The 70,919-nt window shown below is 42.7% G+C and overlaps 3 protein-coding genes across 4 annotated transcripts; 1 reads left to right on the top strand and 2 right to left on the bottom strand.

The window, feature by feature from the left end:
- Positions 1 to 3,051: 3,051 nt before the first annotated feature.
- On the top strand, positions 3,052 to 24,022 carry PCYOX1 (prenylcysteine oxidase 1). Its single transcript, XM_044261326.1, has 6 exons — positions 3,052 to 3,241; positions 4,288 to 4,494; positions 5,721 to 5,895; positions 19,538 to 19,749; positions 20,074 to 20,226; positions 20,642 to 24,022. The coding sequence occupies exons 1-6, from the start codon at positions 3,130 to 3,132 to the stop codon at positions 21,298 to 21,300; spliced, it is 1,518 nt and encodes a 505-aa protein (XP_044117261.1). The 5' UTR covers positions 3,052 to 3,129; the 3' UTR covers positions 21,301 to 24,022.
- A 319-nt stretch (positions 24,023 to 24,341) lies between these two features.
- SNRPG (small nuclear ribonucleoprotein polypeptide G) lies at positions 24,342 to 34,782 on the bottom strand. 2 transcript variants are annotated; one of them, XM_044261328.1, is made up of 4 exons: positions 34,639 to 34,782; positions 30,478 to 30,500; positions 29,475 to 29,599; positions 24,342 to 24,534 (listed from the first exon to the last, which is right to left on the bottom strand). In XM_044261328.1, exons 1-4 carry the CDS (start codon positions 34,668 to 34,670, stop codon positions 24,484 to 24,486), a joined length of 231 nt encoding a protein of 76 aa, XP_044117263.1. In that variant the 5' UTR covers positions 34,671 to 34,782; the 3' UTR covers positions 24,342 to 24,483. The 2 variants fall into 2 exon arrangements, with proteins under 2 accessions (XP_044117263.1, XP_044117264.1); XM_044261329.1 differs by lacking the exon at positions 30,478 to 30,500 and having other exon boundaries at positions 34,639 to 34,756.
- Positions 34,783 to 35,903: 1,121 nt separating this feature from the next.
- On the bottom strand, positions 35,904 to 40,837 carry FAM136A (family with sequence similarity 136 member A). Its single transcript, XM_044261327.1, has 3 exons — positions 40,662 to 40,837; positions 39,614 to 39,754; positions 35,904 to 37,407 (listed from the first exon to the last, which is right to left on the bottom strand). Exons 1-3 carry the CDS (start codon positions 40,746 to 40,748, stop codon positions 37,219 to 37,221), a joined length of 417 nt encoding a protein of 138 aa, XP_044117262.1. The 5' UTR covers positions 40,749 to 40,837; the 3' UTR covers positions 35,904 to 37,218.
- Between the last annotated feature and the right edge of the window lie 30,082 nt (positions 40,838 to 70,919).

The raw sequence follows: 70,919 nt of genomic DNA on the forward strand, positions 1-70,919 counted from the left end.
CTCACAAAACAAACTGAGGGTTGCTGGGGGAAGGGGGGACGGGAGAGGGGGGTGGGGTTATGGGCATTGGGGAGGGTATGTGCTATGGTGAGTGCTGTGAAGTGTGTAAACCTGGCAATTCACAGACCTGTACCCCTGGGGATAAAAAATACATTATATGTTTATTAAAAAAATAATAATAAATTAAAAAAAAAAAAGAATCTGCCTTCTGCTTAGGTCATGATCCCAGAGTCCTGGGATTGGGGCCTGCTCAGCATGTTGTTGAAGTGTGGAGTTGTTACTCTGCTTGGACTATGACAGTCAACAACATGTACTTAAAAGTTGCACTATTGCAAAATGTGTATATTATCCAGGTACGCATACACTATTTTTTTGTACTGATGGTCCTGTACCAGAAACATTTTCTTTTATTGTTACTTACCTTTTAAACTTTGTTTAGCCACTTAAAGAATATCTGCTCATGGGGCTCCTGGGTGGCTCAGTGGGTTGGGCCTCTGCCTCCGGCTTAGGTCATGATCCTGGGGTCCTGGGATTGAGCCCCTTATTGGGCTCTCTGCTCCGCGGGGAGCCTGCTTCCCTTCCTCTCTCTCTGCCTGCCTCTCTGCCTACTTGTGATCTCTTTCTGTCAAATAAATAAATAAAAATCTATTAAAAAAAAAAAGTATCTGCTCATGGCGCAATTTGTCTCATCAGGCTCCCTGTTCACCAGAGTCTGCTTCTCTCTCTGCCCCTCTCCTCAGCTCATGCTCTCTCTCTCTCCCTCTCACTCTATCTTCTTTCTTTGTCTCTCTCAAATAAATAAAATGTTAAAAAAAAAAAAAAAAAAAAGATAGGCCCAGCCTAAGGCACGTCTAGTGGAGAAGATTGCTCAGAGGAGCCTGGCTGGAATTTGGTCAAGGAGAGAACCTTAGTAAGTGTTTGGTCTCCTAGGGAGGGGAGTCTGCTTTTTTGAACAGCATTCCTTTGCATGAATGTTTGTTATATTATCTTATTATTACTTCTCATATATATGGTAGCAATTTCTATGACCTTTTTAAAAACCTTTTGAGTTTTCAGTGGCAGTGTTATTTTAAAAGGGCAGGAGTGCAGAATGAGAAAGCCTCTGACCCACCTTCCACTTTGCAAGTCCTTTACATTTTGTCTTCACTGAGTGTTCTTTCAGTAAACTCCTTCCCAAGGTTTCAGCAGCAGCAGTGAAAGCTTCAAAAGATGACACATGGGTCAAAGTCACTAATATGGTCCATTCTAATCAACCAACAAACATTTATTGAGTGCCTAGTAGGCTTAATGCACTGATAATTGTGTTGTGGGGATAATGTAGTTTGGAAAAAGGAAAATAAAACACACAGAGAATTTAGTTCTTTGTAATTTCTAGATATAGTGAAAATGGAGCTTACTCTTCACCTTTTTATGTTAACTAGGAGTGTTTATTTCCTGTATGATTTCATCTTATTTCATTAATACCACCTTCACTCCCCCTTTCTTTCTCTGCTTAACTGGCCTCCTTGCTGTTCCTCAAACATGCCAGGTATTTTACTTACCTAGACAGCTCTTTCCCCAGATATTTGCTTGACTCACTCTCTCACTTCCTGCAAACTTTTGCTTGGATTCTATCCTGTTCAATGAGGCCTAGACCAACTACCCTATTTAAAACTGCAACCCCATCCTCATTCCTCTCACCCCACTCTTATAATATATAATTTACTTGTTATAATTACCATATCTCTTTCCACTGGAATATCATCTTCATTAAAATAAATATTTTATTTTATTTTTTTCTGTCAGACACAGATCACTAGTAGGCAGAGAGGCAGGAGGTGGGGGGCGGGGAGCAGGCTTCCCGCTGAGCAGAGAGCCTGATGCGGGGGCTTGACCCCAGGACCCTGAGATCATGACCTGAGCCAAAAGCAGAGGCTTTAACCCACTGAGCCATCCAGGTGCCCCAAAATAAATATTTTAAAAAATGTTTTGTTCACAGATTTTTCTAAAGGACCTAGAACATTGCTTGCCACTTACAAGGAACTCAATAAATATTGGCCCAATGAATGAATGCTTTTTGCACTGGGGTTTATACTCCCTTTTTCTAAGTTCCATCTTTGTTTGTATCCAACTTCTTTTCCTTCCGTCCATACTATTCTTCATGTTCACATGATGGTTTTTTTGTTTTGTTTTATTTGGGGGGGAAGAGTGGAGGTGGTGTATTTATTTTACTTACAAAATGGGATCTTATAACACTCATCAGTCAGTCACTGTTTTTCTCACCTACCGATACCAGGAAAAATCCTACAATTTTTAAAAAAAGATTTTATTTATTTATTTGACACAGAGAGAGACAGTGAGAGAGGGAACACAAGCAGTGGAAGTGGGAGAGGGAGAAGCAGGCTTCCTTCTGAGCAGGGAGCCCCATGCGGGGCTCGATGCGAGGACGCTGGGATCGTGACCTGAGCGGAAGGCAGCCGCTTAACTACTGAGCCACCCAGGTGCCCCAATCTTTCTGATGCTTGCATAATGTTCTACTGTGTGATACGAGTGCATTACTTTTATTCATATCAGCCATTACTTTCCATCTTGGACCACCTCATCTCTGGTCTCCCTTTTCCCCTTTCACCCTCATGGTTTACCCATTCATCTTATGCCCAACAGTCCCCGGAACATAATGGTCACTCAGTAAGCATTTTTTGCTCCGCGCGTCTGGCAGCAGTTTGCTGTGTGCATTCTTTGACAGGGAGAGACTGAAGGGACAGAAGAGGGCACTAGTGAAGAAGTGATGCTTCACCTGAATAGATGGGGAGTAAGTAAGGGGGCGAGCTGAGGTGAGCCTCCGCTTCTCGTGCCTCTCGTGTGTCCTTGAAGTAGGGTGCGTCTCAAAGGGGGCTGGGACGGGCTTGGGGACCGAGAGAACCATGTTTGGAAGCTCCTGGAGGGACGCACCCAATAGGGGTGCGGTGGCCCCCGCTTGCTCCCGGCGGGCTTGGGTGGAGCAAGGAGGGGCGAGGCCCGCTCAGGGCGGGCCTGGGCGGAGCTCAGAGGGGCGAGGCCGGTCGGGGGCGGGACGTGCGGAGCGCGCAGACTCGTAGCAGCCGGCGGACTTGTCGGGTGTTCCTGGTGGTCTGCTACGCTCCGGGAGCCATGGGGCTCATGGCTCGGGAGCTAGTCTCCTCGCTTCTGGGGCTGTGGCTGCTGCTGTGCAGCTTGGGGTGCCCCGGGAGCGCCGAGTTGCGGGCCCCGCCGGATAAGATCGGTAGGTGACGCGGGGGCGGCGCGGAAGGGGTGCGGGAGCGCGCAGTGCAGCAGGCCTCGCGGCCGCGACGTCCACCAGGCCGCGCACACCGAGTCCTCCGCGCAGGTCGCGCTCTTCTCAGTTCATGACTCAGGGTCGCTGTCGGTGCCCCAGGGACCGTGTCTTCCCGGGCTTGTCGATGTGCCCACTAGGGGAATGGGCGGTGGAGGGGGTATTGAGGCAGGCGGCCGGCCGCCAAGCGTCTCTCATGCCCCTGTCTCGGAGGCCTGGGGGTCTGGGGAGGCCGAGGACCCTCTCCCCTCCTTCCCTTGCTGCACCTTCGGGAGGCCAGTCTTCTGGTTTGTTCTGGGGCGACCGGCCGCCTCACTCTGCGGATGACAGGTGCACGCGGTCACAGCACACGGAGCAGTGCAAACAAGCTGACCCTGTCTGCTTCCCTTGACAGGCTGGACTGGAACCCCATTCCCCCTTCCACTTTGCTGAGGTCGGTCTGCTCCCAGAGGCCTGAGCTTGCACAATTTCTCTACCTAGAACTACTACACAGCGGAAATAATCCACTCTCAAATTTCAGTCTTGGATTTTGCTGTGTTTGGTATTCTTTTTTATTCCCCTTCAAGCTTTGTTTGGTGGGGACATTAACCCATCTATATTAATGAGACAGAACAATTCTTGGCAAAAATGGCGGCCACCTGCTTTAAAATGCGTGCTGGAAAGGCCCACCTCCTGGTTCCCTTGTGTTCGGCATGAAGAAGGTGTGCAGAACCAGTGGTGCCTGGACAAAGAGCTCTGAGAACCTTTGGGGATCTGCCCCCACCCCAGATTCAATGTCAATTTGTACATTAATGTACTACCACTTTTTTCGAGGGCAGTGTCTGTCCAGATTCAGAGTTCTATCTTCAGCAAGTGTCACTTGCCTCCAGGTCCCCAACTTCCCTAAATTGGTGATTATAGCCTTGACTAACATCTGTTACTCAAAAACAAAACCCACATAGTTGGGTAAGAAGGAAAGAAACTATTCCCTTTTTTTTTTTTGTTCCCACTCATAGCAATTATTGGAGCTGGAATTGGTGGCACCTCAGCAGCCTATTATTTGCGGCAGAAATTTGGGAAAGATGTGAAGATTGACCTGTTTGAAAGAGGAGAGGTGGGAGGCCGTCTGGCCACAATGACTGTCCGGGGGCAAGAATATGAGGCAGGAGGTTCTGTCATCCATCCTTTAAATCTGCACATGAAGCGTTTTGTCAAGGACCTGGGTATGTAATTTGGTCTTAGAGCTAATCAGATTTCTGTGTGACCATCCATGGATATGTTTATCAGATAGGGGAACTGAAACTTTTCCGCCTTGTTGTCTTTTACAGAGAAGTTGGTAAAATGGTTTTCTTCACTTTGCTGCTACTTTGCAGTTAGTACAAGCTTAGTTAGGAGCCACTTTCCTGTAATGGGACGCTAGTTATCTGTATCTTCAGTTATCTGGAATTACAGCCATGGGGTGGGGGTGGGGATGGTTGCTGTTCTTAGTTCTTAAACCTCTGGGTTGGTGTTGAAGAATCAAAGAATGGTTTGTGTTAGCAGGAACCTTGTGTACTCATTTCACAGCTGGGAAAAGCCCAGAGGCTTTAAGTCACTTAAAGTCACTCAGACAGGTATGGATGCAGACCTATGCCTAGAACCTGGGACATTTGACTGCTTCCCTGCCGGCAGAGGAGCTGGACAGGTTGGGGGAGGTCTGGCAGGTCTCTGCAGGTCCTTTGCTCAGGGAGTATTGGGTAATTTTTGCTTCCTTCCAGTTATCTGAAATATCCAATTATGCAAAGTAGGATCTGCACAGGAATGGGGATGCCTCCTTTCTCTTTGCTGCCTTCCAAATCCCCTGTGGATGCTTCTTGGGCCTCTCCTCCATGAGGGCAAATGTATGCCAGGAGCAGTTAATGCTGCAAATATTCATGTCTGATGTTTGTGTTTTTGTTTTTTTTTAATTTTAAAAATATTTTATGTATTTATTTGAGAGAGAGAGAGAGCGTGAGCAGGAGGAAGGGCAGAGGGAACAAGTAGATACCCCACTGAGCGGGGAGCCCGATACGGGGCTTGATTCCAGGACTCCAAGATCATGACCTGAGCTGAAGGTAGATATTTAACCAACTGAGCGATCCAGGCGCCCAACATTTGTCTTTAAATTGAACTCAGTTTGTATTCTGACATTTTCCTTTGACTTTTTAGTTTTTTTCCAACTAAAAATGGCCAGTCTGATTTTGATATATCTGTATGACCACCTGACCCATCTTTTAGAGATCTGCTTTAGGACAGTGTAATGAACGAACAGTGTATTACACACTGTTCTGAAGATAGAGCTCCTTTAATTCCTGAGAACTGGGGAATCCTCGAATTCACTCACTTCAGAGTGTCCCCTAGCTTCAGATGACCTTTCATTTGATCAACATAGAAACCCTGAGTTTAGCTAACCTTTTCTCTGTTTTTGCAGGTCTCTCTACTATTCAGAGCTCTGGTGGCCTAATGGGGGTGTATAATGGAGAGACTCTGGTGTTTGAGGAGAGCAGCTGGTTTATAATTAACATGATTAAACTAATTTGGCACTATGGATTTCAGTCCCTCCGAATGCACATGTGGGTAGAGGATATATTGGACAAGTTTATGAGGTAATTTTTTCCCCTTCTGTTTACCCTAAGACCTTTTTGTTAGATGATCTATAGGAATTTTATTTCTTGAAACAGTTCTCTTACCTAACTGTAAGACCTGTTGGTCAGACTGTTAGGTAAGTGGTTTGTATAAAATATGCAGACTGTTTATCCACTTGAATACTGAAAGAGTAGTTAATTTTTGCTTTTGAAAACATACTTTACAGATGCTTATTTAGTTTTGCCATACACACTTAAATGCTCTACAAATGTTAACTCCTTGAATTCTTATGACAGCTCTCTCAGGTACTATTACTAGCTTCGTACAGATGTGGAAGGTGGAGGCACAGAGGTTTCAAGTGCGCAAGAACACCCCACCCAGTAAGTGGTGGAGTTCCCACCCAGGCATTCTGGCTCCAGAATTCTCGCGCTCTCTCTCTTTTAAAATATTTTAATTTATGGAGATAGCGAGAGAAAGAGCATGAGCAGAAGGAGAGGGAAAAGCAGATCCCCTGCTGAGCAGGGAGCCTGACGAGGGGCTTAAACCCAGGACCCTGGGATCATGACCTGAGCCGAAGGCAAATGCTTAGCCTTTGGAGCCACGAAGGTGCACCCCCCCAAATTTAAATTGAGATACCGAATTCCAGCACTGTTCCAGTGTAGTGAGAATAAAGGTGCCACTTTTTCTTTATGTTTTTCTGTATTTTTCAGATATTTCTAGGTATATTGCTTTGGTAATTAGGAAGGATGATATAAAATAATCAGTCTAACTTTAAAAGATACAGCCCCCCCCCACTTTTTTTTTTTTAAGGCTGTTGGCATGTGCTAATTTTTATGCTGGTTTACAATTTTAGATGCTGGAGAAATTTAACTTATAAGTGCTAATGATATTTCATTACTATGCATTTCAGTGTAGTAAAATAATTGTTAAAAAGGTAAAATTACATATCTTATGTGACCCAGCTATTGACAAGGACAGATACAAGGATTGAGTAGGATAAATATACTATAGTTTTTGTAACTTATGGTAGTTTGGGATATCTTTCTCTCTCTTTTTAAAAATATTTTATTTATTTATTTGACAGAGAGCACAAAAGAGCGAGCACAAGCAGGGGGAGCAGCAGAGGGAGAGGGAGAAACAGGCTCTCTGCTGTGCAAGAGTCCTGATGTAGGGCTCCATCCCAGGAACCTGGGATCATGACCCAAGCCCCAGGCAGACACTTAACCAACCGAACCATCCAGGCGCCCCTGGGATTTCCTTTTTATTTATTAATTTATTTTTAAATTATTTATTTATTTGATAGACAGAAATCTACAGTAGGCAGAGAGGCAGGCAGAGAGGGAGGAGGAAGCAGGCTCCCCGCTGAGCAGAGATCCCGATTGGGGGGCTCGATCCCAGGACCCGGGGATCATGACCTGAGCAAAGGCAGAGGCTTTAACCCACTGAGCCACCCAGGCGCCCCTTTCTTTTTAAACATTGTTGTTAGGTCAATTCCTCAAACACTTTTCCAGTGGGTACGTTAAGGTCAGCTACAGTGCAGATTGTTTTGTTTTGTTTTCAGATTTTATTTATTTTTTTTGACAGAAACAGAAAGAGATCACAAGTAGGCAGAGAGGCAGGCAGAGAGAGAGGGGGGAAGCAGTCTCTCTGCTGAGCAGAGAGAGCCTGATGCAGGGCTCTGATCACAAGACCTTGAGATCATGACCTGAGCCACCCAGGCACCCCAGTGCAGGTTATTTTAAAGTAGTCATTTATTCATTTACCAAATACTGATAGCTTATTATGTGCCAGGCACTATTCTGGAGGATATAGAATCTAGAACATGTCCCTGTCCTCAAAGAATAGAGAAACTCCTTGTTTCTCTAGTAGAGAAACAAGGAGTAAACCAGTAATTAAGAAAACATATAGAATTTGTGTAGAGAGAGTCAGTCACTTTGTAAGGAAGGAAGGTGGCATGTTGCTGCATGCTCAGCAGGAAAGTCAAGTTCAGATGGTACCAGATACAGCCCTGCCTGCAAGTTTTCTTACCAGTGGTTTGCTTGGCATGTAGAGAACTGCCCTGTGAGAAATTAAGAAATCACTTTTAAAGTGAATTCTGGATATATTACAGAACTGTGAAAAAGACACAGTGATGGGATACATAGATTATACCTTTTGTTGTTGTTGTTTAAGTAAACTCTGTGCCCAATGTGGGGCTCGAACTCTGTGCCCAATGTGGGGCTTGAACTCATGACCCCAGGGATAAGAGTCTCATGCTCTATGGATTGAGCCAGTCAGGTGCCCCAGGATTATACTATTTTTGATTTTTAGAAAGATTTTATTTATTTGAGAGGGAAAGAAGAAAGAGAAAGCATGAGAGGGGAGAGATCAGAGGGAGAAGCAGACTCCCTGTCGAGGAGGGAGCCCAATGTGGGACTCAATCCTGGGACTCCAGGATCATGACCTGAGCCAAAGGCAGTCAGTTGCTTAACCAACTGAGCCACCCAGATGCCCACTATTTTTGATTTTAAAGTGTATTTTTTTTAGTAATCTCTGGACCCAGTGTGGGGCTTGAACGCACAATCCCGAGATCATGAGTCAAATGCTTTTCTTTCTTTTTTCTTTCTTTTTTTTAAAAAGATTTTATTTATTTATTTGACAGAGACAGACACACAGTGAGAGAGGGAGCAGGGGGAGTGGGAGAGGGAGAAGCAGGCTTCCCACCTAGCAGGGAGCCCTATGCAGGGCTCAATCCCAGGACCCTGAGATTTGACCTGAGCCAAAGGCAGATGCTTAACAACTGAGCCACCCAGGTGCCCCAGTTGAATACTTTTCTGACTGAGTCAGCCAGGCACCCCTATTTTGATTTTAGAAAACATTTCCCCTACTTTATGGAATTACTGCCTCCCTCTGGTCTGTCTTTGATATTTGATTATACAGCACTGATCCTTACGGTGTTCAAAGGGCCATGCACGCTACATTTCTGTTTCTTTCAATAAGTCAGGAACATTAAAAAAATTTTTTTTTTAAAGATTTTATTTATTTATTTGACAGAGATCACAAGTAGGCAGAGAGGCAGGCAGAGAGAGAGGAGGAAGCAGGCTCCCCGCCGAGCAGAGAGCCCGATGCGGGGCTCGATCCCAGGACTCTGGGATCATGATCTGAGCTGAAGGCAGAGGCTTTAAACCACTGAGCCACCCAGGCACCCCAGGAACATAAAAATTTTATTTTGAGGGGCGCCTGGGTGGCTCAGTGGGTTAAGCCGCTGCCTTCGGCTCAGGTCATGATCTCAGGGTCCTGGGATCAAGTCCCGCATCGGGCTCTCTGCTCAGCAGGGAGCCTGCTTCCCTCTCTCTCTCTCTCTCTCTGCCTGCCTCTCCATCTACTTGTGATTTCTCTCTGTCAAATAAATAAATAAAATCTTTAAAAAAAATTTTTTTTATTTTGATAATTTTATCATATCCCTTGAGAAAGTTGGAGAGAAGGCTGGTATTGAGCCAGCATGTGCCAATTGTTAAAGTAGTTAAATACTGCTGGACTAGTAGTGACATAGCTGTTGTCCTGTGTATTCCCACTCCTCCCTTTCTGCCTCCTCTCCAAACCCCTTACACCCACCACCAGCAGGGAATCTTGACTCAGTTCTAGTGCAGTCATCAGTGTACTTTCTGTTCAGTGCTATACCAGTTATTAAATAAATAAATGACTCTTGAATAATATGCGGGGGTGTTGGGGTGTCAATAGTTGAAAATCTGTGTATAACTTTGACTTCCCCCAAACCTAACTGCTAATAGCCTGCTGTTGATAGGAAGGCTAAGAACATAAACAGTTAATACATATTTTGTATATTATGTCTAATTCTTATAATAAAGTAAGCTGGAGAATATGTATATATGGAAAAATTGTAAGGAAGAGAAAATATAGTTGTGGTACTCCACTGTATGTATCTGAAAAAAACCAGAAAAACAAAACCCAAGGATAAATTTACCTGCACAGTTTGAACCCGTGTTATTCAAGGGTCAACTGTATTTGTAATATCACCCCTTATTGGAGATAGTCTGGATTATTGCAAAAATCAGAATCGAGAACTATAGAGGTTGCTAAAGAGTAATCTGGAACAACAGATGCCCTGCATTTCAGTGAAGCAGTAGTTTTCAACCCTGGCTGCACATTGGAATCATGTGGGGATTTTTTTTTTTTTTTTAAGATTTTATTTATTTGTGAGAGAGAGAGAGAGGGAGAGGGAAAGGGAGAGAGACAAAGGGAGAATGTGCGCACACGCGTGAGCACAAGCAGGGGGAGTGGTAGAGGGAGAAGCAGGGCCCCCCATGCTGAGCAGGACCCTGGGATCATGACCTGAGGGCTGAAGGCAGACGCTTAACTTACTGAGGTACCCATGGGCCTTGGTATTTTTAAAAGTACCTCAAGTGAATCTTACCTACAAAGTTGCAAATATTAGGTTAAAATGTGCAGTTGGATAATATTCTTGAGTTTTTTCTTTCTCTAAATAGTATAGAAACCTAAAGCCCTTGCTCAGTTTTTTCTCCCTGTTTTCAATGTATATGACAAATCCAGTTGGGTCCCCTTCTGGAAAAACTTTTGGGGGATTTGCTGGCCAGCTTTGGAGAAGTACATTGTCATTTTTGTGCTTCCATTTCAGGGGGCACAGTGTGAGTGAAGGCCCATGTGACACCTGAAAGAGGGTGATAGGCAACACCCCACACCCATGCGAGTATGCATTCATTTTTCTTGTTGGTGGAGCTGTGGAAATCCTGTAGCCCATGCTGTCCATACTTTCCAGTATGGACATACTTTCCAGGTTAATTTCCAGTTCTGAGCATTTATTATACAGTTCTTCTGGTTGGATACTATTCCTTACTTCAGAGTCTGATCTCTTCTCAGCCTTTTCCAGAAAAACCTTCCCTTAATCTCTAGTTGCCATTCATTTCTCTTTTCAGACATCCCATGAGTGTTATATAGAGCACACCACCCACACACTCGTGTGTTCTGTCGTGTATACAGTGATTAGAATCCAGTAGATATTCACTCAGATATCTGTTGAATTGAATCATCTGGTTCAGTGATGGCTTCCTGTTGGAGTATCTTGGTTTCTGGGCTAGGTTAAAACTCACTCTTGGCTCTAGCAGTTAGTATGTTTCTGAGCACATATTAGATCATTAACATTTTTTAATCTGAGACTGATAGGAGAATCAGTGAAAGGCTTTATAAACACCCTTTTTTCCTTGCAGTACTCCTAACAAATATTTTGAGTCATTTTTTACTCTTTTCTTTTCTTCCTTTCCCAAATCCAGTCTATCTTTAATCCTATGAGTTTTAAAAATGTATCCGGAATTTCACCACTTGTCACCACCATGGCTTGTACCACTTTGAAACAAGCCACTATTATCTTTTGTCTGTATTGTTGGAGTAGCCTCCTGTGGTAGGCTGAATCAAATGCTTCTCTCCCCCTGCAAGATGTCTACACCCTAATCCCTGGAACCTGGCATTGTATTATCTTACATGATAAAAGGAACTTTGCAGATATGATTAAATTAGGGATCTTGAAATGGGAAGATTATTCCAATTATTTAGGTGGGCCCAGTATAATCATAAGAGTCGGTGTAGGAGGGATGCAGGAGGATCAGAGTGAGTAGGAGGAAATGTGATAAAGGAAGAGGTTGGAATGATCCCAGAAAGGTTCCCCGAGCCAAGGAATGCAGGCGATTACAGAAACTGAAAAAAGCAAGAAAATGGATCCTTCCCTCAGAGCTTCCAGAAGGAACCAACCTTGCCTACATCTTGACCAGTGACAATTGACTTTTGGATTTCTAACCTGCAGAACCATAGGATAATAAATTTGTATTGTTTAAGCCACTAAGTTTGTGGCAATTTGTTACAGTAGCCACTGGAAACTAACACTAACTCCCCTCCCTGCTTTTGCCCTTGTGCTACGAAGATCTGTTTTCAGCATAGCAACCAAAGAGGTCTTTTTTTTTTTTTAAGATTTAATTTATTTATTTGACAGAGAGAGAGATCACAAGTAGGCAGAGAGGCAGGCAGAGAGAGAGAGGAGGAAGCAGGCTCCCCACCAAGCAGAGAGCCCCATGCGGGGCTCGATCCCAGGACCCTGAGATCGTGATCTGAGCTGAAGGCAGAGGCTTTAAACCCACTGAGCCACCCAGGCGCCCCCAAAGAGGTCTTTTTAAAATCTAAGAGTCATCATATTACTTCTCTGCTCAGAAACTTTCATTGGCAAAACAGAGCTACCCTACGACTGAACAATTCCCCTACTAGATATTTATCTAAAGGATACAGAAGTCCCGATTTGAAGGGGCATACACACCCAGTTATAGTAGCACTATCAACAATAGCCAAAGTATGGAAAGAGCCCAAATGTCCGTCAACAGATGCATGGCCAAAGAAGACGTGGAGACACACACACACACACACACACACACACAGGGGAATATTAGTCATCAAAAAGAATGGAATATTGCCATTTGCAACAATGTGGCTGGAACTAGAGTTAGTATTATGCTAAGCGAAATAAGTTAGTCAAAGAAAGACAAATACATGATCCTACAGATGTGGAATTTAAGAAACAAAGCAGATAAACATAGGGGAAAAGAAGGAAAAATAAAATAAAAACAGGGAGGCAAACCATAAGAGACTCTATAGTTAAGAGAACAAACTGAGGGATGCCTGTGTGGCTCAGTTGGTTAAGTGCTTTTGGCTCAGGTCATGATCTCAGGGTCCTGGGATCGAGTCCCACAACAGGCTCCTTGTTCAGCAGGGAGCCTTTGCCTGCTGTTTTCCCTGCTTGTGCTCTCTCTTTCTGATAAATAAATAAATAAGGGTTGGGCGCCTGGGTGGTTCAGTGGGTTGAGCCACTGCCTTCGGCTCAGGTCATGATCACAGGGTCCTGGGATCGAGTTCCGCATCAGGCTCTCTGCTCAGCGGGGAGCCTGCTTCCTCCTCTCTCTCTCTCTGCCTGCCTCTCTGCCTACTTGTGATCTCTCTATGTCAAATAAATAAATAAATTCATTAATAAATAAATAAAGGTTGCTGGAGGGGAGGTGGGTCAAGGGATGGACTAAATGGGGGATGGGTATTAAGAAGGGCTTTTTAGGATGAGTACTGGGTGTTATATGTAAGTGATGAATCACTAAATTTTATTCCTGAAACCAGTACTACACTATATATGTTAACTACCTTGAATTTAAATTAAAAATACAAATTTTCAATGGCTATTTCATGCAGAGTAACAGCCAGAATCTGTACAATGGCTTGAAAGACCTGATGTAGGTAATTGTCTCCTAATTTTTTGTTTCCTGTTTATTATGGGCAGAATTATGCCCTACTCCCTTCATAGGTTGAAGCCCTAACCTTACCCTGTACCTCAGAATGATTGTATCTGGAGATAGGGCTTTTAATGAGGGAATTAAGTTAAAACAAGGCCACTACGGTGGGCCATATTGGATGTGACTAGTGTCCTTATAAGAATAAGAGATTAGAACACAGAAGAGACACCAGGGATGTGCAGGCTTATAAGGAGGATCCTGGGAGGACACAGTGAGAAGGTGACCCAATTGTAAGCCAAGGTGACAGTCCTCAAAACAAACCAAAGCTGTCAATGCCATGATCTTGGACTTTTAGCTTCCAGAACTACGAGAAATAAATTTCTGTTGTTTAAGGCACTCAGTCTGTGAAACTTTGTTATGGCAGCCCCAGTGAACTAGTGTTGTTGATCTTCTATTCTGCCCGTTACTGAAAGTGGGATATTGGGGATCCTGGGTGGCTCAGTGGGTTAAGCTTCTGCCTTCGGCTCAGGTCATGATCCCAGGGTCTTGGGATCGAGCCCTCCATCGGGCTCTTTGCTTGTCAGGGAGTCTACTTCCCCCCTTTCTCTGCCTGCCTCTCTGCCAACCTGTGAGCTCAGTCAAATAAATTAATAAAATCTTTTTTTTTTTTTTAAAAGATTTTATTTATTTATTTGTCAGAGAGAGAGAGTGCGCACGAGAGCGAGCACAGGCAGATGGAGTGGCAGGCAGAGACAGAGGGAGAAGCAGGCTCAAGGAGCCCGATGTGGGACTCTATCCCAGGATGCTGGGATCATGACCTGAGCCAAAAGCAGATGCTCAACCAACTGAGCCACCCAGGCATCCCAAATTAATAAAATCTTAAAAAAAAAAAAAAAAAAAAGAGGTGGGATATTGGTCTTCAACTAGTATTGTTAAATTATCTGTTTCTCCCTTCAGTTCTGTCATTTTGATTTCATGTATTTTGGAACTCTGTTGTTAGGTGTTTGTATAGTGATAATTATTACATCTTCACAGGCTAACCCTTTTATCATTATAAAATGTCTTTCTTTGCCTCTGGTAACAATTTTTGTCTTAAAGTCTATATTCTCTGCTTTAGTGTGATCAGTCCAGCTGTCTTTTTGTTAGTTTGTATGGTGTATCTTTTTCCATCTTTTTACTTTCAACCTACTTGTGTTTGAATCTAAAGTGTATTTCTTGTAGACAGCATATTGTTGGATCATGATTTTTTTTTTTTTTTGATCTGTTCTGCCAGTCTCTGCCTTATGAATGCAGTGTTTAATCCACTTATGTTTAGTTACTATGAATGTAGGGTTTATGCCTGCCTTTTTGCTATTTATTTCCTATACAGCTTATGTTGCTGTTGTTTATTCCCCCATTGTTGCCTTCTTTTGTTTTATTCATTCATCGCTGATGAACTTGTAGGTAGCTTCTACCTCCTGGCTATTGTGAATAATGTTGCAGTAAACACAGATGTTTTAAAAATATCTTTAATTCTGTTTTTAATTCTTTATATTTCCTTTATGCAGTTACTTTTACCAGTGCCTGTCATTTCTTCATGGGGATTTGAGTTTCTGTCTAGTGTATTTCTGCCTGAAGGAATTTCTGTAGTCTAATTTCTTGTAGAGAAGGTCTGCTAGTATTGAATTCCATGTTTTTTTTACCTGGGATTATTTTAATTTCTCCATTTTTGAGGGATAGTTTTGCTAGATGTAGAACTCTTGAGTTGATAAGACTTTTCTTTTAGCATTTTGAATATGTCATCCCACCAACTGTGGCTGGCCTTCATAGTTTCTGATGAGTAGAGTGAGCTGTTAATCTTTTTGAAGATCTTTTTTTTCTGGATCAGTTGCCTTTTTCTTGCTGCTTTTGGTATTCTTTGTCTTTCTCGTCTATATTTGTTTGGGTGTAGATCTCTTAAATTTATCCTGCTTAGATTTAGCTTCCTGAGTGTGCAGATTAATGTTTTCTTTCAAATCTGGGAAGTGTTTGGCCATTATCTGCACCCCCACTTCCTGCCTCTGCTATAATTCCCATTATATTTATGGTGGTGTTAGTATGCTTTTTGTTGTCCCATAGTTCTTTGATGCTCTGCTCATTTTTCTTTTCTTTCTGTTCCTCAGAATGTATAATTTCAGTTGACCTTAAAGTTCACTGATTTTTCTACTTCAAATCTGCTATTGAACCCTTCTAGGGAATTTTACATTTCAGATACTGTACTTTTCAACTCCAGAATTTAAAAAAAAAATAGTTTTACTCTTTATTGTTACTTGGTGAGACAATGTTTACATACTTGCTTTAATGCTTTAACATGGTTTCCTTTAGTTCTTTGAACATATTTATAATAGCTGATTTAAAGTCTTTATCTAGTAAGTCCAATATCTGGGTCTCCTCAGGGACAGTTTCTATGACTCTTTTTTCCTTTCCTTGTTTTGGTCATTCTTTTTTTAAAAAAGACTTTTTAGGGGCGCCTGGCTGGCTCAGTGGGTTGAAGCCTCTGCCTTTGGCTCAGGTCATGATCTCAGGGTCCTGGGATTGAGTCCTGCATCTGGCTCTCTGCTCAGCAGGGAGCCTGCTTCCTCCTCTCTCTCTGCTTCCCTCTCTGCCTACTTGTGATCTCTCTCTGTCAAGTAAATAAATAAAATCTTTAAAAAAAAAAAAAAGACTTTTTAAAAAAAATTAATAAGTTCATTAATTTGAGAGAGCAAGAGCATGGGAGAGGGACAAGCAGACTCTCCGCTGATCAGGGAGCCCAATTCAGGGCTGAGATTGAGAGTTGGCCGGTTAACTGACTGAGCCACGCAGGGACCCCATTTTTTTTTTTTTTTTTTTAATTTTAAATTACCCTCCACATGCAATTTGCAGCTTGAACTCACAACCTTGAGATCAAGTCACCTGCTGTACCCACTGAGCCAGCCAGGCACCCCCAGGTCACACTTTATTTCTCTGTTTCATGATTTTTGTTGGAATGGGACATTTAAAGTAACATTTGGCAACTCTGGGATTCAGATTTCACAGCTACCCCAGGGTCTGTTGTTTTTGATGTTAGTTTGGTGACTTTCTAGGACTGATTATGTTAAGTCCGTATTCTTTGTCATGCATGGTCACTTAATTGTGTGTTGGGGGCTAAGCTTCCAATGCTCTCAATGGGTGGTTTACAACTCTACTTTAGCCTTCACTTTTTGCTTGCTCAAAGCCCCAAAGTCAACCAGAGGTGACAGATTAAGGCCTTCTAAGGTCTTTCCTAGGCATGTGATAACCTTATATGTAGTCATGGCCTTCTGGGTCACCAAGAATGTGTGTTTTTCATTCTCCAGGTTTTTAAAGTCTTTTGGTCAGCCTCTTGTTAGCCCCACTTGATATCACAGCTTCAGGTAGCTGTGATTTCCAAATTGCCTCTAATTTTTCTTGACAGATGCCCTCAGGATGGGCTATTTGTACAGATCAAGCTCTGAATCAGGTCAAGTTGAGACAAGTCCCAAGGATAGAGCTTTTCAGTGAGCTGCCAGATAGGTCAGATTGTGGCACTTTGCTCGGGATGGGGATTTGGAGGCACTCCAGACCTGTTCTATCCTCTGCCATGGTTGACAGGTTGTAGGTTTCACAGGTATTTATATATAGTGGCAAGACTGCTGGTTTTGAAAGCTACCTTCCTGGTCTGAGGGGAATGGGAATAGGGCAAATTAACATGCCAATGGGCTCATTGTTCCTATTGAGATTCAGCCATGTCTCTAGAAAAAATACTCCTGGGACTTTGGCAAGTCTGGTTTAACTCCAGAGTTTTGAAAATATTGGTGTTGATTTTTGTCAGTGTTCTCATTGCTTTTAGGTAGATTTTCTGAAGTCCTTATTCCGCCCTTCCAGAAGTGTTTCATCTTTCACTCCCTACCCAATACTTTTTTGACGGTGTCTCTTCCTGCTCTCCTGGATCTGTTTAAACTGCACTGGCATGGTTCTTTGAACACACCAGGCATGCTTCTGTCATTAGGCTTTTGCACCACTCTATCAAAAATATTTTCTCCTCTTGGTGCTGCAGTTCTCACCTCCCTCAGGTTTTTGCTCAGATGTTACCTTCTTAGTGAGGCTTTCCTTGACCACTCTACTTATCCTTGGGAACCATCTTATTTAGAGTTGCAATCTACGAAGTCTTCTCAGTCTTCCTTTTTGATTTGCTTTCTCCTTAACATTTATCATCCTCTAAACTGTTATAGAATTTACTCACATTGATTTTTTTTACTACCTGTTTCCCTAGCTAGAACCCAGGATCCATTAGGGATTTTTTTTCCCTCTGTTGTGTTGACCTCTGCGTCTTTAGCACCTAGAATACCTGGCTCAAAGTCAATGCTCCATAAATATTTACTGAATGAATAAATGTTCAGGGTTATACAAATGCAGTTTTACAAAAGGCTATAAAGCAGTCTGAGTAGCAGAAATTACACATCTCTCTAGTAAATATGTATTCTTACGCAACTAGTATTATAAAACAGTTTCAGTGCTCAACGATTACATGGTCTCTGTTGTCTCACATCTAGGGGGCATTTACTGGAGGCTTGATGTAGTGGGTTGGGTCCCAGGCAGGTGGTGGCATGGAGAACTTTATATTATATATGTTATTTAATTGGCTGTTTTGTCTTATTGACCATTAGTCAAAGGGTTTCTTCATTTTCTGAGATACTCAGTCTGTTTTCTAAAGAACTCTTGGGTTTTCATCCTCTGCTTTTTCCAGCTTCCTAGGGACTAGAAACCAATTGATACAGTTGGAAGGAGTTTAGTTTTTGTTTGGGCATTGTTACCAATTTCTCCCACAAAAATGTATTCAATGTTTTGTATATTATACTATTAGATAGGAGGTAATATTGAAATGGATGTGACATTGTCGCATTTGCATTGTCGCAAAAATATTTACAACTTTGGGGCACTTGGGTGCCTCTGTTGGTTAAGCATCTGCCTTCAGCTCAGGTTATAATCCCAGGGTCCTGGGATCGAGCTCCACATCAGGCTCCCTGTTCAGCATGGAGTCTGCTTCTCCCTCTCCCTCTCCTGATGCCTCTGCTTGTGCACGCTCTAATAAAGAAATAAAATCTTTAAAAAAAAAAAAAAAGTTACAACTTTGAGAGAAGTTGATGTAAGACAGAGATATTTCTTTAGTACTTATTTCTTCCTTTGTTTCATATACTTAATCTGTGTATGTGCCTTATTACCTGTCCCCAGCTGTAAGCTCCTTGAGGGAAAGGAATTGTATCTCTGTCTTTTTGTATCACTTGCAACTTGAAAAATTACATATTGAATTATTGCATGGGTATTCTTTTTAGTCCATGAAGTTCAGGAAAACATTAGGTGGTTCTAAAGATTAGTAGTTGGGCAAAGCTTTGCAGAGGAGGTGGGGTTCAAACCCGAAGTGTATTTTAGTTGGAGAAGAGCTAGAGCAGTGTTGGGGAACAATATAGATAGCGTATTTAGATCAGTGAACGAGTCAGGTGTGTTTAAGTGGAGGGTATGAGAGTGTGTGTGTGTGTGTGAGAGTGTTTGAGGGAAGGAGCGACAGCTTGTGCTTGAGCCTTCTACTTCTCATGTGACTTTTACAGAAGTCCTTTTACTTATTTCTGTATCTGTAGTTAAACCAAGAGTTAGACTTGATGAGTCTGGCTCTAAAATTCATTCCTTTTTTAAGGTCAGGAGTTTATTTAGTAAGCAGCGGTAATAAGCAAGTTGTTTTTTTGAGTAAGTCAGTAATGACTGAAGAGTATTTTAGGGCTTTTGGGAGATTCATAAATGTTCCAAATAAAAGAAACTGGAAGCAGGTAGATCGGTTATTCCTCTTAGTAGTTTGAGTTTAAATCCTGAGTTAAGATCAGGGCAATGAGAATGAAGTTAACAAGAGAGATGTTGTGAAGACTGGTAAGGTTTACTTCTTGGGTGGGAGAAGCAGAAAGAAGTGAAAATATTTGTTTGAAATTAAATGAACTGAGGGTGACATGTAGAATATTAGGAGTGAACATCCCAATCTACATTTTGGTTGTGATAGGGAGTGTGTGGAGAGGATCAGGTCCGGTGGAAAGATGAAATTTAATTTTAGACATGTCTAACTGCTGCTGTAGATAAAATAGTTGAATGAAAATAAGACCTAGGACATACCCTCTTATCCCAGTGGTCTCCCAGTGACCACATTAATGCAGAAGAATATACAAAGGACAGTGAACTACTTGAGGAGGTGTGAGTGGGGATGAGAGCTTCTAGGATACCTGGGGAAAATGGTGACTGAGGTGCATCTTACACCACAGGTAGAAATTTATTGGAAGGAAACATGCTAATTCCCTTCCCCTTATCTTGTTTGGTGTTTAATGGCCTTGTCTCTTCTCTTCAAAAGGATCTACCGTTACCAGTCTCATGACTATGCCTTCAGCAGTGTAGAAAAGTTACTACATTCTCTAGGAGGGGATGAATTCCTTGGAATGCTTAACCGAACACTTCTTGAAACCTTGCAGAAAGCAGGCTTCTCGGAGAAATTCCTCAATGAAATTGTTGCACCTGTCATGAGGGTCAATTATGGCCAAAGCATGAACATCAATGGTTTTGTGGGTAAGCCAAGGTTTGGAATGGTTATAGACATTAGTTCACAGAGGAGCTTACCTGGTACTATGGTGGCTCCTAACTTTAGGCCATGAGTTGGAGAAGACTTACCTTTCTCCGAAACCTCAGACATGGTTGGCAAAATTGTGTATATGTAGATCTGTGCGTTTTTAGTGTGGGGTGGGGGAGAGTCCTTAGCTTTCACTGAGATTTCTGCCCCCAGGGGCTCTTTGACAGTGTCTGGAGCAGACCTGACCTAAATTGGGAAGAGAGTGGGTAGAGGGCCTTTCGCAGAGTCAGAATTAAAACTTTTTTTTCCCCTACCACTGACAGGAGCAGTATCATTGTCCTCTGCTGATTCTGGCCTTTGGGCAGTAAAAGGTGGCAATAAACTTGTTTGCTCAGGGCTCCTTCAGGCATCCAAAAGCAACCTTATATCTGGCTCAGTAATGTACATAGAGGAAAAAACAAGGACCAAGCATACAGGTGAGCCTGAAATTCTACTATTCCTTATTTATCCTCTAGAAAATAATTGCTTAGGGAGAAAAACCACTCTTCTGTTATTTCTCCATTCCAAATGATGGAATTATAAATTGTATATGTTGTACCGTATGGAAATCTTCACAGATGTGCACAAGTACAATGGCACATCTCCTTGGATTTAAAAATAATCTCATTCTTAATGTAGAATTCCGTATTTTGTACTTATTGACAAGGTATCATCTCTATACCAGTAGGAAACTGGCTTCAATTTGGCATAGTTATATTAAAGGATAAAACTCTTTTTAATTCCTTAGAATTAACTTACAACTATTTTACATTTTATAAACTATTACGGTAATTATTTTTGGAAGGTGTATAGTAGGTTAGAAACACTAAAATGTATGCTTCTTTCTTCTAGGAAATCCCACAAAGATGTATGAAGTGATCTATCAAATTGGATCTGAGATCCGTTCAGATGTCTATGACATTGTCTTGGTGGCCACTCCACTGAATCGAAAAATGTCCAATATAACTTTCCTCAACTTTGATCCTCCAATTGAGGAATTCCATCAGTACTACCAACATATAGTGACAACTTTAATTAAGGGGCAGTTGAATTCAACTCTTTTTAGCTCTAGAGCCTTAGACAAATTTGATCTCAGTACAATCTTAACCACTGATAATTCAGATTTGTTCATTAACAGCATTGGGATTGTGTCCTCTGTAACAGAAAAGGATAATCCTCAACCGTTAACAGATAGGGGATACGTTTGGAAGATCTTTTCCCAAGAAATTCTCACTAAAGAACAAATATTAAAGCTCTTTTTGTCCTATGATTACGCTGTGAAGCAGTCATGGCTTGCATATCCTCATTACAAGCCTCCAGAGAAATGTCCCTCCATCATACTCCACGACAGACTTTACTACCTCAGTGGCATCGAGTGTGCAGCAAGTGCCATGGAGATGAGTGCCATTGCCGCCCACAATGCTGCTCTTCTTGCTTATCACCGCTGGAATGGGCACACAGACATGATTGACCAAGAGGACTTATACGAGAAACTTAAAACTGAACTATGAAATAACACTATCACTTTTCCCCCCTTCTGGTTCCAAATGAAGTTATCACTGGCAAAGAACACAATCTGAGCAGAGGTGATTTTGAATTAGCTCTTTTGTCATAAATTGGTATTGTTTAACAAAAGTAATCCCAGTGAGTTATGAGAAAATACAAGTTTCTAATTAAGTGTGAAGGTGTTAACTACTGCATTTATGCCATCTCCAAAATTTCTTAATTCATGTTTTGATATCCATCAACAGTGTAGAATCACTTGGGATTTGTTAAAACATATGGGTTCTCTAGCTCCTCTGGAGATTCTGATTTTCTAGGTCTAGGGAATGGGGCCCTGGGTTTTGAACAAAACTTTAGAACATTTTAAGCTGAGCATCTGAGGAAGAGTTTAAAAACAAATTTTAGTGGGAGAGTAGATCTCTTGGGCTTCACAGCTGGAAGTGACCTTCAGATAGTTAGAACTACTACAAGAACTGGTATCATACATCTGGCTTTGGTTAATTTATACCCTTTTTCAAAATAGATGTGCCCATGCCAGGAGGCTTGACTTTTTGAATGTTCTTTGGACTGCTTCTGTCTTGATTAGGGGTAAAATTCAGAAGCCTTAGTAGGTTAACTTTGTCACAGAGAAATCTCAAGTAAAATGAAAGCAAATACAGGGTATTTGTTTAAGAAATTACATTTTCAAATCCTCACCTGTGGAGCTCTAAAAAATACTGCTAGACTCCCATGTGACCCCAGAGTCGGATTTAGTTGACTGAGGTTAGGCGCTCAGCATTGTAGCTAAAAAGTTCCTAAGGTGCAACCTGGGTTGCGAATCACTGATGTGGGGGGGTTAAGATGTCTCTAAAGGGGTTTCAGTGCCTTAAAAGTCCCAGAAAACCTAATGCATGATTAAAGCAGATTCATTTTGTGAAGAACAATTTCTCTCAACAAGAACTCTAGTAGTAATCTTGACAGTCAGCACTGTCAGTCTGATGACAGAAGCAACTCAGATTACTCCAGAGCCACTGACCTTAGAGTAGGATATTCAGAATGATACCACACTTGATCAAATCCAGTCCATGTTCAAACTATTAAATGCTCCTAAACTACTGTAGCATTTGGGGTTAGAAACAGGTTGCTGAAACCTTGTTTTTAAGGCAGTAGTTCTCTACTTTGGCTGCACACTGGAATAACTTTTTAAGATTTTAAAGCTTCTCAATTGATTCTAATATGCAGTCAAACTTAAGAACCAGTTCTACATCTATTGTATAAAGATATCATGAGTGGTTGCCCTTGTAGTTGGTCACTAGTAGGACAGAATGAATAAAAGCTTGTGAATTCTAAAAGTAACTGTAACAAAGTTTAACATGGATTGTTGGAGTCCATCAGATTATGGCAGTAGCTACTTTTGCAAAATGGTGTAAGAGAACATCTATCCTTAATTGAAATGATTTGTCTCTACTACAATTGTGAATATTAATGTTGTTAAAACTGCCAAAATATATTTGATGTAAAGGCAGGGATTAAATTTAGATTTGTCAGAGGGTCAGCTTTCTAAAAATGTTCTTAACAAGTATGTTAAGAGGCAGTCATATTTTTCCTTTTATGGTTTTAATGAAGACAATATTGTGGAAAATGTAATATTGCGTTTTATGTGTGCTGAAGGTAAATAAAAATTGGTAATGGAATAGTTTCTATCACTCACAGAGTTGTTTTGCAATAGGATATATTATTTACTTAACAAGAACACCAATTTAAAAATGTGATTGTATCAGACCTACTCTGATTAAATTTCCCAAAAGGGAATCTGAAACTGCTTCCTCTAAGAGCAAAATATTACTAATGTATTAGACATAACAGTTTCAATGAAAAGAGCATTAATTTTTTTTTTTTTTTTTACTGGAAGAAAAATACTAGCCTGTTACCTCATTAGACTACTCAATTTGTTTTTGTATAGAAGAGGCTGGTAAAAATTATGCAGGAGCTAACTGAAAGCCAATTCTACTCTAGTGGTTCTCCAATTTGAATACACATCGCAGTCACCTGGAGTGCTGCTTAAAATAACTGGTGGGCCTCACCCCAGAATTTTAGTGGGTTTGGAGTGGTAGATGAAGATAGCATCTCTACTAAGTTCCTAGGTGATGCTCTTGGTCTGGGAACTGCACTTAAGAGAATGAGTTCTGTAATTTAGCTCTATGTGGTCGCAAAAAAATGCGTCAACATCAGTGAAGATTTAAAGAGCTGCTAGAGAAGGGAATAAAAATGTACTGCACTTGACCCCAACTCTCCTTATTGTGATTAGGCTGGTTTGATTCCTCTCACTATTCTTTGGGTGTAAACATTTTCTATAAACAGAAAATAACGTTATAGAGATATATATAAGCCATCCATTGTGTTCTGTTTTTCAAGTACCTTACATACTCGGCTCTGTATACCCCATTCTCTACAGTTTTAAGTGATTCAAGATTTGTAGGCGTTTTACCAGATCACAAAAAGTACAAACCTAAGCATCTGCTTGGTAGGTTTCTTGAAGTTAGGTTTATGATACCACCATTTGCAATTTACCTTCTGAGTTTATGTGCCATAAAATTTAAGACCTAGATGAATGTATTATGGGGAGCATTACAACTATTCTTTATACTCCACTAAGAACTACAGTACACTGGAACGTTTTTCTCTAGAGTTCTATTCTTGTATGAAAAAAATTTTCCCTGTTTATGTTCAAAATAAACAACTGTATCATTACTTCTTGTGTTTTACTTTAATTGCACTATACTTGCAATGTAGATGTACTTGGAAAAACTCAGTACATCAAAGCTACTACAAGAGTTTTGAAAATTACAGTTAATGTTTCAGAAGAAACCTACTCAGGTGTGCAGGTTCTTTATCTTTCCATTAGAAGATGGAAAGAGAGCATCCTTGCTAAGCTTCATGTTTAATCAGATTCTCCTATATTAGTGCATAAAAGCTGAACAAATCAATCTCAACCAAGAACAGTTCACATTAGAAAAAATTAGAATAAGGGCTAATACTCAATTCTACATTCAGCATGTCTGAAAAAGCATTTTTGGCTATTATAAAAGTTTATTTAACAAAAAAGCTCAATATGAAAATGCACACGATCTGATTTTTATATTGTAGTAAAACAGGTACTATGGAGGGGACATGTGGAAGCAGTTGATTCTTCTGATGAACACATCCATTGTTTATACTCGTTCTAAGGCTTCTAACATGATGATACTATTTCCTCGTATTACCTAAAAAGAAAATTTGAAAAGAATTTATCTGCCAGACATCAATGAAAGGATTTTCACAAAATCATTAACGGTTTTTCAGTATTAAAGATCAGTTTGTGGGGTTTTTTTCAAGGTGCAGAGATACGGTCTTTTAATCATGACAAGTCAGTAACCTTTTTAAAGTTAAGATACATACTTTCTTGGATTTAACAAGACTAACAAGTACCCTTTTGAGAATGCTAAGTCTTCAATGATTCACTTCACCTTCTAAACTGCAGTAAAATAACATACCCATCTCTGTCCCAAGCGATCTGTAAGTCAAAGTGTACAGCAAAATGTCAGTTTAGGGGTATAAGATAACTTAGGGAACAAACCAGGATGTAAACTGTGAAAAGTATGCTTTGTGAAGATGGCATTTTAGTTGGGTCTGAAAATAGGACAGAATTTTGACAGGAAGGTAGAACTCTAAACAAAATTGAGATGAAAAAGTGTAAGGGGATAAAGAAAGAATCGAATTTTAATGTCGTAAAAGGTTATGATGGGAAGTAGGAAACAGTTTGTATCCAATCTTAGAAGGCCTCAAACACCAATGTTAAGGTACTTGGAAGACATCATGAAATAATAAGCCAATGAAGTTTCACGGCCAAGGGAATAACCATTATTATTATTATTTTTTAAAGATTTTATTTATTTATTCGACAGAGATCACAAGTAGGCAGAGAGGGAGGCAGAGAGAGAGGGGGAAGCGGGCTCGCCACTGAGCAGAGAGCCCGACATGGGGCTCGATCCCAGGACCCTGAGATCATGACCTGAGCCAAAGGCAGAGGCTTTAACTCACTGAGCCACCCAGGCACCCTGGGAATAACCAATATTTTATTTTATTATTATTATTTTTTAAAGATTTTATTTATTTATTTGACAGAGATCACAAGTAGGCGGAGAGGTAGGCAGGGAGAGAGAGGAAGGGAAGCAGGCTCCCTGCCGAGCAGGGGGCCAACGAGGGGCTCAATCCCAGACCCTGGGATCATGACCCAGCTGAAGGCAGAGGCTTTAACCCACTGAGTCACTGAGGCGCCCCATAACCAATATTTTAATGGGAGACAGCTTATGTGCAGGAAGAGAAGTTATAAAGAAAAGGTCCTAGGAGCACAGTGCCTAATATAGTAGCCATTCCATAAATGAGGACAAGGAAGGATATTCATAAGCATAGGTAAAATAAATGGCTGGTAACCAAGTTTAAGATGGGTAGAAAAGTAAGTTAAACTAGAAGGCAAGGAGGCTGCAAACACAAGGAACCCCTGGTGCATTGCAGGTCATATTGTAGCCAAAGATCAGGTCAAGTAGAGCTAGAAATGAGAGAAGAGGAAATAGTAGAAATGGAGGCATTCTGAATAAGATTCTAAGTAGAGCTATGCTTGTAGGCAGCTGGAGTAAAAACAAAGCAAAACAAACAAAAACAAAAAAACCCCACCAAAACTTATTTTCTCCCCTCCATTCTATCTGCTTTATTTATTATATACAGTTATTGTCCTCCTCACCCAAATGTCATTACTATGAGAGCACGTGCAATAACCCCAGTGACTAAAGTGGTGGCAGGCACACAGAGGGCTCAGTAAGAACCTGTTAAATAAACAAATGACCCTGCATGTTTACTGCAGCTGACAGAAGGGAAAGGAACAGGACAGGTGAACAGTGTCTTGGGAGCCTGGCAGAAACAAACAGCAATGAGTATGATGGGGTGGTGGTGAAGGGCAGCATGAAGAGAAAACAATGCCCTGAAAATGATGGTGGGGACTGAAGGAGCCTACAGTTCTCTAAGTTAGGGATGGAAATGAGAGCTAAACAGCACAAAATAGCTCTCAGGGGTTTAATTCCTGGCTTATTTGCAAAAGATGGTATACATCACATCTCTGTGATCAAAACATGAAAAACTGCTACCCTTCTTTCCTCCCTCTCCCTTATATGTGTCCACTTCTGACCCCAGAAAGGGGAGGGTGGCAGAGAAGTTATTTCAGATAACTAAGAATTTCAGATCTGAGGTTTTGGGGGGCATTATAAAAAAGACAAAACGCTGTGACTTTCATCAGTATTTTCTAAAATAGCAGGTACTGCACAGGTATTTGCATACAACATACTACATGATGTAAGGCTAGTGGGTGGACACCTCTGCTGTACAGTAATCTTCCTATTTTCTCCTTGTGTTTAGGCCTAATTCTCCAAATCAAACTGGAACCGTTAGGTTCAGAATTCCATAGTGCTCCTTTTGTGTTTCATTGCTAGTTTTTACAAAATGCTGCTCAGACTTTTAGTCTTTTCAAAGGGCACAGCTATCTAATAAAGAATAGAAACCTAAAATGGAACTATAGAACCACAAAGCTAGTGAGAACCCCTGAACTACACAGCATCCTAATACAGAATTTTTACTGTGTTCTTAGGGGAACTCTGGGGTGGAGTGAAATCTTAAAAGAATAAGACAGAAATGAGGCCACTGACAACAACGGGGATGTTTCACAGGAAGCCAGTTGAGACATCATTAGATAATCTCCCAGCTGACAGGTCCCTCATATATACTATCTTCCCTTCGGAACACATTCTTTTTTTTTTTTTTTAAAGACTTATTTATTTATTTTAGAGCACACAGGTGGGAGAGAGAGTCTTAAGCAAACTCTGTGCTGAGCAAGGAACCCCATGCAGGGCTCAGTCTCATGACCCCCGAGATCACAACCTAAGCCAAAATCAAGAGCCAGAGGTTTAACTGAATGTGCCATCCAGGCGCCGCAGAACACACACATTCTTAATACTACTCTAAATAAAACAGCATTACGTAATTTCAATGGCCTCAATGGGTCACTGACTTGGACAAGGAAATAGCAAAGCCAGTGTACAGTCTCCTTTGCCAAACAGCTTGTGAAAATAAAACCGTAACCTATTTGCTTTTCTTCCAACCTCAGAAAAAACATTCTTGCATTTTCTTTAAAATGTCTTTTTAGGGACGTCTGGGTGGCTCAGTCAGTCAAGCATTGGGTCATGATCTCAGGGTCCTGTATCAAGTTCCGCATTGGGCTCCTTGGTCAGCAGGAAGACTGCTTTGCCCTCTGCCTGCCGCTCCCCCTGCTTGTGCTCACTTGCTCTCTGTGACTAATAGATAAATAAAATATTTAAGGCAAACAAACAAAAAGCCCTCTAAAATGTCTTTTAATTGGGGGCACTTAGGTGGCTCAGTCAGTTAAACGTTTGCCTCTTGATTTCGGTTTAGGTCATGATCTAAGGATCCTGAGATCAAGTTCTGTGGGAGCGCCATGATGGGTGTGGAGCCTCCTTAAGATTCTTGCCCTCTGCCCCTCCCCCCAAAAAAGTCTTTTTATTAAGGACAACTAATATGTTGTCATTGTTCTGTTTTTTTCTTAAAGATTTATTAGAAAGAAAGAGCCCAAGTGTGCAGCTGGATGGGCAGAAAGAGAGAAGTAGACTCCCTGCTTAGCAGAGAGGCTGATGTAGGGCTTGACTTCATGACCCTGAGATCATGACCTGAGCCACTTAAATCAGTGAGGCACCCAGGTGCCCCCCATTATTTCATTTTCAAAATGTTAACTCAGCTGCAAGAATTACTGCCTACTAATACAAACGTTTCTGGTCATACGATAAGCATCAGAGGTGGAAGAGATGACTGGTTATGAGTACCTACTTACGTGATAGGCAAACTCTGTATAAAGACTAAGCCCATTAAAATTTAGGGGGAAAATTTTGAGAAAGATCCATGATCTAGGTTCAATTCCTTCTCAGATAAAATTCCAATTAGTATCACACAATTCTCTGAAAAGTTATCTTCCCAAATTAGAACTTTTAGATATCAAAGTCCTTCTTCAATCTTTTTAGCAAATCTGTTGAGATAGAAACTAAAAACATAATTTACCCTCCCCTAGAATAAGATTACTGAATTTGTAAAAGGAAAGGGCAGAGAGGAATCGTGTGTGTGTGTGTGGTGGTATTTTAAAACCATTTTTAGAATAACCTGGCTGCTAATCATTTGCCCTTAGTTTCGTTCATTTTCAATGGAAGCTCAAGGATAATGTCCCTGAAAGGAAGGTCTATTTGCATAAAACTTGGGGAGGTGGGGTGGGAGCCTCATATCAAGGGATTCTCCAAGCTGTTTTTCCAGCCCAGACCACTGATTTGGTTTTCTTTTTTTTTTTTTTTTAAGATTTTATTTATTTGTCAGAGATAGAGAGCTTGCACAAGCAGGCAGAGGGGGAGAGAAAAGCAGGCTCCCCACTGAGCAAGGAGCCTGATGTGGGACTCGATCCCAGGACCCTAGGACCACGGCCTGAGCTGAAGGTAGTGGCCTAACCCACTGAGCCACTCAGGTGTCCCACTGATTTGGTTTTCAAATGAAAATGCATTTGAAAGGAGCAATAACACACATCTTGGAAAGAGTGATTAAAAAATTGTGAGGAAAAAAAAAAAAATCTCAAGGCTCACAATCAGAAACTCTTACTACCTTTTTTTCTCTTACCACATTTTAGAGATCTTTATACTCAGTGACTTCCTAAAGCAAAGTTGTCCTTTTTGATTTACTTTTTCCAAGAAACTGGGGACTTACTAAAACTCAATGGTCACATTGTCCTGTGCTGGACGAAGAGTGGGATTCAAAGTCTGGGTCTTGGAAACAACCATCAAATCATTCAGAGAATATAGGCCTCTGTTATAAAGCTCAAAAATGATTTCCTACAGCTGTTTCAAGTCCAAGGCACTCAGAGGGTTCTGCTTAAGATTCAGATCTAACCTATAGGTAACTGGGATACTATCACAGTTGTATGACTACCATATGTTAAAGTGGGAAATGGAAAGTCTGACTTTACCTGTTATTTGCCTAATTTCAATTTAATTCAAGACTTTAATAGATAATTAATCCTTATTTCAAAATATGAAATCTCTAGGAGAAAGCTTCTGTCTTTACTTACCACCATTCCAATATTGTTCTGTTGCCCACTAGTTGCCATCTCCACACATTCATCTATCACAAGATTCATAAATGGATCGAACCCCCGCAATATTCCTTGAACATGTCTGCCACCATTTAATTTCACTATAAAAAGGGAAAAAGTAGTTTAAAACTGACCAATAAATATCAACTACTCATTAAAAATTAGGTGGAATAAAACCTAGGTACTTGAGAAATATAATCCTATCCTTACTTTATGTCAAGCAATGGGCTAAACATTTCACATTTAGTTCCACATTTAAACTTACAAAAATCCAGGCTGGGGCGGGATGGGTGAAACAGAGGATGGGGATTAAGGACTGCACTCGTGATGAGCACCAGGTACTGTATGAAGTGCTGAATCACTATACTGCACACCTGAAACTAATACAACACTTTATGTTAACTATTTTGGAATTTTAAAAAAGGGTAAATACAAAAAAAAAAAAAACTTACAATAATCCTATCAAGTAGAATTATCCTAACTTTTCACAAGGGAACTGAAGTATAAAGCTTCTTAAAAAACTGGTTCAAGGGTATATAGATAATGTGGGCTATAGCTGGGATGGAAAGGGAAGGCTGCCTGCCTCTGTAGCCCAGGTCTTTACCCCTACTATCCTTCTAGCATTGTATAGGTCAGAGTTTTAGTTCTGGTCCAGGTCCTTTGTTCTTAAAGGAAAAAATGTTGATATATTTGCAACTATCACAAAACAGGAAAATACCACTAATTTTGTCTAAGTCAGGAAAGACTTAAAGGAAATCATGAAAAGTCCAAAAGTACCGTGCAATTTATTAAATATCAGAAATTAGGTGTATAAAATTATCTGCACAGGATTTTGATAAACCTCCTTAATTAATAGATGTGAATTAGAGGTTCTGTGTGACTTAAATTTTTGTGAAGTTGTGCCAAACATGATATACTGCCAAGACACATGTAGAAAGCAACCATTAAAAATAAAACAAAAAACCCCCAAGAAACTTACATGATAATTTCTTGTCCATAAATCTGAAAAAGCAAAAAGGGGTACAAATTATATAACTGATTAAAAAAATTTTTTTAGAAATATTTTATTTATTTATTTGACAGACAGACAGCACAACCAGGCAGAGAGAGAGAGAGGAGGAAGCAAGTTCCCTGCTGAGCAGAGAGCCTGATGCTGGGATCATGACCTGAGCAGAAGGCAGAGGCTTTAACCCACTGAGCCACCCAAGTGCCCCCTGATTAAAAAATTTTAAGCACAAGTAAGCAGCCGGTAGGTACAGTCAATAGAATTTGCTAAAACTGCACAATAAAAATGATGAAATTTAAAATAGTAAAAAACTTGTATTCTTGTAGAGGAGGGAGTAATGGGCTACCTTATTTAGCACTTATATAACGTAATTTGGGAAGGGGCAAAATAATAAAAGTAAATCTTAAAAAAGATTATTTTTAAATAATCTCTACATCTAACATGGGCTCACAACCCAGAGATTAAGAGTTATATGCTCCACTGACCGAGTCAGCCAGGGACCCCTTGATGACTGGGTTTTAGAGCCATAACAGAAAAACAATGATCTGTTTATATTTTGGTTATTACGAAAACCAAACAAAGTTGTGAGGAAACTAGAAGGTAATCAAACCATATTCAATTCAATAGCTATTTTATTTTATACTTGAGACAATAGAGTGTTATTTTATTTAATATTAAGCATCACACTTAGGTGTTCAAGATATTCCTCAACACGTACTTTTAGCAGAATAAATACATATTTTGAAGCCTTAAAAAATCTCAAACGGGGAAAACCCATCTCAGTAGGGTATTATGGAAATATTAAGCCATGTAATCAAACCAATTTTTACCCCTTCCAGTTACAGGCTAGAAAATATGAAATGTCATTAATTAAAAAAAAAAAGTTTATTTGAGAACATGCATGTGTGTACAAGTGGGGATGGGCAAAGGGAGAGAGCATTAAGCAGACTCCCTGCTGAGTGTGGAGACTGACAAGGGGCTCCATCTTACCACCCGTGAGCTCATGACCTGCGCTGCAACCACGAATGGGACGCTTAACCAACTGAGTCACCCAGGCACCCCTGAAATTCCATCCAATTTAATGTATAACAGTTCACGGGAGAATTACAAGATAAGTAAGACATACCCCCGGGGCACCTGGGTGGCACCCCAGTTGAGCACCTGACTTGATTTGGCTCAGGTCATGATCTTAGGGTTGTGTGAAGGAATCCGAATTAGGGCTCTGCGCTCAGAGTGGAGTCTGCTTATCCCTCTCCCTCCACCCCTCCCCTCACATGTGCTCTCTAAAATAAGTAAGTTAGGGGCGCCTGGGTGGCTCAGTGGGTTAAAGCCTCTGCCTTCCACTCAGGTCATGATCCCAGGGTCCTGGGATCCAGCCCCACATCAGGCTCTCTGCTCAGTGGGGAGCCTGCTTCCCTTCCTCTCTTTGCTTGCCTCTCTGCCTACTTGTGATCTCCTAGGTCAAATAAATAAATAAAACCTTTTAAATAAATAAATAAAATCTTAAAAACCAAAACAACAAAAAATATGTAGTATGATATATAATCCATTTTAATATGATGTATTACATACAACACAGCAATATAACACACATGAACTTATTCGACCCTTATGATGACTTCGTAAGTTATGTATTGTTACTAGAACCATTTTACAGATGAGGAACTGAGGTTCAGAAAGATTTAATTATCCAAAGTCAGAGAGGAGGTGAGGAAGTTTAAACAAACGCAAACGGTTCAGTTTGGCTGGAGAATGGGGGCACTCCATTAGCTGTGTAATACCTGGCACTGGGGTTTCAGATGAAGAGCTTGAATGCTTTGTCAAAGAGCCCAAACTTTATCATTCAGACAGTGATAAATTATTAAGGCAGAGTCCAGTTACTGGCAAGACCACTTTGGCAGTGATTTTTAAAAGGTGGGATGGAAAAAAAAATAAAAATAAAATAAAATAAAAGGTGGGATGGAGAATCTGGTTAGGTCTGGGTATCTAAACCTCGGCATATTAACATCTGGAGCCAGAAAATTCTTTGTTGAGGGATGTCCAGTGCACTGACAATGTTTAGCAGCATCCCTAGCTTCTACTTACTAGATGCCTGCCAATAAAACCAGACTCCCTCCCTTCTAGTTAATAACCACTGAGTTAAGCTAAACCAGGAGAAGGGTATAAAGAGTAAAAGGTGGGGCGCCTGGGTGGCTCAGTGGGTTAAGCCGCTGCCTTCGGCTCAGGTCATGATCTCAGGGTCCTGGGATCGAGGCCCACATCGGGCTCTCTGCTCAGCAGGGAGCCTGCTTCCTCCTCTCTCTCTGCCTGCCTCTCTGCCTGCTTGTGATCTCGCTCTGTCAAATAAATAAATAAAATCTTTTAAAAAAAAAAAAAAAAAAAGAGTAAAAGGTATTTGTGAGAAATTAAAGGAGAAAAAACCCCTAAGGTCATTTTGGAGGCAGGTCCCAAATGATTTCACCATACGTGTAATCTAGAGATAAGGAAAATATTAAAACTAGGTTCGTCCTCTGAAATTCTCAAATATCTGTTAACTAAAAAAAAGAGCATCTGTTAAGAAACAAAAAAGGAAATCTAAGATTACAAGCAGACAATGTTCTTTCATTAAAATATAATTAGCATTTCACCAGTTCTTGAAGAACCCAGAAGACACTTCTAAGATTTTACCAGCCCGTCAATAAAAGAGTAAGTTTAGATCAGCATTTTCAAAATAATTTCTATTTTTCTTACTGTTAGACTTATGATTAGTAATTCTTTAAGGGATCCGAGTAAAATATACATGGAGTTTTTGCACAAAAAATGCTTTGATACAGATGTGCATTTAAAGGTAAAATTAATTTTTTAAAAAGATTTATTTTTTTGAGTGAAAGAGAACAGTGGGGAGGAGCAGACGGAGAGACAAACACTAAGCAATACTCCAGGTTGGGCTGAGAGCCAGACATGTGGCTGATCTCATCACCTTGCCATCATGAACTGAGCTGAAACCAAGAGTCAGATGCTTAACTGACTGCACCACGAAGTGCCCCTAAATGTAAAATTATCAAATATGACCCTTTCCCTAACTCTGACTTCTCTATGAGGCTGGTAATAAGCGAACTATACACAGGCCAGATGGCTGTTTCCCCAATCGTTTCCGGAATCAATTTTTCATAATTTGTTCTATCCATCTACTATGTGCAGAATCTAGCACTATACGGTATAAACGAGATAGAGAAATACTTAGGCATTCAACATGTTAAGTTTAGTCGAGTCTTTAAGGAAGTAAAAGCTTTAAAGTAGGAAAATCCTATTTGAGATGATTTTATTGGGTGCAAAAAAAAAAATCCCGTTTTCTCTGATTAAAAAAAACGATCGTTCTCACACAGCTGTTAACAGAAAAAGAGCTCACGGGACATTCAAGTTTAACTTCAGCACAAGAAAGCAACAAAAAGGAATGGGATTTTGGGGGCACCTGAGTGGCTCAGTGGGTTAAAGCCTCTACCTTCGGCTCAGGTCATGATACCAGCGTCCTGGGATCGAGCCCCGCATCGGGATCTCTTCTTGGCGGGGAGCCTGCTTCCTCCTCTCTCTCTCTCTCTGCCTGCCTCTCTGCTTACTTGTGATCTCTGTCCGTCAAATAAAGTCTTTAAAAAAAAAAAAAGTAATGGGACTTCTAAATTAAAGCTCGAAGAAACAGCTACAAACACACTCTAAGATTAAGGTAGCTTCTGAATCCTCACCTACTATTAAACACTTCCATTCCACCCATCTTCTTAGTTCTCTCTAAAACTACTCTCCAGCCACCCTACCTAGCACTATAAGGCTATTCAAACAGTCCAACAAAGGATGGCACTCCAGGGTCTCCAAGCAAGGCGGGAGAGGGAGTGCGCTGGGGGCCGGGGGACCGGGAGATGCACCCAGGAAGGCGAGACAGCAGAACAGAGGCGCCTTTTCTGCCACTGGGAACTCTGCCAGGCCAACCAGGGCGAAACGAGACGTCGGCGAGGGCTTCACGCACCGAGGCGCGAGACCCTGTCGGGTTCTCGGCGGCCTCGGGCCGGAACACGCACGCCAGGCACACTGCAGATAATGGAGAGGATCTAAGGAACTCAACGCACGCAGAGATGCCGCCACCTGGGCCTTTCACATACTTACTTTTTCAGCTCGGGAGGATGAGCTTTGCTCATGGTGCCTACTCGGTGAGCTCAAAGATGCCTCCAAACTGAATTCGTGGCGTCCCTCGCGCTCCCGCGGTAGGCCCGGCGTTTCGCGTCTGACGTCATCGACACTGTCAGCCAATCAATTCTCGGAGGAGCTCACATTTCACCTCGCGATACTTTGGGGGCGCCTGAACTTGTGGATCGATCTTGTGTTTCCGGTTGCGTCGCCACCCACTGGCCTAGATGGGGCTAGGGGTGGGACTAGACATCTTCTCAGTTCCGTTTCCTCGTTTGTAAAATTGACTTAGGGGTTCTGTCTCCAGGCTCTAGGCGGAATTGGTTTATCCCTCTCTGTTGCATTGCCTTGGTTGTCTTCTTCATATATACCGTGAATACAGGTTCTAGAGGAGTGGGCGTCTTAATAGTTCTTTGGCACGTATTCCCACACATTATCACGCTAAGCCTAGGGTTCCAAGAACATCTCTAGTGACCTCTGGACACCAGATTAGTAGGGTATAGTGGCTTCAGTTTCTAGGAATTTGAATCTTGAGTGTATTCCCTAATGACAATCCTCCAAATCTTGTAACACTGCCTCCAGAACCCCATTTGATGTACCGTGCTCCAATATAAAGAACGTAACCATCTCTAAAATGAGATACTCTTGACTTGAAAATCAAGTGTAAAAAGTGATCTCCAACTTGTTCCCACTTAAGTTACCCAAAAGAGGTGAATGCATACGTACGAATAAAATACAACTTGGATTATATAAGATTTAGGTCACAATAGTAAAGCCATTATGATTCTAAGTAGGGGATGATTTTCCAAAATTCGATTCATTCCTAATGTTCAGGAATGGCTCTATTTAAATACGAATGATAGTAAGGACTAATTAAACTCATTACATAGTTGATACTCTTTTGACACTCAAAATCCTAGATGCTGCATTTTCTCAAGAAGGATCATTAATTACCGTTTCCACCTCTTGCTGTTAGTGTTGAGTTGAAGCTAGAATCCTGAAATGGATATTGAATTTTTTTTTAGCCTTACAGCATTCCCCCCACCCCCCGCCATGGAAGTCATTGTGCTGTAACCTGACCTCAGTTTTCCTGCATTTGAATCATAGTTCATAACTAATTTACTCTTTAAAATTTTTTTTAAAATTTTTCCTCTTCAAGACCTCTTAAGAAACTTATTTCACAAACTACAAAGAGAAGAATCCTAAGAAAGTTGTATAGTCACACCCAGACATAAGAAACATAATAGTGGAGGAAAAACTAAACCTTATTTATTTTTTAGAACTGAACCACTAGGAAAATATATCACAGCCTTGAAACACCAAACACAGGCTATATTATCATTTCAAGTAGTAAGTTGGTAAAAAGACAATAAGGTCCTTATCAAAATGAAAAGGTGCTAGAGCTAGGGCAGAACACTGCTTGCTGCAAAGGCCCCAGGAAAAAGAGGTGTTTGGTAATGGAGGGGGGACTTTCCCTCTTTTCCTTTAAAGGAATCACAGCTCACGCCCGAATCACCTACTTGTTCTCCTTTGACCTTCTGGTTGCCAAGGGATTGTCCCAATAGCGCCATATTATTTGAGGGGGCAAAATAAGCAATACTGAGTTTAGGCTTTCATTCCATTCTGTTCTATAAAAACTGGTTTTTCCAAATCCAGTATCTAATAACTTGTAATTAAGAAGACAACAGTTCCTCCTTCAGTGTTCATTCCTGGAAACTTGTATATAGTGCAATCAAAACCCCCTTTCAAGGGAGAGTGTCACTGCGAGATTGTCCTGCTGTTCTCTAGCAGACAGCCTCAGGGCCCATCATGGCAGCCAGTGAGAGGGAAGATCTGCTTCCCATACCCAGTGCAACATTGCCTGTCATGTTTTTACAGGGTCTCCTACCTAGCTGGAAGATGTAATGGATATTTCAAGAAAAGCATATCCATATCTTGATGGCCAGAAACAGATATCCACAAGAACTGTTCCAAGTTCTTAACTGAACTACCCCTCCCAACTCCACATCTTAAATCAACTTCATGCCCTTATATATAGAATAAAACCAAGCAAGACAAAGACCCAGAAACCTTTTCTCCCTTCTAAATTAGTGACATTGTGGATTTTGTTTTACAGCTTATAGAAGAATGATTTGGTGATCCTTCTGGTAAATAGGAAGTTGGCAACAAACAGAAACATCTTTGCTCACACCACCAGATCATAGGCAGATTAGGAACCTGCCAGCCTGTTGGTACCTGTGTACTGAGAAGAATCTGGTATCTTGGAGGTCGGCTCTGGCTTGGTTCAAGGGTGATCCCTAGTGCCAGGACAAGCATGTGAAATTTAGGCTATCAAAAACTCTCCTGTGCCATCTCTGACCCAAATTTTAGCACCAGTTTTTTCCATTTCACTTTTTAGGTTCGAAACATAAAGGAACCAGTGTCCAGAGGCAAGTGACATGGGCCTCAAACTTGCTGCCATTGTTAATTTCTTCATAAACTTCATTTAAAAGACCCAAACTCCCATTTCTTCTCAAATGGATTCCTGCCATGAGCTTCGATGGCCAATTGTGAAGACCTCTATTTCCCAATGGACAAGAGAGACTCCTTCATCTTCTTGGTCATGGTCGGGATGAGGTGCATGTGGTCATCCACACACTTGGTCACACAACTCTCCAGCTGCCGCTTCACCTGAAGCTCTTTACTTCCTGCATCTATTGAATCTTTGGCTTTGTCATTGCAATGCATGGTGCATCGGGCAAGGCGGTCCTGTGGCAAGAAGGAAGAAAGTAGAGAAGGCTGAAAGGCTGACCTCCATTTACCAAGTGCTTACCATGTGCTAGATCCCTTCCTACATATTGTGGCTTGACATATAAAATCTTGATCAATTAAAGGGACACTATAGTGCAATTAACCAAGATTATCCTGACTGAAATAGAGGGTAGCATCAGAAGGGTCCAGAAAAAGCATGACAAGAAAGCAGATGAATAATAGAATAAATGATACAGAAGCCCCCTCCAGGAAGTGGGAAGTAACTAGAGGCTGCTGTTGGTCAGCTATAGTTAAGATTCTTTAATACCTGTCCTTGCTATAGAAAAACACTCAACAAATATTTACTGAATATCTACTATGTGTTAGGTACTCTCCTAATGCTGGGGAATACAACAATGAGTAAAACAGATAAAGTTCTTGCCCTCATAGAACTTACATTCCAGTGAGGGGAGATAGACAAAATGAGGGGAGATGCTGAAGCAGTTGGATATATGAATCTGGAGATCAGGAGTGATTTTTGTCTAGAGATATTAATGAATGTAAGAGTTTTCGGCCTATAGACGATATTTATAGCTATGAGACTAGAGAATTAGATTGAAAAAAGGTCCAAGGAAAGCGCTAGGCATTCCAATGCTAGGTTGGAGGGGAAAAGCAGGAAAGGAGTCCAAGGAAGGATGGCCAGGGAAAGAGGTAGAAAACCAGAGTGAGGTAACTTTTCTTTTTTTTTTTTTTAAAGATTTTATTTATTTATTTGACAGACAGAAATCACAAGTAGGCAGAGAGGCAGGCAGAGAGAGAGGGGGAATCAGGCTCCCCACTGAGCAGAGAGCCGGATGTAGGGCTCAATCCCAGGACCCTGGGATCATGACCTGAGCAGAAGGCAGAGGCTTTAACCCACTGAACCACCCAGGCACCCCCAGAGTGAGGTATCTTGATGCCCAACGGAACAAACTGTTTCAAGGGGGCGAGTGATCACTGCGTCAGTGATGCAGACAGGCTGAGTAAAATGAGGAATGAGAAATTACACTGGATTTAGCTCCATGGAGGGGAGCGCCCAGAACAGTTCTGGTGAGTGGAAGAATAAGCCTAATTGGAGAGGACTAAAAAGTGAACAGAAGGAGAAAGTTATACAACAATTCAAGAATCAAAATGTCGAAGACCCTATTAATAAAATTAGCTGTCAAAATGAACACAAAGAAACCTCTCTGGGGGGATGCCTGGGTGGCTCAGTGGGTTAAGCCGCTGCCTTCGGCTCAGGTCATGATCTCAGGGTCCTGGGATCGAGTCCCGCATCGGGCTCTCTGCTCAGCAGGGAGCCTGCTTCCCTCTCTCTCTCTGCCTGCCTCTCCATCTACTTGTGATTTCTCTCTGTCAAATAAATAAATAAAATCTTAAAAAAAAAAAAAAAAAAAGAAACCTCTCTGGGTTCAGGATTTTGTGTAAGTCAGTCCTTTGCAGTGTCAGTGATCTTGAAGAATTCCATAGAGCTGAATGTAAAAGTTGTATATTAGCTACAATTTGTCCCATGTGAACAGGATCTCAGGCTTCAATAAACTGGTTCAGAAGTGGGCTCTGCTTTCTCCAACCTTCAGTCATAGAAAGGGAATAAAATGAAGTTGCGGCTACTCTTTTCTCCAGAAAGAGATACAGTGGATACCTTTTGCTCTTAGTGACCTCAGAGGGGCTTGCGAGGAAGGCATCAATGAGTCAGTATTACTAGTCCTTCACATAAATGACTGCTCTTTAGTGATACGGGAGCTGCCCCCTAGGTGTAGCAAACAGGGGTCGTTCTGGGTAGGCATGTCCACAACAGGATGGCAAGATACTGCTCCAATCTGCATCTCTTAATGACTAGCCTACTCCACTTCCTGAGGATTCTACTAGCTTAAAAATGAATGAATACACGTCTTAGAAGGCTTTACACTATACAGTATATATATTGTATTTTGTGTCTATGGGAGGGAAAAGGCTCTTGGTCATGAAGTCCTTTTCACATCATTTTGTCTCTGGAAATACTTATAGCACTCAACCTCCAGGAGTTTTTCCCAAATTTCAAACCCCATAAAGACTGCCTGGCCACAAGACTGTCCCAAATGTTAAAAGAACCAAGACGCTAAAGCCAAGAGTTTTGAATGAATGCTTGTCATCTCTTGTAAAAGAACACCATCAAGGCGTGAAGTCCTCTGCCTGGGGTATTTCTCACCTGGAACTTCTCCAACTCACTGGTCACCAGGGCCTGGGCTTGAGCCAGAGGCGCATGGCAGCGTTCAATGCACTGGTGCACCTGCTGCATGGACGCCTGGCTGTCTTCACAACAGCTGGCACTGCACCGGAACATGAGGCCCTGGGGAGGGAGGGCAGAGAGAGAGAGAGAGGTGAGGCGGGAAAGCCTCTGGGGCAGAGATAATCATGGAGTGCAACAGAAGAGCATCTCTATTTGCACCTCTCCTAACAGACATCAGGAACCTAAAACCACATATGGGAAAAGCATGCTCGAAGCCTAGCAGAAGGTTCCATGGCCTTCTTGCTGCTAGCTCATTGGCACTTGTTGCACCGTAGACTGGGTGGACGGAGAAGGTAGCGGTGGGTCAGATGAAGTCAAATTCTGAAAACCAGGTACCTATGCCACTCGGTTCAGAGGTCAGCAACCTCTAGCAATCTGCTTTCCACCAGGGGGCAACCGATCCATTCATCAATGACTCAAGAAGCGCTATAACAGAAACCCCACAATTTGGTTAGGGAGGCAGGACCAACGGCCACAGACCATTTAGGCGATCAAAGCACAACGGCCGAACAAACCAGCGCTGTGTGGAGCGACACTAAAACCGGCATGACATGGCCACTGAGGAAGCCAAACACTTTTGCCTTTCCGGTGTTTCACCTTGGCCGTGCCCTTTCTGGGCCTCCGCCTGCTCACCTGTCGAAGGGGCAGCGCTACACAGGAACGCGGGGAGGGGGGTGACACCGAACGCCTCACACCAAGGGCTTCCTAACGCTGGTCCGGGGTCTAACACCCTCTCCCCGGAACTGGCCTGGGGGGAAAACAGCTTTGCGCGTGGGGAGGGAACACAGATTTCATCCACTCGGCGGAAGCTCCAGGACTTCTGAGGGTGAGAGGTGCTTCCGAGAGCGCGGCGGCGACCCCAGGGACGCCCCGACTCGGGTCTGCGGAGAGGCGGGCAGTGGCGCGCCGCGGCTGCCAAAGGAAGAGCGGACTGCCGGGACTCCCCGGCCTGACCCCCGCCCGCTACCTGCATCTTCCTGATATTCTCTCTCTCCAGACTCTTCACCATGGAGTCCACCGCCTCCTGTACCCGCAGCTGCTGCATCTCCGCCATGGCGACTCCGCGCTGCACACTCTCCGCGCCGGCGCCCACATGGAGCCCCGCGTTCGGCCCGCCCCCTTGCTGCGGCGGCCGGGGTCACCGCCACCCTTCCCCGCCCACGCCGCCGCCTGGCGTTGGAGAGGAGGAACTGCATCCACCCCCTCCTTGCTGTGCCCCCGCCTCTCCAACGGGCTTGCACGCTTCTGCCCCTCCTCCCCTCCCGGCCCCGCCCCGCACTCCCCACTAAGCCTGAGCCCCAGCGGGCTGGACGGGGAGCTGGGACTCACTGTCTCCATCCTGTCCTCCCTCCTTCCCTGTCTTCCTTCAGAGTCTTAAAATAATATTCAGATCAAAGCGCAAATCTTAGTTATATAGCTCGAGGATTTTTAACAAACCTTGCCTTTTCGTAGTCAGTTTCCCCCTTTCCTCCCCCTTACTCCCCTACCCTTGACCTCAGGCAACAACTGATCTGCTGTTACTACAGATTAAATTTTCCTTTTCCTTAATTTCATGTATGTACGTACGATCGACACTCGGACAATATGGGGTTAATGTGGGATTGGGGCCCCGACGCCCACCCCCAGTGGAAAACCCCCCATATAACTTTTGAATCCCCCAAAACTTAAACTAATAGTTTACTGTTGACCAGAAGCATCGTTAACAGTTGATTAAGATATTTTGCTTGTTTTATGTACTATATACTATATTCTTATAATGAAGTAAGCTAGAGAAAATACTAAGAAAATCCTAAGAGAAAATACATTTGTAGTACTGTATTTATTGGAAAAAAAAAAAGTCCCTATATAAGTGGACTGGTGTGGTTCAAACCCATGTTGTTCAGGGGTTAATTGTACGTGGTTTGTTTTTTTTTAAAATTATTTAATTTATTTATTTGACAGAGATCACAAGTAGGCAGAGAAGCAGGCAGAGAGAGAAGTGGGGCTGAGCAGACTCCCTGCAGAGCAGAGAGCTCGATGCAGGGCTGGATGCGGGGCTCCATCCTTTGACTCTGGGATCATGACCTGAGCTGAAGGCAGAGGCTTTAACCCACTGAGTCACCCAGGCGCCCCTCTATGTGTGTTTTTAAGATTGTGTCCCTCTTACACTGCTTTAGCTACTCTCACAAGTTTGAATATAGTTTCCTCAAACATTTTCTAATTTCCATTACGAATTCTTTGATTCATCAATTATTTAGAAGTGCGTCTCTTAATTTCCAAGCATATGAATATTTTTAAGATAATTTTTCCTATCAATTGGAGAGGCGACTGCATTAACGTTAGCAAACATTCTCTGCCTTTTGAAATTTGCTGAAAATTGCTTTAGGACCTCAGAAAGACTTTCCTAACTGCCTACTTCTCCACAGCACATGCTCCTCTGTTATGGCTTCTTTTCACACCCTGTATTGATTTGTGACAGTGCTCATCACTACTGCTCATTACTTGTCCTGTGTTCTTTTTTTCTTGTAGATTAAAACCTCTTAGAGGACAAGGACCATGTTTATCTTTTTCATTGTTCCCCCTCAATTCTTTTTTAAAAATATTTTATTTATTTATTTGAGAGAGAGCGCGCAAGAGCAGGAGATATGGGTGGGTCAGAGGGAGAAGCAGACTCCCCAGTCAACAGGGAGCCCCACTCAGGACTCCATCCTGGGACTCCAGGACCAGGACTTGAGCTGAAGGCAGTCCCTTAACCACCAGAGCCACCGAGGCACCCCTGCTCTTCCTTAATTCTTTGTGTTTGGCGTATACTAACCTATTAGTAAAGGCTTGTCTAATGAATGAACACATTTATTTCATTATAGAGGTATTTAATAAAAAATATTTGGAAACCAGACAGAAGCAATAATAAATTGAGAAATTAAAAATATTAAATCCATAGGTACTACCTTACTATTCTAAATGCCATTGTTGGGATTTTTCTTAAATTTTTTGGATTGAACGTGATAAATATTTCTTTATTGAAAGATTTTTATTATTTATTTGACAGAAGGAGAGAGAGACGGCACAAGCAGAGGGAAGTAGCAGGCAGAGGGAGAGGGAGAAGCAGGCTACCCACTGAACAGGGAGCCTTATGTGGGGCTTTATCTCTGGACCCAAGGATTATGACCCGGGCCTAAGGCAGATGCTCAAACCAACGCAGCCACCCAGGTGCCCCTAAATATTTATTTCTCATAGGGGCGGCCTGGGTGGCTCAGTGGGTTAAAGCCTGCGCTTGGCTCAGGTCATGATCCCAGGATCCTGGGATCAAGCACCGCATCAATCTCTCTGCTCAGCAGGGAGCGTGCCTCCTCCTCTCTCTCTGCCTGCCTCTCTGCCTGCTTGTAATCTCTGTCTGTCAAATAAATAAATAAAATCTTAAAAAAAAAAAAGAAAGGAAGGAAGGAAGGAAAAAAAGAAAGAAAACACTTGAGTGAGTCTTGGGATGGGGGCTGGTAGACTCTCAGGTGGTGAAGCAGTCCAAGAGCTGACTTTGTAGAACCCTAGATTGGTAACCAGAATCCAGAGAGATGATGACTGCATGGTAGGTCCAGGTAGAGAGGTCCTCAGGAAGCCCGAGAGTATCTCTTTTCCCATGGAGCTACCTAATGATTTCTCAGCCGGGGGGAGAAGAACAGAGCCCACAGGTAGAGAGGCAGAAGGGCCTAGACAAATCTTGTCACTTTGACTTTGGACTTCTGGCCTCTAGAACTGTGAGTCATTTCTGTTGTTTAAAGCCACCCAATTTGTTGTGCTTTGTTACAGTAGCCTTAGGAAATGAATGCACACATGAAATAATATTTAGCACTACTAAAAATTTAAGAAATAAACAATAAAACTAACCAGTGTTTTTTATAGTACTGTTAAATTTGTTAGATATCAGAATGACACCAATTGTAGGTAAGAATGAGAAAAGGGGCGCCTGGTTGACCCAGTTGGTTGAATGTCCAACTCTTGGTTTTGGCTCAGGTCGTGATCTCAGGATGGTGAGATTGAGCCCCCTATGGGGTTCTGTGCTCAGGCTGATGAGGGGGAGCTCCTTAAGGCTCTCCCTCTGCCTAATCCCCCAACCATGTTCACAACCCCCCAAATAAATAAATAAATCTTAAAAAAAAAAAAGAATGAGAGGAGAAAAGAACATTCATACAAAGTGAGGACATAATGATGTGAATGGTGGTGGGGCCTTCGCTGTAGGGCAGGGCTGTTGGCAATATATATAAGCCATAAATATATAAGAACTCCCTGACTCAACAATTCCATGTAAAGGAGGAACTAAGGGAAACAATGTTTGGAAAGACATGAGTAAGTATGCTTACTACACTATTTGCAATAGTCATATTTGGAAGCAAGTAAATGTGTAACAATAGGAAACTGATCAAATAATTAATAAAAGTACCACACAACGGAGTGCCCTGCAGGCAGAAAGCATGATGTTGCAGGAGTGTTTTTATTTTTATTTTTTATTTTTAAAGATTTTATTTATTTATTTGACAGAGAGATCACAAGTAGGCAGAAGACCAGGTAGAGAGAGAGGGGGAAGCAGGCTCCCCGCTGAGCAGAGTGCCCAATGCGGGGCTTGATCCCAGGACCCTGAAATCATGACCAGAGCTGAAGGCAGAGGCTAAACCCACTGAGCCACCCAGGCACCCCAGGAGTGTTTTCATTGACATGAAGAAGAGATGTATGTTCCATTTGATTCGTTGGTGAAGAAATCAAGTGACAAAGGAGCATATGTCATGATTTTATATATATATATATATATATATATATGAAATTTTGAAAAGTTACACAATAAAATATTAAGGTTTTATATATATAGGTGATGGGATTATAAATGATCATAATTTTCTTCTGAGTGTTTACTTGGAGTTTCTAAGTTCTCTGCAATTAACATGTCTCTCTTGGTTATATAATGTCTCTCAAGTTTAAATGTCATCATAATCGATAAGCAAGAGCGAGGACTGATCAGCTCGTGTAATACTGCAGCTCACTCAGCGAAACTTTAAAATTAGTACTATTTTTACCATTAGGTACTACCCCCCCCCCGCCCCCATGAAGACTTAAGGTCATGTGACTGTCCAGATGTGTTACTTGGACACAAGGGTAACATGGGAAAACTCACTGCATAGCAGCGGGTGATGAGGGTTTCTGTTTTCATCCCGACAGCTTGGCCTGTCTGTAATCATAGCTGTGCTGGGATTGCCTTAATGGCAGCCTTGCCTCACCCAGCTTCCGGAGCAGATGCATTCCTTCCTCCTCAGATCACAGAATGCTACTCGGATTCTTGAGGGTGTGGCCCATCCTCATCCGCACCTGACTGACTGGCTCTTTGGTACTAGCAATCTGATTGCTACCACTGGATTTTACTTTTTGTCTTCTCAGCTCCTTTGACTTGAAGAAAACACCCTCCTACTCACTTCTCCTGCGCTCCTGCCCATGTAAATCCCTCTAGGGTTTAACAGAGTTATCTTTCCTCTGTTTGTAACTTTGGAAAGGCAGGTGAATGGGTGTGTGGCAGGCTTAATGGAATTGCCAGAGGACACAAAGCATTTCTGATAGAAGTATCCTGGTAACGTGTTTGCAGTAGTTAATTGTGAGGATCTGCTGTTAACCTCTCCATAGATACATAGGCACACACGCATATGAACACACACACAATTATGTAAAGAACTCTAAAGCACCCTATAATTGTTATCTTATTATCAGGGATGCTATGGGGTCACTTTTTAAAAATGTAATTTAACTTTTTAAAATATTTTATTTATTTGACAGAGAGAGAAAGAGAGAGAGAGCAAAAAAGCACCGGGAGCAGCAGACTCCCTGCTGAGCAAGGATCCCAATATGAGCCTCGATCCCAGGACCCTGGGATCATGACCTAAGGCAAAGGCAGACGCTTAACCAACTGAGCCACCTAGGTGCTCCCAGGCTCACCTTTCACTTTGATTATTTTGAGCATATCAATGAAGTAGAAACGAAAGTGTAGGGACAGACATGGGAGTAGCTTTTCCTCTTAAGGAGAGATTTGAGACTGGAACCTAAGCTTGTCAATGAGGGCAGGTCCTGCATTGTATTTTTTTGTTCCTTTGTAACCACTGACTTTCTGGAGAGAGAAGTGACATTTACAGAACACCTGATACGTGCCAGGTACCCTAATAACCACTTTGATTCCCAAAGCGCATGTTCAAAGACCTTGGGTTACTTGTTTTATTTCTCCCAAAATGGTACCTTTTGGGGTTGTTCTGAGGAGTAAAGGAAATAACCATGTCATTGGGACTGGCACATATTCGGTAGTAAGTAGTTCATTTATTCACCAAAGGTTATGTGTTAAAAGGTTATGACAAAAATGTGACCCTAGGCTTGTAGGAACCCGGCATTTCCCTGTATTTCCTGCATTTTCCCTTGCAGCAGTTCAGTATTCGCTAATTCAGCACCCATTGCAAATTTATAAAACTCTGTGAATAACGAGACTAGATTATCCTTAGGCTCAGCTAAAGCAGACCTCTACCCATGGGGCTTCATTCGTGCCTGAGAAGGTTTGAGTGCTGAGCTAGGCAGCTAGAGAACATCTCCAGTAAGACACCCATGTTCCGGGGCGCCTGGGTGGCTCAGTGGGTTAAGCTGCTGCCTTCGGCTTAGGTCAGGATCTCAGGGTCCTGGGATCGAGTCCCGCGGTGGGCTCTCTGCTCAGCAGGGAGCCTGCTTCCTTCTCTCTCTCTCTCTCTCTCTCTCTCTGCCTGCCTGTCTGCCTACTTGTGATCTCTCTCTGTCAAACGGATGAATAAAATCTTAAAAAAATAATAATAAAAAAAAAGACACCCATGTTCCTAGAGGCTGCAGCTAGGGCCCTGGGGCAGGCCCTGCCTTGGCCTCCAGCACGTGGTTTATGAGGCTTTGAGTAGAGGGGAGCTCTCTCACTTCTGCACCTTGTTGTCCAGGTCCCAGCAGGAGGTGCTGCCTGCTCGCCCACGCAGCCCAGAGGCACCTGGGCTATGATTTACGTTTTTTCAGTCTGTTGCCAAATTTTCTTTATGGACCACGTACTGCTTTTATAAATATTATAAGAAAAAAGAGAACTTTGAATAGAAAAGCTCTCTGGGGTGAGGGCTAAGGTCCTGGGTGGGGGGGTGTCTGCATTTTCACTTCGTGTGCAGACCATTTCCTTAAGCACGTCACTACTAGAGAGTCTGCAGGTCGCTGGCCCTGCCCTGTCCCCTGCAGCTCAAGGCCCCACACGCACACCTGAGCCAATTTCTCTTCACTTTCTTCCTAGTTTGACAAGATTAGCAAGATCCATTCCCAAGAGTGGGTACTGGATTTTACAAAATTAATTTTCTACATTTATTAAGATGATTACAAGGCTTTTCTTCCTATTACCATAATCAATTGCATCAATAGTATTTATAATGTAGAACTGTCTTTACATTCTTCAGCTAAATCATACTTGGTCGTGATATGTAATTCCTTTCAATACTGTTGGGCTCAACTTGCTGTTGTTTTATTTAGGATTAAAAAAAATGTGGTTCATAAATGAGAATGGCCTCATGGGGATGTAATGTATAACATGATAATACCATACTAGCTGATAATACCATATTGTATATTTGAAAGTTGCTGAGTAGATCTTAAAAGTTCTCCTCACAAGAAAAACGATTTTGTGTCAATGTATGGTGATGGATGTTAACTAGACTTAACTTCGATTGTCTTGTAAAATATACAAACATGTATAAAACATGTAAAAAATGTAAATATTGAGTCATTATGTTGTATAACTGAAACTAATATAATGTTCTATGTCAATTATATCTAAATTAAAAAAATGGAAAAAACATGAGAATGCCTATGTAGTTTTTTGCTTTGTACTTTTCTTGACTTTGGATTCCACACTATGTAAGATTATGGAATCTTTCCATTTTCTATAACTTACATTTATTTTTATTAATTAGTTAATTTTTAAAAAGATTTATTTTATTTATTTTAGAGAGAGAGAATGCGGTGGGGGAGGGACAGGGGGAGAAGGAGAGAGAAACACAAGCAGACTCCATGCTAGGCATGGAGCCTGACTCAGGGCTCGATCTCACACCCCTGAGATCAGACCGGAGCCAAAACTAAGAATTGGACGCTTAACTGATTGAGCCACCCAGGCACCCCCTATAACTTACATTTAAATGAGTTTTGAGGAGGAAGTCTCTGTTTATATTGCACTGACTCATCTTTGGCCAATCAGCAGTTACTGTGTCAATGTGTAGCTAGTCCAACTATCATTAGGTCCCCAATCTTCTTCTGTCTCTTTGCTGTAACTTGGATGGTAACTTTTTGGGGTCTTGCTTCAGCTTGTGTCCCTGACCCCAGGACCCATCCCATACCTGCCTTATTTAGGGCAAACTTAGCCTTGACCACAGTCCTCCTGAGTCCACTCAAAGATGGGCAGCTGTTCTTTGGCCCCACCCCCCTCCTCATTTTCCAATACCTTCCTCTTGGTTCCAGCCAACCCCTTTACGGCTGAGGGAGTAGGCTGGGCAATCTGGTAAGACTATCAGGGCCCAGTCGTCCAGAGGTAAGGCTCAGAGACCCCTGTATTGTGGATCAATGCAAATCTGCTCTTACTTGGGGTGAGGGGACAATTTTTTAAAACCAGAGTCAAATTGCTTTCTGAGCCTTGCACACCCACCTTTATTCTCCTAATCACAGTCATCTGTCCAAGTCCAAACTTGGTCCACCTAATGTTTCTTCACGAACCACTGGAAGCCTTAGTGTATCCTTAGAGTTTGTGCGTTCCATACAAAAAATTTTTTTTTTACATTTGACAGAGAGAGAGAGAGATCACAATCAGGCAGAGAGGCAGGCAGAGAGAGAGGGAAGCAGACTCCCTGCTGAGCAGAAAGCCCGATGTGGGGCTCAATCCCAGGACCCTGAGATCATGACCTGAACCGAAGGCAGAGGAGCCCCTCTATAAAATTTTTAATATTGTATTTCTATTTTGTCGATAATCTTTTAAAAAAGTGCAATTATGTCTTAGACTACCTGAGTGACCAAATTTTGTACTGATTCTTCCATGTGATTTCAGGACCCATGTTTTCATCTCTGTTTACCATCATATCAGCACTAAGTCATATATATATATATATATATATATATATATATATATTTAAACTTATAAGTTGAAGTATTTTCTCTAACTACAACCTTGGATAGGCCAGTGGACCAGTCTGCAAAAAAAAAAAAAAAAATCTTAAGTCCTGGAAGTTTCCTCCTCAAAAGAAGTCTATGCATTCTTCAAGTTTCAACATAAGTGTTCTAGATTGTTCTGTCTGAGACCACTCCCTCAGCAGGGGCAGAGCAGGGGAATGCTCTTTGAGTGCCTGTATTCACTTGAATGCCTTTCTAGACATCCCTTGTTTCATAGGTTTGTCTGCAGTGTCCCCTCCTTATCTACAACCTCAATCTGCATCAACACCTGCTCCCAATCTATGGGCTTTGTTGTGGGTGAGTGAGGGCTTGGGCAAGACCTTCAGGTATAAGGAGGACAGAAGGTCCTGAGCCCCTCCCTAAGTAGGCGCCACGGTTTTCGTGTTGCATCTCCGTGTCCCGGCAGCAGGGGTCGCTACACGAAAAGTTATAGCCAGGTGGCAGCTTTTCACCGCTTTCCTGGTGTGAACTCAGGAGAGTCTGGGCAGCTTGGGGTCAGAACTTTACCTCTTGGTAACTGTCTGTATAATAATGCCACTGTATACAGCGGGGCTGGATGGTTCTGACGTCATTGTGGCTTCTTCCAGCATTGTCAGCAGAGAGTGGGAGTATGGTGGCTACACTAAGGACACACAGGCAAATCAGATTCATCTATTTTTAGACCGTTATTTATAAACTCTCTAGATGGTTATACATATTAAGAAAATAATAAAGTATCCAAATAAGCACCAAGGACCAGATCTCTGTTTTAGCTACTTAACATCTTGAAAATTTCAGCAATACCTCCAGTTCTTCTGATTCTCCCTCAGGGACCTGGACCTCCCTCAGGATGGAGACCAGAAGAGGTCCTTAGCATGCCTGTGAATCTTCTTTTTTCCTCCTTAGAGTCTGAAACGAAGACTAACCTACCACCTTGGGCAGATCATTTACTCTTCTTGGACCCCGTTTTCCCAACCAAAGACGAGGTTAAATCAGTGTAATAAATTTCTCTTCTGCGAGGCGATCTCCCAAATCCTAAAATCAACCAAAAACAAACTCTCAAACAACACAACTATTTTTTTAAAAATGTATTTAAAAACATTCAATAAAATAGAAACACATATACACAGACATTGTGGTTATTATTTTGTAATAAGCTATTTTTTTAAAAAAGATTTTATTTATTTATTTGAGAGAGAGACAGGGAGAGAGAGCATGAGTGAGGAGAAGGGCAGAGAGAGAAGCAGACTCCCCGCGGAGCTGGGAGCCCGAAGCGGGACTCAATCCTGGGACTCCGAGATCATGACCTGAGCCAAAGGCAGTTGTCCAACCAACTGAGCCACCCAGGCATCCCTGTAATAAGCTATTTTTGAGGGGTGGTGACGCAGGCCTGGAACAGGAGGTGGAGGGTACGCAGTCAGGAGGGGTGGAGGTCTGCCATCTACCAGATGACCGCTGCCCTGTCAGGCCTCTTGTAATTATCACAGAATTTTGTCTGAAGTTCTGCTTTTTGTTCTTTGTGCAAGAAAAATGATTTAATATTTTTATTCTGAGATAAAATAACACATAAATTCGCATTGACTCGTTTTGTGTAGCATTTAACTTCCCTAGAAGACCACTTTGACTGCTTCGATGAAGCCAAGTGACCTTGCTTGTCAATGGACGATCATGAAGAAAATGTTTTATTGTTCAAGTTCTCGAGAAAGCACTGGGTTGGAGGACCTTTACATTTCTTTTAGGCCAGTGAATCTACATTAATAGGGATGGAATTCTGGGAATGAAAGCAGAAAAAAAGGTAGGAGGCCCCCTCCAGGAGGAACTTAGGGATCCATCGAAGCGAAGTGTGTCCATAGATATATGCAGCTGTGTGCACAGTGCGTACAAGAGACAGACACGCAGGTACAAGGAGGCTGAAAGTATAGGATAGGACTGCTCCCTATCTGGAAACACCTCACGTAAAAGGCCTTCCCAGTGGTCTTCCACGGCCACACACATACCCAACATACCCAGAAACACACTCAAACACACCCAGACACACAGGGCAGACCCACTCAGAAAGACAGATGTGCACACACATACAAACACATTCAGATACACAGAGACAGACACAAACACTGTTTTGTATCCTTTTATGAGAATACAGACAGTTAGGTGCAGCCACAAGAGACAGGAGAGGCTCAGGAAAACAGTTTATTATACTCACAGGTCCTGGAGACAGGAATTGTGGCATGGCCTACGGGGCCACATGGGAGAGACAGCAGCCTGGTCAGCGGGCAGGAGCAAGGGAAGCACTTAGCCCATGGCCTTTATTGGCATTTCCTAAGGAAAGGCAAGGCAGAACAGGGTGAGTAGTTTGGGATCAGCTAGTTTGAATAATTTCAGTGGACTCTAAGCTCTAGGGAGTGGTCCCTAGTTGCTGGGGCAGATTGAGGGGGGTCTGGTAAAATGTGCGAGAATTGGTTTTTTCAAGGTGAAGTCCAGTGACTCTTGCAAAGTTTATTAACCCAAATCAGCTCCTACTCAGGGTGGGAGGACAGTGTGTGTGTGTGTGTTTCTGGGATGAGTAAGGCACAGGAATATTGCTTCCAGGCCAGACAGAGGAGGTGAGGCCAAGCTCTGGTTGTTTCATTTGCAGGGTACGCTCCTGGCTGGGCAGTGGGGAAGGGTAGTCTCTCCTCAGTAGAAAAGATTTTAAAAAGATATCAAAACATGATAATGTACTGAAAATATTTATTATATCTGGATGTGTGGAGGCACAGAGAGAGTCTCCCAGACACAGACATATACAGTTCCTCAGAGATACTCTCTCTTTCTTTCTTTTTTTTTTTAAGATTTTATTTATTTATTTGAGAGTGAAAGAGCACAAGCAGGGGGAGCAGGAGAGGGAGAAGCAGGCTCCCCGCGGAGCAGGGAGCCTGATGCGGAACTCGATCCCAGGACCCTGGGACCATGACCCGAGCCGAAGCCACCCAGGCACCCACTCTCTCTCTCTCTTTTATTTTATTTTAAATATTTTATTTATTTATTTGACAGAGAGAGATCACAAGTAGGCAGAGAGGCAGGCAGAGAGAGGGGAGGAAGCAGGCTCCCTGCTGAGCAGAGAGCCTCATGCAGGGCTTGATCCCAGGACTCTGAGATCATGACCTGAGCTGAAGGCAGCAGCTTAACCCACTGAGCCACCCAGGTGCCCCTCTCTCTCTTTTAAAATCAATTTCTTTTTTAAAAGATGAAGGTATTCCAGGCTTGGCCCTCCCTTTCAAGAATCCTCCTGAGGTTTCTTGACCAATCAGGGCTCTTTCCAGTTACATCCACAACGCAGAGAGACCTATCAGTATTCTGATGAGCTTAAAGGCCTTCGCATGACAGGGGAATTCATTTCCTAGGGGAATTTGAATTTCCAACACGATGCTGACAATCCCACCAGTGATATAGTAATTCTCCAACTTAAGTATGCAGATGAGTCTCTGGGGGGGCTGGGATGAGATGCAGTCTTGGGCCACAGGTGTCTGATACATACAGTAGGTCAAAAGAGAGGCTTAGGGATCTACTTTTTTACAAGCCCTCAAGTGATTCTGATGCAGGAGTTTCATGGAGAAAAATGTCATTAAACTGTCTCAGATATCCCATTAATGTAACAGAATATTTACTGAGAGAATCAAGGTACTAAGTGTTCTAGAAAAAACATGTACAAATCACTTAGTACACGCCTGTTTTGGGAATTACCTTTTTTTCTCGCTCTCGCAAGCGGAAGGCATTTCTGCTTCTCTTTCTAGTCTGGATGATAAGGCCAAGTGGGCCCACCTGATGCCTATAAGGTACTAGAATTCCCATGTTCTTGGCTCATTGCAATTATATTGGCTTCAGCTGGCTTTGTTTTTGCTTTTGTAACTTCTGGGATTGCAATAATAGTTTTGCTTCTCAAAACTTTAAACATTTTTTTTTAAAGATTTTATTTATTTATTTGACAGAGAGAGATCACAAGTAGGCAGAGAGGCAGGCAGAGAGAGAGAGAGAGAGAGAGATGAGGAAGCAGGCTCCCTGCCGAGCAGAGAGCCCGATGTGGGACTCAATCCCAGGACCCTGAGATCATGACCTGAGCTGAAGGCAGCGGCTTAACCCACTGAGCCACCCAGGCACCCAAAACTTTAAACATTTTAGATGACTCATGGGAACAAGTACATTTTAGTTCTTGATCCAGTAGAACATATACAAACACACACATTTATTGATAAAAGTTTCTCAGTACTTAAGCCTTTATGATTACATTTTCCATTCTGTTCTCTTCCGTTTAGTTTTTATTTAAAAAAACTTTAAAATTTATTTCTAAAAAAGATTTTATTTGAGAGAGAAAGAGAGCAGAGGGAGAGAGCACACACAGGGGGGTACAGGAAGGGTGGGCAGGGGTGGGCAGTGAGAGGCAGAGGGGGAGGGACAAGCAGACTCCCCGATGAGCAGGGAGCCCTGAGAGCATGACCTAAGCTGAAAGCAGAAGTTTAATTGACTGAGCCACCCAGGTACCCGTCTTCTACTTAGTTTTTTAAAAAACATGCTGGTTATAATACACTAGATTGAATGCATGACCCACTGTTCTAGTCTATTACTGCATAAGGAACCACCCCAAAACCGAGTGTCTTAAATGAGCACCAATCATTTTATTGCCTTCATGTTTTCTGCTGCCCGGGAGTTTGGGAGGGGCTCGGCAGGGCTGTTCCGACCTAGGTCTCTAAGTGGCTGTAGTCAGTCAGTGACTGGAGTGGGTCAGGGTGGGGCTGGGTTAGCGGTCTCTCCTGTAGTCTCGCGTGGACTAGCGTGGGCTTCCTCACGGCATGGCAGCCTCAGGGCTGGTGAATTGATTACATTACAGGTGACTCAGGGTTCCAAAGCTTAGAACCAGTGAAGACGTAGCTTAGTCACACAGTATCACTTCTTCCATCATCACAAGCCCACCCCGGCTGCTAGAGAGAGGGCAGGAATTCCTGCTCTCGATGTGTGGAGTGACATAGTCACAGTGGAAGAAATACCGGGGTGATGGAAGGTACTGATGGGGCCATACCTATTTACTGGGCACCATTGCTATTTGAAAAACACTCCTCTAGAGGGCACTGTTGTCATGTGACATTGGATCCGTTTTTCTTGGGAACGGGGCGGGATGATGGGTGGGACACTGGGAAGAGAGAAAAACTAAATTTGCATGATGGCAAAAGTGGGGCAACTCATCCTCTTTGAACGGACCATTCTGTTGCATAGAACACGTGATGGCTGGGACGGGTGTCCATGGCCTTGTAGATACCCTAGGGGAAAGGAACCCAGCAAAGGAGGAGGAGGCTGCTGACCTTGCGTGCAAGGCTTTAGGTCTATGCACATTTCCCCCAGGACCTAGCAGAAGGCCTTGCACATGATCTGCTTTGACAGCAGAGTATAAGTGCTTGCACAACTCCAGGCAGAAGTCCAAGCTGTGGATAGGACAGTGCCACCCAACACCCTCATGGAACCCGCAATTCCCAAAAAAGCATGACTGGCTCCATGCCTCTAGTACTCAGGGAGCAGAAATGATGATTTGGAAGAATACTGTGAGCTTGTCCAGGGACTGTATACAGTGAGAAGAGAAAGGTCCCATGGAGAGAAAACTGAGCAACTTCAGCGTTTAAAGGGAAAAGGAGGTGGCAAAGGAGACTCAGACGGTGAGAGATGGTCAGAGAGGCAGGAGAAGAACTGGAGAGCATGGTGACAGGGGCTAGGACAGGCTTTCCAGGAAGAGGGAGTGGCCCTGAGGCTCAAGTGTGGCAGCAAACTCAAGACTTAGAGATCATCAGATTTGGCAACATGGCCATTGGCGACTTTTATGATGACATTGGCAGGAAGCCAGATGGGCAGGACATTATCAGAGTTCAGTGGTCATGGGAGGGAGGAGGAGAGTGTAGAAACTTGAAAGGGAGACAAGGTCAAGATTTTTTTTTTTTTTTTAAATCTTGGGCAAGACAAAGTTTGTGTATAGGTGGGGGAAGGAGACAGGGGAGGAGAAACCTGGGTAAAAAGGAGTGATTGATACCCCTGGCCCAGGGGGGATGGGGTTCCAGGTCCAGATGGACGGTTAGCCTTTTCTTGAGAGGGAGAGAGAGAGAGAGAGAGAGAAAGAGAGAAACCAATAAAACAGAAAAGAGGTCAAGGTTGAGGGAGAAAAGGTGGTCGGCTGAGCTAGTTCAAGTGGCCCCTCTTTCCAGAGTGAGCAGTGAAGAAGGGGTAGATGGTTTGGAGGAATTTTCAGTCAGAAAAGTGAAAAGCCTGTTTCGTTACACACATATTTCGTTACACAGCTCACACATTTTTAGGACCTACTTTGCATTCAGAGGTTTCACAGAAACCTTTATCCTTCCAACAATATGTAAAACAGAGAGCATCCCTATGTGCAGGATTTGTCCTCTTCTTTGGTGAGTTCGTTGCCTCACTTACACATGAAGAGAATATGGCAAGAGGCGGCCGTATTCCAGGTCAGTCCAAGAGCTCACAGAAGGGGTATCATCTAGTCCTGGGAGAGCTGGGGAGGCAAATTGCCCATTTGAGACAAGAGAGAGCAACACTGTTTCTTTTGTGAGTGTGGAAGGAAGTATTCTCATAAAGTTTGTTCAGCGTCTAAGTAAAGGGAAGAGGAGGAGCTGGTGAAGTTTGCCTTCAGGTCAAGACAAGGTCCCCCGAGGCAGGTGGTATGGTGCAGGGCAAACAGCTTGGTTCTTCCTAGCTTTGTACTCTTAGACAAGGCATAGAATACTGAGCCTCTGTTTTTTTTTTTTTAACCACCAGAAGAAGTTCATTCTCCTGATTCTATGCATTTGTGGAATGCAAAGTACCTGCAACTCCAAACCATCCCAGAGCTGCTGTGTTTTATTTATTTATTTATTTATTTATTTATTTATTTATTTATCATTTACCATCTGAAAGTCAGTGAGGGGCTCCTGTCTCAACACCAGGACTGCAAGAACATGGTAAAACTTTAGAATATTTGTAACATATACATATTTTATCCTTTTTTAACATCCCCTCTTATCCCATAATGATTAGCAATTTTTTAAACCAGAGAATTATGGGTACTTCCACTCTGGTGAGTAATACAAAAAGGGAGGTGGGGAGATTGGTATCTGATTCTGCCACTTGAACTGGGGAGAACTGGGGGAAGGACCAGAGGCCAGTGTGGCTGCAGCTGCAGGGAGAGGGCTCCCTGCTGGGTGGGAAGGGACCAGGCAGGGTCTGGAGGGGCGGGGGTGGAGCAAGCTCAAAGGCAGGTCTGGGAGGGGACTCAGGTGAGCTGTGCACAGTAGATCATATGTGAAGGGAGGGCTTCCTTGCCACTTTCTGCCACTGTGCCACCTGCACTGCCTGGAGGCTGGATAGCCGTCCTGATGGTTTAATTCTGCGTTTCCTTGTCCCTCCTGCATTTACCTTGATCACAGTACAAAGCCCTCTATGCTCACCTTACATATATCACTCACCAGGCAGGAGATGCTGGAGTTGGGACAATTGGGGAGATTTTGGTGGCCTCTCTAATCCGATCCAGGAATGCCAAGGTCAGACCCAGTCCAGCTCTTCCTTGCCTTGCTCCAGACAAATGACCAAAACGGCTCTGTGGGCAGACGAACACGAGTCTGCAGGTTGCTCTGGATGTAAGAAGTACTTAGGCAACTCAAGGGCCAAGGGATGGGGGAAAGAAGTAGAGGTCCACATAGCGATTTTTAGTTTGTTTATCCTAGTCAGTGGACCTCCGCTTTAAGAAGTAGGGTGCTAGGGTGCCTGGGTGGCTCAGTGGGTTGAGCCGCTGCCTTCGGCTTGGGTCATGATCTCAGGGTCCTGGGATCGAGTCCCACATCGGGCTCTCTGCTCAGCAGGGAGCCTGCTTCCTCCTCTCTCTCTCTGCCTGCCTCTCTGCCTACTTGTGATCTCTCTCTGTCAAATAAATAAATAAAAAATCTTAAAAAAAAAAAAGAAGTAGGGTGCTAAACGTTTAATGGGACTGCCTGGGCCATGGGCTGGCCATGGCTGCCTCTCTCTGCTGCAGGCCATGGCTCCCATCGGACAGTGGGTCTCCCTGGGTTCCAGCACCCAATCCCTCTGTTCCCCACCAGGTCTACAGACAGTAACAGCTCCCCCGATTGCTAGTTGTAGGGTTCAGCACAGGATTGTTGAGCCACCTGGGTGGCTCAGTAGTTAAGTGTCTGCCTTTGGCTCAGGTCATCATCCCCAGGGTCCTGGGATCAAGCCCTGCATCGGGCTCCCTGCTCAGCAAGAAGCCTGCTTCCCCCTCTCCCGCTTCCCCTGCTTGTGTTCCCTCTCTCACTCTCTCTCTCTCTCTGTGTCAAATAAAGAAATAAAATCCCCTCCCCCCAAAATGTGGAGGAGCCTCAGTAAAGTATCCTCCAGGCTGAGAAGACACTTTAAGACTGAAAGGTGAAGCAAGTCCCCTCCATACCATTGACAGAGTTTTATTCAGGGTATCTTACTGACGGGGGAAATGGGATGAGCAATTCAGATGGTACGAAGCTACTCTCTACCTAGCCCGGGCTTTAATCCTCAGCTTTTATAGAGCAAGAGGCATGATGGTGAGGTCATGGGGTAGTTATCTAAAGTGGGGCCCTCTGTGTACCAGTCATCTCTACTGGTTATCTAAAGTGAAGCCTTCTGCACACTTTAGGGAAGATCAGAACAAGCCTTCCCATGTTCTGGTCAGGGCTTACATTAACCTCCACAGTGCCTGAACATGTAGCGAGGGAGGTCATTGTGCGGACATGAACAAGATGGAGGGCCCAAGATGGAGTCGGTGTTGCCAGCACTCCCACACCTGTTCACATCGTAACTCATCTCTTCATTACACTCTCCTCATTCATGCAGCTGGGTGTGCCCCTGCTTTTAAGTTCAGACTCTTCCTTTGAGTCCTTGGTGTCCCAGTCTTAGTTTTATAAACATCAGCTTTAGGAGTCCTGGAGGGTACCTCAGATGTTATTGGGTTTTCCAAGAATTCCTTCCCTGAGGTCCTTCCCTGGGGATCCTAAGAACATGACAGTGGAAGAATAAGGTTTTGTAAACAATTATGCAGCCCCCTTATTACCCCCATTGCCCCTTATTCCCCCCACCTCCAAACCCTAAAACCTTGTTTTTAGAGAGTCTTCCTCAAGAAGCCCAAGGATATGTTCTGGAATGTGAAGGTGATGAATAGGTGTTCCACTCTGTTCTGAGGGCACAAGCTCCTTCAGAACAAGAATCACAATAGGATACAATGTTAAGATAAAGATACCAGTTACAAAAAAGCATATATTATATAATTTAGATAAAGCCCCAAACCAGGTAAAACTAATTGTGGTGTTAGAAGTCAGCAACTGGACCAGATAGATCAATGGATAAAGAAGTTGTGGTGTATGTACCACATCTTCTCTCTCTCTCTCTCTCTCTCTCTATATATATATATATATATATATATATATGACTCAGCCATAAAAAAAGAATACATTTTGCCATTTGTAACAACATGGAAAGATCTGGAGGGTATAATGTTAAGTGAAATAAGTCAAAGAGAGACAAACACTATATGATTTCACTCATATTTGGAACTTAAAAAACAAAACAGGGGTGCTGGGTGACTCAGTTGGTAGAGTATGTGACTCATGATCTTGAGGTGGTGAGTTCAAGCCCAATGCTGGGCATAGAGTTTACATGAAAAAAAAATGAACAAATTTGGGGCACCTGGGTGGCCCAGTGGGTTAAGCCTCTGCCTTCGACTCAGGTCATGATCTCAGGGTCCTGGGATTGAGCCCCTCATTGGGCTTTGCTCAGTGGGGGGCTTGCTTCCCTCACTCTCTCTGTCTACTTGTGGTCTCTCTCTCTCTCTCTCTGTCAAATAAATAAAATCTTTTTAAAAAATGAAAAAAATAAAAAGGAGACAAAAAACCTGACTCTTAAATATAGAGAACACACTGATGGTTGCCAGAGCGGAGGAAGGTAGGTGGTTGGGTGAAACGGGTGAAGGGGATTAAGAGTACCATTGTTGTGATGAACACTGAGTAATGTATAGAATTATTGAGTCATATTGTATACCTGAAACGAATACTATGTTAATTATACTTGAATTAAAAAAAAAAAAAAGAAGTCAGAATAGTGGTTACTCTTGGGGAGAGGGTGGATAGCTCCTGGGAGAGGACACATGGGGGCTTCTAGGATCCAGATAAAGTTCTGTATTTTCTGTTTGCTAGCCATATGTATGTATTAAGTTTGTGAAAATTCATCAAGTTGTACATTTATGGTGTATGCGCTTTATCACATGAAAGCTATGCTTCAATTCAAGGTTCAAAAAATATTTATGCTATTTCCAACAGTAACAAAAATTATAAGTCCAGGAAAAAGCCTAGGCAGATTTGCAAAATCTTTGTGGAGAGCATAAAAGACCTAAAAATACAGAAAGCAGAATGGTTAATTTTATGTATCAACTTAGCTAGACTATGGTACCCTGTTGTTTGGTCAAACAACAGTCTAGCTATTGCCATGAAGGTGTTTTTAAGATGAGAGTAATATTTAAACTGGTAGACTTTGAGTAAAGCAGCTTACTTTCCATAATCTGAGTGGGCCTCATCGAATCAGTTGAAGACCTTAAGAGAAGAGATTGAGGGGATGCCTGCATGGTTCAGTTGGCATAGCATGCAACTCCTAATCTCAGGGTCATGGGTTCAAGCCCCACATTTGGTGTAGAGCTTGCTTAAAAAAAAGAAAATAAAAGAAAGAAAAATGGTTAAGCCACTGCCTTCGATTCAGGTCATGATCTTGGAGTCTCGGGACAGAGTCCCGCATCTGGCTCCCAGCTCCACGGGGAGTCTGCTCCTCCCTCTGACCTTCTCCTCTCTCATGCTCTCTCTTTATTTCTCTCTCATATAAATAAATAAAAATCTTTAAAAGAAAGAAAGAAAGGGAAAGAAAGAGAGAAAAGGGGAAAAAAAAAGAAAGAAGACTGAGGTCCCCAGTGGAGGAAGAAATTATGTTCTTACGCTGCCTTAGGACTCAAGACTGTGACATTAACTCCTGCTGGAATTTCCAGCTGGCCTGCCCTGCAGATTTTGGACTTAAGATTCTCTCTCTCCCTCTGATACCCCTCTCCCTTCTTTCACTGCCATTGCTTGCACATGTGCATATATTCTCTCTTTCTCAAAAAAAAATTTACAATTCCAAGTTTTGTAGAGAGATGATTTTTTGATGTCCCCATTTGCATATGGGTCCTTGAATTTAATGGTGAGGCATTATGAATTATAAGGAATAATGGACTATTCAATAAATACACTGAGACTCTATAATGGCTTTCCATAGAGAAAAATAAAATTAAATCCTTCTCTCATAGCACATACAATGTAAATCCCATATAGATTAAAGACCAAATGTAGGAAAGTGTAAAACTTCAAAAAGAAACACTGAAGAATATTTTGTAGAGTAGAGACAGACTTCTCAAATAAATCCCAGAACTCCCATGAGCCAATATGACACTATTAAGATTAAAACCTGGCAAATACTACAATGTTTCATAACCAAAGTTAAGAAGACAAACTATAGACTGAATGAAGATGTTGGCAATGCATATAACTGACAAATATTTAATGCCCAGGATATATACAGATTTGCAAACAGTAAGTAAAAGGCAAATAACCCAGCAGAAAATTGGCAATGGATATCAATGGGTGACTCATAGAGAAAGAACCTGAATATTTGTAAACTTACAGATGGATGCTCAACTCCACTGGTAATCAGAGAAATACCCACTAGAACAAGCTAATATTTTATTTTATTTAAAAAAAATTTTTTTTAAAAGTAGACACCATCCCCAACATGTGGCTTGAACTCATGATCCTGAGATCAAGAGTTACATGCTCTACTTGACTGAGTCAGCCAGGCACCCCTGAAAGAAGATAACATTTTATATTCAACATACTGAAAAAAAAGTCTGATCTATAGTAGATAGATAGGGCTGGTGAGTATAGGTGTAAATGGGAACACGTACATATTGCTGGTAGGAATGTAAGTGATTTCAACTGCTTTGAAGAATACTCTATCAGGGGTGCCTGGATGGCTCAGTGGATTAAGCCACTGCCTTAGGCTCAGGTCGTGATCTTAGGGTCCTGAGATCGAGCCCCGTGTCAGGCTCTCTGCTAAGTGGGGAGCCTGCTTCCTCCCCTCTCTCTGCCTGTCTCTGCCTATTTGTGATCTCTCTTCCTCTGTCAAATAAATAAATAAAATCTTAAAAAATACTCTATCAATGTCTAGGGAGTTAAATATATATATATGCCTTACAACCTAGCATTTCCACTCTTGTCTATCCCCTAGAGAAACTCTCACTAGTGCACAAGAATGGCCACACCCCTTTGTAGGGGGGGAGAAATGAGAACACCTAAATGTTCCTCAGTAGGTATATACTATATTATTTCCTATACTTTCCCTTTGTTTGAACAGTTTTCTCCTCCTCTTTCTCTCTCTTTCTCTGTCTGCCTGGTCCTGGTGGGGTGGGTGGGTGTGTGGTGAGAAGGCCCCCAGACTGAGATCCACTTAGGCAAGAAGCCCAAGGACCATGAGTCTATGACGAATGTGTGTAGAAGCCTCTGAAGCTGGTCCTGAAAGTGGGAACAAAATGAGGCCACTGGCAAAAAAATCCCCCCAAAACAAACAACAACAGCAAACCAACTTTATTGAGATATAATTCACATACCGTATAATTCACCCATTTGAAGTATACATTTCAATGTTTTTTAGTATGCTCACAGAGTTGTGTAACCATTACCATAATTTTTTTTAAGATTTTATTTATTTATTTGACAGAGATCACAAGTAGGCAGAGAGGCAGGCAGAGAGAGAGAAAGGAGGAAGCAGTCTTCCCGCTGAGCAGAGAGCTCATCCCAGAACCCTGGGATCATGACCTGAGCCGAAGGCAGAGGCTTTAACCCACTGAGCCACCCAGGCACCCCAACCATTACCATAATTACCATTACCATAATTAATCACTGCTGACTTTATTTGATTTTTTGGGGAGCTTAAAACAACAGAAATTTATTCTTTTATGGAGAGGCTAGAAGTCAGAAATCAAGGTGATGCTAAGGTTGTTTCCCGCTGGAATTCCCAAGGAAGAATCTGTCCCATATCTCTCTCTCATCTTCTGGTAGCTGCTGACCGTCCTTGGTATCCTTTGCTCACGGCTGCAGCCCTCCAATGTCTGCATCCACCTTCACATGACCTTCTCTTCTGTGTGTCTCTGGTGTTCTCTCCTCTTCTCATGACAAGTTACTGGATTTAGGGTCTATTCTAATCTAGTATAAAGGCTGTGACATAATTTAAGCCTCTTTGGGGACAAAAACATTCATGACAAACAAGGACAGAAAAAGGAAAAGAGAAAGAAAGGAGAAAAGCAGGTCCCGGATGAAGGAAAACTGGCGGAAGGGATCAAAGAAGAGTAAAGGGGGATTAAAAGAAGCAAAATGAAGACCTTGTGGAGAATGAAGCTGAATGTCTCAGAGGTCAGGCTCTTAAAGAAGTTTGAGTATTTCTGAGCAGCCTCCTGGAAGGATGACAGACATCCCTTTAGCTAAGCAAGAAGGACAACAGACATTCCTTTCAGAACTTTTATTCTTTTATTTTTTAAATTTTTTTTAAAGATTTTATTTATTTATTTGATAGAGATCAGTAGGCAGAGAGGCAGGCAGAGAGAGAGGGGAAAGCAGGATCCCTGCTGAGCAGAGAGCCCAGTGTGGGGCTTGATCTCAAGACCCTGAGATCATGACCTGAGCCAAAGGCAGAGGCCCAACCCACTGAGTCCCCAGGCGCCCCCCTTTTTAAAAAAAGATTTAATTTTTTAAACATATTTTTAGTGCAGTTTTATTTTTTTTTCATAGAGTTTTAGGTTTACATCACAATTGAGGGGAATGTAGAGATTTCAAATATATCTGCACTCACTCAAGCGTAGCTCCCCCATTATCAACACCACTCACCAGAGTAGTACATTTTTTGCCAAGGATGAGTCTACCTTGACTCATCATTATGACCCAAAGTCCAGAGTTGACATTCAGGTTCACTCTCGGGTTTGGACATTTGATGGGCTTGGACAAATGTACAATGATGTCTATCTGTCCTTATATTATCATACAGAGTATTTGCATTGCCCTGAAAATTCTCTGTGCTCTGCTTGTTCATCTCTGCCCCCTCCTTCACCCCGAACAACCCCTGATCCTTTCATTGTCTCCATAGTTTCGCCTTTCCTTCCAGAAGCTTTAAATCAGTGGAATCAATTGAAAAGAACCCAAGAATCTTCTTCCCATTCCCTGAAATTTCTGAATACTCTAAAAATCATAAACATTAATGATTTTAGTACCATAAAAGAGGAGATCTAGAAAAATGCCCACCAGTCTACAAAAGAACCAAAGGATGACTCAGAATTAGTGTGTACCAATGCCATGTTTTACAACAACACTGACCGTTTATTATAAAGCTGCAAAGAGGCTATTGCGCTCAGCCTGGATCAAACTCAGCACCTAATCAGTGCATAATCTTCAGGACTGACTCAGGAAAGACTGCAGGCTCAAAAGATGAATCAGACACCTTGCAGAAAGGGGAGGGCCATGGCTGCTGGCCAAGGGAGAGAGAAGAATCTGTGGGTACTGATGCCAAAGCCTTCAAAATTCCCACGGAGCAAAGTAAAAGGGAAGTCCAAGATATGCTTGAATAAATGCAAAGCAATAATTTGGAAAGAGATCAGGGGAAGACTGGTCCCATAGTTAAAGGATCCGGAGGACAGCTGACCTGAAGGCTTGTAATGGTGAGCTGAGTTTGAAAGACCCGATGGCTTATACCACCAAGACTTCTGTGTTCTGGGGAGCCTGTGGTAGAATGGAGAAGCGGGCCTGGTTCTGTAAGACTGGGGATCCTGGCTCAGTGGCTTCGGTCGGAGTAATTATCAATGAGGGGTCAAACCCAATCCCATGGCACCATTTCTGTAGCAGTTTGTTGGAGAGCTACAATTTTGAGATGGTGATGCCCAGGGGCAGTTTGCTCTAGAATCCCAAAGTTGCAGACTGAGACACTGAAGGACCCCAAGGGTTGGTGACTTGCATGGGGTTAGTCTGCCCCCAGCGTTGAAGTTTGGAAGTGTTCCCGGGGATCTGTGACTTGAGCCACGCAAGCCAAAGAAGGACGTTTGGAGGGAGCCCAGAAATCAAACGATTCAGGTGGATGGCATGAAGGGCTTGTTTCACTAAAAACTGTCTTTCTTTGTTTAATCATTTACCTCACTCTAGGGTCGAGGCCTCAGTCTAGTGCTCCTTTTTATAGAAAGGTCAGCTGGGTGGGTCAGGCAGCTGGGGAATGTGTGCTTTTTCCCCGGGTTCAAGCTTCCTGATTCATAGGGTGAAATTAAGCTTTCTTATTGCCTCTCTGAGAAGGATGAGCTCATTGGTGGTGACAAGGGCAGCCCTCTGTCCTTCCTTTTCTTCTCCAAATGCTGGAAGAAGTGGGATGTGAGTTCTCAAATGTCACAGAAGCCTACAAAACGCTGACTCCCGGATGCCAGGCATAACTGGGGTTGGCTCAGAACGTGGAGACAGGGCGACATCATCATTTGCTAAGAATTCATTGTTCTGCAACTTGCCTGGGACACAATGGCAGGACTGAGGCAGGAGGGCTAGACGTGGGGCGGGGTGGGGGCAGGCAACCTGGGTGTGTCTTTGCAAACAGCCTTCTTGGGGCTGGGGAGAGAAGCAGTGTGGGGTGAGTGAATGGGCCCACCGTGTGGGGGTTTAGGATATCGAGAAGCAGGGACACAAAAACCCCAAGACAGTACAAAGCTCGACAAAACCTATACCCAAACAAAGAAAGGTCGGGGAGCCTTGGTTTGGAGAGATCCTGATATACACTGCTTTCAAAAAAGCATTGAGGGGGGGTGGGAGGTTGGGGTACCAGGTGGTGGGTATTATAGAGGGCACGGCTTGCATGGAGCACTGGGTGTGGTGAAAAAATAATGAATACTGTTTTTCTGAAAATAAATAAATTGGGGAAAGAAAAAACATTGAAGTAGTCATGAGAAAATTCAGAATTCTGCTCAGTGTTGGGTATTTGAATCACAAATGGTGGGTGGGCTCTGTGACCTTTGCAGAGTCTAGGGTGCTATTTGGATTAGGAGGTCTGGATTGAAGGGTGCCAGACTCCCTTGTGGGCAGGAGGCAGCTGATGGCTTGCTGGGCATGCTTTGAGTGGCCCTGAGAGGATCCCTGACGCTTTCCAAAAGGGCTCCAGAGGGTTAGCAGTTAAAGCGGGATTAGACATGAGTTTGTGTGCTTCTTTGTTCATTGTGTGTTTTCCAGATTTTCTTTTGTGTCTATGTATATGCACATATATTTTTAAAACCTTAATTTTATTAATGTAAAACCACACAATTAACATGTTCCTACATTCTTGAACAAAATTACTACTTTACAGTAGGAGGAAAGGAAGTCCCCTTTGGCCATTGTTCCTTTTAGGATTTTTTTTCCTATGCATTCACACACATATATAGAAACACAAAGATGGGAATCAGATCGCTTTGTGTGAATGGCTTATTTAAAAACCTAAGTGACAGGGACGCCTGGGTGGCTCAGTCTGTTAAGCGTCTGCTTTTGGCTCAGGTCATGATCCCAGGTCCTGGGATCGAGCCCCTCATCGGTCTCCCTGCTTGGCGGGGAGTCTGCTTCTCTTTCTGCCCCTCCCACTCTCTCTCTCTCTGTGTCAAATAAAAAACATAAAATGTTTTAAAAAAAAACAACCTAAGTGACATTGGTCTACACAGTTCTTTCCTCAACTTGCATTTCTCACTCAACAACATGTCCTGGGTATTATGACACATTGATTTGCTTCTCTCTTAATTACAGCATGCTAGTCAATAGTATGGCTTTATTGTATTGATTTAACTATTTCCCTTTTCATGGATGTGTACGTCATTTCCAGTTTTTCACTTTTGCAAACAATGCTTCACATTGCAAACACAACTCCTTGGGCACAGGTACAAGGGTCTCCTCAAGGCAGATGTAGAAGAACAGTGGGTCCTAAGATTTTCAGTTTCAATGGGTACCGGCCACTTGCCCTCCATGGGGATTGGAATCATTGATATGCCCATTACAGTATTAAGGCATCCATTTCCTCCAACTTTGTCAGCACTTGACCATAAGGAAAAAATTGCCAGTCTGATGAATGAAAAGTGATGTCTCATTGGTTTTTTTTGGCATTTCCCCGATTACCAGAGAGGCTATTTTTATTTATTTCTTCATCCTTTCCTGCGTTTAATTTTTTCCTCAGGAAACATTGCTACTTTTGTAATACTAAAAAGAGTTCTCTTCTCTTACTCTTCCTCCTCCTCTGGTTGTTATTAAAGCAGGCCCAAGCACATAGAAGAGGACTCTGGGTTCTGATTGGACCACCTGAAGTCAAATGCCCGTTTCTGAGCCCACCAGTGTTAGGAGACAGGAGAACCTACAACTGCCGGAAGGTAGGTGGGATTCCCCTGACTGGCTTCCGGACCGCTCCTGGAGCTGGGGACTGAGTCAATCCCACAGTCCTCATGACTACTGCTGGGTAGAGAAGGGCTTTGTTCATTGTGCGATGACCCTTTCCAGTTCTGATACTCTCAGACTGCAAGAAGTACAGACATTGTTTGCTTAATCAATGATCTTTTGGTTGAAAAGAACAGAGACCTACTCAAGATATATCAAGTGATAAGCAGGATTTAATTGGGGGTAGAGGGGGAAAGCCGGGGTATTTTCCAGAACACAAGGTGGAAAACAGAGCTAGGATAGGATAACTGGAAAACTGGCAGAAAGTTCACTCTCTCTCCCATCCTCTCTGTTTTCCTAGGCACATCTCCCTCTTTTCTTCCTCTCTTTCTTTCTCTCCTTCTCTCTTTTCCTTCCTTTCTTCCTTCCTCTTTCCCTCCCTCCCTCCCTCCTTCCCTCCCCCTTTCTCTCTTTTTTCTTTTCTTTTTTTTTTTTCTCCCACCCTTTTCATTCTGACCAAGTGCTTCTGCTCATTTATCTGTATGTGACTTAGGCTGGCCATCCTCATTTTGATTTAATGTCTTTTCTCCCTAACTACTTACCATCTATTGCCTAGGATGTCTGGGTCTCCTAGTTCAATTTTTATGAGGATAAAAATATGATTGGTTTCTAGCCAATGGACTGGTTGATTTGGAGTCATGTGTTCAAACCTGATCCAATCAAACTTGTCTGCCTGAGGTGGAGGACAGATGTGCCCCTTCCAGGGTCTATGGGTGTGGCAATTCTTATTCATTCATTCATTCATTCATTCAGGAGACAACACGGGTGCAGGCACAAGTGGGAGGGGGAGGGACAGAGGGAGAGGGAGAAGCAGGCTCCCCACTGAGCAGGGACTCTGATGTGGGGCTTGATCCCAGGATCCTGGGATCATGACCTGAGCTGAAGGTAGATGTTTACCCAACTGAGCCAACCACCCAGGCGCCCACTAGTTGTGGCAATTCTTCCAGAAACTCCAGAGGCAGGTCAGGGAGTGGAATGTGTCTCCTACAAAGGTGTGGTCTTCTAAAATCTGAGGAATTATACTGTGTTCTAAAGTATGTAAGCAGAGGTAAGAATAACATGAGCTCCCCCAAACTGTTCTTTTTTCTCTACCTCTTTCTTTGACCCCCAAACCCAAATTTGGAAATTTAAGTGAAGTTTTATGCACAAAGATATTTTACAAGTGTTACATGTAATATTGATAAATTGAAATGGACACAATATCTTGTACTCAGGGGATGGCTAAACAAAATGTCCATTGTATGCAAATTGTGTCATAAAAGTGACATTCATTAAATTTTAAATTCATTTAAATTCATTAACTTTTTAAAATTTAAAATAATAGAGGATATGCATATTATAATATATAATAGTAGTAAGTGTAAAAGCGTATTTGTATATGTGGCAATATGGTCATAGCTATATAAATAAAAACAAACCAAAATTATATATATATGTGTACATATACATATATATAAATATAAATAGCAATGAATATATATACATGAATGATGTGGTTGATGACTCTTCTCAGTAACATCTGAAAGCCATCTCCCTTAGACTGAGTTCTGAGACAATGGGGGAATATCCTTTATTTCACCACTGTACCGTCGGGTTTACTATAGTTTGCATAATAGACACTGAGCAAATATTTGTTGAGTAAGTGCATGAATCATGAATGAATCTTGAAACTAAGGGTGATTGGGAAGGGGGAGGTGAAGTCAGTGGCCACTACGCTGTGGATTCCAGCCTCTTCCCTAGAAGTTTGAGTGAGATGAACTGATCGTTGGACATGGTTTTAGGAAGCCGTGATTAATATAGAGGACTATGCTTCCAACCCCTCTGCTTTTCCAAACTAATAATCAATATAAATAATCCTCATTGGAGAAGGGAAGCACATTTGGAGTCCCCTTATCACCTTCGCAAGGCCACCACTGATGGCCTAGGGGACCCATTTGGCTCACTTCTTGTACCTACCACTTTGCTGACATCCAAGGAGCTGGGGACTCCAGGCTGGGGGGCTCTGTCCTCCATCTGTGCCTGAGACCAGTGGCATGCCCCATTCCAGTTCTTCACTATGACACAGGGTCTTCCCTGTCTCAGCACAGGAAATTTCTGAGGTTGGACTGAGGTTTTACTAAAACCAGAGCTCTCTATCCTGAGCGATGAGGATGCTGAACTCTATCAGTGCAAGAGGGTGTGTGTGTGTGTGTGTGTGTGTGTGTGTGTCTGAGAATCAAATTCTGAGATAAATAAATCTACTGAGAAGGAGTTGCCCAGTGTGTCTAACATCTACTAGTATTGCATCTTCTTTGGTCCCTAAACACCCTTGATCCTCCACTGTTCTAGACTTCATCTCTTTCCTCTTTTACCCAGTTTTTTTTTTTAAAAGATTTTATTTATTTATTTGAGAGAGAGAGAGAGCATGAGAGAGAGAGAGAACATGAGCAGGGGGACGGAGAAGCAGACTCCCGCTGAGCAGGGAGGCTGACATGGGTCTCAATCCCAGGATCCTGAGATTATGACCCAAACCGTAGGTAGACACTTGACTGACTGAGCCACCCAGGTGCCATAAGATTTAACAAATACTTACTAAAGACTTACTATGGGTCAGGCATCTCTCTTGGTGCTGGGCGCATAGTAATGGACAGAGTGGAACTGGTTCCGGCTAATGGAACTCACCTTCTACAGGGAACTCGGACAGCCTTTGAGCAGCAAGGTTGTATGCCAGTGGTTCTCAAGCTTGGCTGCTTTTTGGAATCACCTGGCAGGTTTGAAAAATACTGATGCCCGGATGCCACTTCCAGAGATTCTGATTTGCTGGGTCTTGAATGTGGCCTGGGTGTTGATGTTTAAAAGACGGGCAAAAATCCCTGGGAGATTTAATGTGTAGTCAGAGTTGACAACCCTTGGTCTGGGCAGGGGAACCCAGAAGTGGGAAGTGCTGGGGTACATCTGAGAATGGCTTCTCTGGCTGGAGCGCCAACTGCTAGGGCAGTAGTGGGGCACACGGCTGACAAGGCCGGCAGGGGCCGGGCCACACAAGGCTCTCTGGTTTATGTCAAGTGTTTTGTTTCTGTGTGCTGAGAGCAACAGGAAACTACTGAAGCTTTTAAGCATGGGGTTGAGTATGGTTTAGGAAAGATCTCTTTGGCTGCACTGGAGGAATAGGTTGGAGAGAAAGACTAATACTGGGGAGACCAGAGAGGAAATGAATGGATGATCGCTGGGGAGAGATAGTAGTTGCTTGTTGCCTTTTATGTTCCCAGGAGCAAACTCTGGGATGGAGTTGGGTGGGCAGGACATTTATTCTTTGCTATGGAAAGGTGGAGGGAATGTGGGAATGGGCAGAGAGAGAAGCCAGCTTGCAAGGCAGGTGAGGGGGAGTGAAATATATGACCCAAAATGCACTACTGTGGCATATGGATGTTTTGAGCTGAAGGTTATCAAGGCCCAGCAGACTCAGGAAGGGTTATTTTTTAATTAAAAAAAATTTTTTTTAACCTCTCCCTTAACTGCCTAAAGGAATGTAGATAAAGGGGGGCCTGTACCAGGAAGAGACCTATTACCAGAGATAATTTTTATATCAGAAAGACTTATCTGCCTGGTATGGCAAACATTTATTTACCAAACATTTGTTCTTCCCATCGTCCTGTGAATTGTCCTGTACCGCTCTGAAGTTCCAGACCCCCACCCTCTTCTTTTTAGCTCAGGATAGCATATGAGCCTTAACTGCTCCACTGTCTTTGAGCCTCATATCGTTGGGGTTCCTGTACCTAGGAAATTAAATTTCTTTTTTCTTCTGTTAATCTGTCTTATGTCAATTTGATTGTTAGACTAGCCAAAGACCTTAGAAGGGAAGAAGGGAAAAGTTTTCCTCTTCTCTAGAGGCATGACAAAGCCAGGGCCAGCCCTACTGGAAGCTCTGCGTGTAGTATTGGGTCTGACAGGTATGTCCTTCATCAGCACAGAGAGGCCAGGAGTTTACACCTGTGTCTCGATCATCTTCAGGGTTTGGGCTGCCATAGGCTGGTGGCTCTCTGCAGCTAATATGGGAGCAGCTAGCTGGACAAATCATTTCCTGGAGAGGGGTGTCCATGGTGCATCTCCACGTCTAGCCTGATGGAGGAGCGTGGGGGCATTGAGAGAGAGACCAGAGGATGGATAGGAATGCGAGTAGCAGGTAGAACCAGTGGGCCAGATGATTCATTAGATTGATTAGATGTGGGAGCTCATACATTCCTTCATTTGCTCGGCAAACATTTACTGAGACCTGTTATGTACCAGGCACTGTTCACGGCACTGGGGATTCAACAGCGAGTGAAACAGACAAAAATCCTTATGCCCGTGGAGCTTATAGTAAGAGAGAAAGAGTAAGAAATAGATGCAGGTGAAATACACAGAATGTTAGAAAGGGATCCATGCTGGGATCCATGCTAAGAAGAACAGTACCACATAGGAGGAGGACCGAATGTGTGGGCATG

The sequence above is a fragment of the Neovison vison genome, chromosome 8 (assembly GCF_020171115.1).
Source record: "Neovison vison isolate M4711 chromosome 8, ASM_NN_V1, whole genome shotgun sequence".
Lineage (NCBI taxonomy): Eukaryota > Metazoa > Chordata > Mammalia > Carnivora > Mustelidae > Neogale > Neogale vison.

Bases quoted from the DNA above. Each gene is read 5' to 3' on its own strand.
- FAM136A (XM_044261327.1), bottom strand. From the start codon at position 40,748: ATGGCGGAGATGCAGCAGCTGCGGGTACAGGAGGCGGTGGACTCCATG. The intron at 39,755-40,661 runs GTAGCGGGCGGG...CTCCCTCCCCAG, and splicing joins AGAATATCAGGAAGATGCAG to GGCCTCATGTTCCGGTGCAG. The intron at 37,408-39,613 runs GTGAGAAATACC...TTCTTGCCACAG, and splicing joins GTGAGTTGGAGAAGTTCCAG to GACCGCCTTGCCCGATGCAC.
- SNRPG (XM_044261328.1), bottom strand. From the start codon at position 34,670: ATGAGCAAAGCTCATCCTCCCGAGCTGAAAAA. The intron at 30,501-34,638 runs GTAAGTATGTGA...TTGCTTTTTCAG, and splicing joins CATCCTCCCGAGCTGAAAAA to ATTTATGGACAAGAAATTAT. The intron at 29,600-30,477 runs GTAAGTTTCTTG...CCCTTTTTATAG, and splicing joins TATGGACAAGAAATTATCAT to TGAAATTAAATGGTGGCAGA.
- PCYOX1 (XM_044261326.1), top strand. From the start codon at position 3,130: ATGGGGCTCATGGCTCGGGAGCTAGTCTCCTCGCTTCTGGGGCTGTGG. The intron at 3,242-4,287 runs GTAGGTGACGCG...TCCCACTCATAG, and splicing joins GGCCCCGCCGGATAAGATCG to CAATTATTGGAGCTGGAATT. The intron at 4,495-5,720 runs GTATGTAATTTG...CTGTTTTTGCAG, and splicing joins GCGTTTTGTCAAGGACCTGG to GTCTCTCTACTATTCAGAGC.